The sequence below is a fragment of the Saccostrea cucullata genome, unplaced genomic scaffold, assembly GCF_032062105.1.
Source record: "Saccostrea cucullata isolate Sc308-1 unplaced genomic scaffold, CSIRO_AGI_Scuc_v1 ctg130, whole genome shotgun sequence".
Classification (NCBI taxonomy): Eukaryota; Metazoa; Mollusca; class Bivalvia; order Ostreida; family Ostreidae; genus Saccostrea; species Saccostrea cuccullata.
Genome location: NW_026939106.1, coordinates 214,198 through 286,286, shown reverse-complemented (window position 1 = coordinate 286,286; position 72,089 = coordinate 214,198). Strand labels below are relative to the sequence as shown.

At 32.0% G+C, this 72,089-nt stretch overlaps 1 protein-coding gene across 5 annotated transcripts; it reads right to left on the bottom strand.

The window, feature by feature from the left end:
- Window positions 1-16,433: 16,433 nt before the first annotated feature.
- On the bottom strand, window positions 16,434-60,884 carry LOC134252253 (immunoglobulin superfamily DCC subclass member 4-like). 5 transcript variants are annotated; one of them, XM_062734686.1, is made up of 10 exons: window positions 60,866-60,884; window positions 46,517-46,623; window positions 40,791-40,915; window positions 30,363-30,668; window positions 21,507-21,634; window positions 19,595-19,817; window positions 18,127-18,150; window positions 17,587-17,886; window positions 17,409-17,444; window positions 16,434-17,291 (listed from the first exon to the last, which is right to left on the bottom strand). In XM_062734686.1, the coding sequence occupies exons 4-10, from the start codon at window positions 30,427-30,429 to the stop codon at window positions 17,182-17,184; spliced, it is 888 nt and encodes a 295-aa protein (XP_062590670.1). In that variant the 5' UTR covers window positions 30,430-30,668; window positions 40,791-40,915; window positions 46,517-46,623; window positions 60,866-60,884; the 3' UTR covers window positions 16,434-17,181. The 5 variants fall into 5 exon arrangements, with proteins under 5 accessions (XP_062590670.1, XP_062590669.1, XP_062590673.1 ...); XM_062734685.1 differs by lacking the exon at window positions 60,866-60,884 and having other exon boundaries at window positions 46,517-46,638; XM_062734689.1 differs by lacking the exon at window positions 60,866-60,884 and having other exon boundaries at window positions 17,603-17,886; window positions 46,517-46,638.
- Window positions 60,885-72,089: the final 11,205 nt, after the last annotated feature.

Genomic DNA, 72,089 nt, shown 5'->3' with positions numbered 1-72,089 from the left:
TTGCTGTAACATCAGCACCGGTATCAATTTTGAATTCAACTGAATGTCCGTTCACTTGAATTGTCGTCAACCATGGTTTGCTGTCACCAGAATTTGCACTTCCATGTATCGCCCCCAAGAATTCTTCATCTTCATCCGATTCTATGGCAATTTCATGCAAACTTTGACATTTTCGAGCAAAGTGTCCAATTTTATGGCATTTGTTGCATTTCTGATTTCTAGCTGGACATCCATCCCTTCCGTGAGCTTGCGAATAACCACATCTGTGACATGACGATGATGCTCCTTTGTTATTGTGTCCACCAAACGATTTCACGAATTCTTTCTTGCCAGGCTTTCCAGATTGACTGTTGTGGAAATGTTTCTTTCTTACTGTAAGTTTCTTCGAATTACCTACAGCATCTACACTTGATGTTTCTCCTGAGAATGAGGTAAGTTCATTGCGCACAATAGCTTGTTGTTTCTGTACAACCTCTTTCTGACGTGCTTGATTGATGGCTTCTTCGAGTTTAAGTTGCGGATTCATCTGAAGTTTTTCTGAGAGTTTACTGTCTCTTATGCCTACAACTATTCTGTCTCGAATCATCTCATCTTTAAGTAGTCCGTACTCACAGTGTTCAATTAATGTATACAGTGCTGTTATAATACTGTCTGCGGACTCACCCTCATGTTGTTTTCTTTGATTAAATTTGGCTCTTTCAAAGATGACGTTTCTGCGCGACACAAAATGTTCCTGGAATTTATCACTAACCGTCTCGTATTTCTTTGCGTCCTCTTCCCCCAATCCGAACGAATGAAAAATGTCCTCAGCTTCATTGCCCATGGCGTAAACAAGTGTGTTAACCTGAATTGTCTCATCCTTCTTATTTAAGACTGAAACTATTCTAAACCTTTCAAATCGTTTAATCCATTTCGGCCACTCCTCAGGTTTTGTGAATGTAAAATTTTCTGGCGGTTGAATCTGGTACGACGCCATCATAAACAAAGTCTGTACCGGCGCGAAAATCATAGACAGATAATGTCCGTAAATACTGGATGTAGCAATGCACGCGAACTATGCATTATTCCGTATAACTGCTTATTCTTCTCGCCAGGAAAAACACATTAACAAGCCGCTTCTGACACCATGTTATGTTCTGGGTTCGTTTATATACGAAGAACTACCATATTTATCAGTGAATGTGTAAACTTTTTATATTTTCCATCCTTGTTAGTTATAATAGTTAGTAATGATATACGGTAGTGCGACTTTGTCAAGTCCGACCTCGTTATGATCCGACAGTGTTATAGTCCGACACTATCATAGTCCAAATTATCAATCAGCGAAAAATAGGATTGGCCCTTTCAACGAAGATCCAACGTTGAATCAATATTGGCAATTCAACTCAATTTGAATTCAATGTTGATTCAACGTTAAATTTCAACGTTGAAAAGTCAACGTTGAATCAATATTGTATCTAGATTTATCAACGTCTAAACCCAACTTCAACTAATATTCAACGTTTAAACAACGTTGTGTGCCTGCTGGGAACGTCTAAACCCAACTTCAACTAATATTCAACGTTTAAACAACGTTGTGTGCCTGCTGGGCATCAGCGAGCCATGCTGTTTATTACCGGAAGTCCACATACATGTATCAAGTCGTAGATGTAATGTTTCAACTTTCATTTAATGTACATTTCGATAACACACATTATCCTACAGTACGTGTCCGTTGGTTTTGCTTTAATGTATACTTGTTCTGCGAAAAGGTCTGTTGATTATGCATTGTATATCATTTGTTAAGTTTTTATGGTCATTGAAATTTAAATAATTGTTTGTTTTCGTATTATTGTAATTTTTGCCCTTTCCGCTGCCCATACTTTACCTTGTACCTTTGTGAGATCTATAGTTGGTGATAGTCCAGACGTGCTGATGAAGGCAAAACGGAACTGTTGTCCAAGCGGCTAACGGTGTTTTAGTTTGCATCGATGTATACGTGGGTATTTCAAAAAGATATTGCATTAATTAATACAACAAATCAATTTATTATATTTACTTATCCTTGATGGAATTCCAAACTTAAAAAAAATTATGTTCAAGGCACTTTAGAAAAATTGGGTTTGTATAAGAATGAAATGGTTAAAAAAAGCCCTGAACTATGATCGGGAGTTTTATTTGTGGGACAGGAAATTGTTTTTTTTTAAAGTCTCTATTAGAGTTATGGCCCATAGTCTACGTGCTTTTGCAACCATTACGTTTTCACCAGATTATTACACTTCCATAAAAACTTCAAACACTTTCTGCTGATTTAATGTGTGTATTTGAACGGATAGCCCATTTTTGTGTTCTTAATTAATAGTATCTGTTCAATTCTTGCTACAGGCAAGGAAATAATATATGACAAATGAAATGTGAGGTCAAGATACAGTGTAATAATTCAAGGTAATAAATTTTCATACAATTTCTCCACCCGATTGCAATTTTTCTAGTATGTATCCTAAAGGTTTTAGCATAATATAGGGTTTGGTAATTTTAACATTTTGTTGGTGACCTCTCGATCAGACAATCAAAAAAAAAAAAAAAAATTTAGACCTCCTTAGAAGAATCAAGAAGAATGATCTCGAGCATCTTTAAAATCAGAATTTCGAAAAGTTAAACTAAAAAAAAAAAGCAGAAAAGGTAAAGAACAGTAAAATTTGACATAATGGCTCCTCCTGGTGCAAATATACATTTTTATTGCACAAGGAAACCTTGCCATTGTGCATACTGGTTCAACAACCGGTTAAAGACTTTTCAATGTTGCCATAAACTAATCTAGGCCCTTTGAGAGGTACGCACGTCCATTTCTGTGACTTTTCAATCAAGAACTTGATCCACTGGATGTACATGTAGATGTTGGAAGTTTTTTTGTCCCTTTTGAAATCCTGTCAATTAATAGATTTCCTTCTCCATTAAGGAACACCAATAAAATTGATGCCTTAGAGATTTCAATTGTAAATTCGAAAACGGATTACGGATTAAGCGGTAGATTCGTTGATGATTATTAAAACTGTGTTAGACAACAACTTGTAGGATGAAGACGCACTCAAGACTAGAGGAAAATTATTATATTAGTTATGAATATACATGTAGTTTAAATATACAGAAGAAAGAAAATATATACATGTACATGTACTTTCAGTTTCATGTTGAGATCATTATTGACAACTCATTCTAAAAAAAAAAAGGTTAATGCAAATAAGAAATTTCAAAAATATATTTCCTTTGTAGAGAGCAAGATATAGAAATGGACCATCATTTAATTTACAAAAGTTTTAGGCCTTCAAATTTTGTTAATTGTTGGCAAAATATGAAGAGAAATGCCACCTCATATTTTAAGGGAGAGAATTAAAAGGAAAGAGAGAGTTTACAGAAAATTACATGAGAGAGTTTTGGAGAGATCAGAGAGTGAGTGAAGAGGGGAGATACTTTGAATATAAATTTATAAAATTGAAAATATATAATTATAACATTTTAAAAAGGATACTTGTTTGATTACTGATTTTATTTTGACTTTAAGATATTTACTGTAAATCAAAATTTATTTTGCGAGATCAATGAATTTTGATAAAATTAACTTCAATTCTCGCGTATAAAAGTATTCCTTACAAATTATATAGTGAAAAACAATAATTCGTGAAAATTATGTCTCGCTGTTAATAAGTCACTTGACATATCTGGGTACCTAAGGTGTCGCAAATATTTAATGATCTACAGTAATTTTACTCCAGCATGCTAGAGGTTCACGGCGAAGATACTTTTGATTGTGCAACAAATAATATCTAAATGGGATTTCAAGTAAAAATTATATTCTTTGCATGAAACCCCAGTGGAAAAAATTATTTTATTAAGAAATAAGGCTTTGTATATTAACAAATAACGAAATAATAAAATACTCAATATTTACGATAAAACTTACGCATTAAACACTGTTAACCTCTCGAATTAGCAATAAATCCATTATTTTTTAAATTTCGAAGCAGAAATTGAAACAAGTCGTTCTCTCTTTACAATTCAGAAATGGAATTCAGAAAATCAGAAAACGAAACGAAACCAGTGTAATGCAACGAAAATTTCGTTTTCTGACAAGCAATCCGCAAAATTAATGTGAAGTCAAAAAAAAAGTACTTCTGAGAGACAGAATTGGAATAGAGAGGAGACAATTTTCATTAAGAGAACAATAATGCACACTGAATAAAATGGAGAGAGATTATTTCTTGTGACTTTCATACCCCATGCAAACACGTAGGTACCTGAAAATTACTTGTTAACAGTTTATTTCACGCATAGAGAGATTCCGCCCAAAATCTCAGGCGGAACGCGCTCGAAAGTGGAGAGAGAATGAGAGTTCGAGAGAGGAGTCCGAGGTATATAAGGAGCGAATCAACGTTAACCAGGCTTTTTGCGATTACAGATTGTTGAAGAGTACAGTAATTTAAACTTAAGCTTTTATGAATAAAATTTCATATTATAAGGCCTGGTGATATATACCTATGTTTTCGCTTCAGCAGAATTTTTCTGCCCAAACCATGCAGATGTTTTATACTTAAAATTACACGGGTTCATTATTCTGCGGAGAAAAATAACCCCTAGGATATAATTTCTACGTAAACGCGAGTAGAATATTGACCATGAAGTCAAATTTCTACGTAGAAATATGATCCCTGGTCAATATTGTTCTGGGGGTCACTTTTCGTCGTTACATCGGTGGATATCTATCTGTATTTCTGTCATCAAATTCTCGTCAACTTAAACTTTAAATCAAAATATTTTTATTGATGCACTCACCATATTGTGTTTGAAAATATCTCAAAAATACAATCGATTAGGAATTATCACGAATCCAAATAAACACAACTCTGTTAAAGACTTTGACCAAATTATAGTTTTTTTTATTTGACTTTAAAAGTCTGTACTTTTGTAGGAGACAATTAGATTACCTTCAACTCCCACTAAATAAAGAAAACAAAAATAGTTTGAAATAAGAATCAAGTGCTAGACCATATATATATATTTACTTCATTTGTTTTATATCCTTGTAACCTGATTAAGGATGTCTGCTTCCGCCGTTTTTGAAATGTTAAACCTCCCAAAAACGATCCTTATAATAGATAAGGATTAGACATTAATTTAAAAGGCATAAAAAGCCCGCGGATTATCAGTTTTTAATTCTACTGGGTCTGGTTCTATTTGTGGACAGAATAACCATTGATCAGTTTTAGCTGTACAGCCAGTGTGTTGATGCAATGCTATATTGCTTCTCTCTAAACTTGCCTGTTATTTTTTTAAACTATAATGCTTAGTCTGAATTTTTTTCTTTGCACTGGAAATTGAAATCAGCACAAAACAATCAAGATTTAGAAGATTTTAAAAAAGGAAAATACAGTGTAATAGTAAATTATTAAGAAACATATGTAGTGGTTACATTTTTTAATTATCTCTCTTTTTTAAAATAAATTTTTGTTACATATACCATTCAAATTTAGTAACATGGACAATGTTTAACTATAAAATTTGTAAGACAAATTACCAGACAGGTGTTTATTTCGTACAGTGTTTGACGCTTTAAGAACATGGTAATGTTTTGTTCAAATCTTTGAGTGGAAATAGATAAGTACATCAGTTTATCATGAAAAGCGAAATGAATCAAATTCAGTGAAACCTGTCCAAGAAAGGAATAATTTATTTTTTATCGCTAATTTGTGAAAATATATCATATGTTTCTAGATATTCTCAAATAAGGAGGGTTTTTGTTTTCGCATATCACATACAAATAATACATTTAACATTCTTCACAGATAGTGAGTATATCGTGTATAACGTTCCCAAAATTATCAAATGAATACGTTAACGAAACAAGGATTTCATTTTTTCTGTCATGAATATTGCACAAACAATTTACCGAAATATTTTCGAAAGAATTGAGTGGTTTTATTATTTCCATTAGGACAGGGTGGGACCAACCATAGAGTTTATCTTAATTGTTTCTTTATTGCGAGAAAGTGAATTAGGCATGTGTTAAACGCTTTTGCGTGTTGTTGATAACTCACGAAAAAAATTACAATCGAAAAATAAACCTGTAAAGGGAACAAATGATTACCAATTCTGTTCTGCTTTCTTAACCACCTAACAAATGTCAAATGAGACCATATCTGATTTTATCTTCCCACAGCCATGAAAAAGAATATTGCAATTAAAAAGAAAACAGGAATTCAATGGTATTTAGCATTAATTATAATGATCACAGGGTGCTTGCAAAACCAGACAGAATTTTCGTGGAAGATGGATTTTAGCAAGCACGAAAGATGCACGTTGTAACGTGTTTTCTGTCAAATGCAACAACACACGCGTTTCACAATATCTGTCGAGTAGCAAACACCTATAAGCTTAATGCTAAGAATTTTATGTAAAAGAGTTGCAAAAACGACAGATATTACCGCATGATTGTCACTAAATTCTACCGCTTAATACATGAATCCTCAGAATCGTTACATAATTTCCTGTTTAAACATTCATTGTTTACACAAAAGAAGTATTTCGGAAGCCATGTATTGGAAACTCGACAAACAACGGAGTCATTTCTCTAGAACTCCTTATTCACAAGTTGTTAATCTCGTTTTTAAAAAAAATTCCATACACTTTTATTTGTTATCATTGACTGCAGGTTTATGCTAACATTGTATGTGTTGAGATCATTACAGATGAATGCAGTGTTCAAAGCAGCGCTTCTGCTGGGGCAAAAGTGTCTACAACTTATTCCTATTATGTAATAAATGTTCAGTATTATTTGTTCACGCTCATCACGTGCATCAACGATAAAAAGATAACTGTGGTGTATCTCGTGCGATGTAGTCTGCGTGTATTTGAAAAATTTACTATTACAGATTCTTTTTGCAAAAAAATTAATTCCATTTCGCTATCTTTCTATTCTCACTAATGGTCCAATAGATATATCGCATATATATGAAAATATAACGTATTTGCGTTTTCTGTATGTGCTTGGAAAAATTTATTGATACCTCTGTAAAATATCTTTTGACTCTTTAGCAATATTTTTACCATTCTGATGCAGTTTAGTTTTTATCATGTTGTAAAAATTCTATAAGTCACATTCCATTTCGCTAGAAACCGATGCGTTTTTTGATGAAAATGGCCTTGCCGGTCACTAATGATCCAATAGATATATTAAAATTCGCATATTTATGAAAATATAACACATCTTTCATTTGCGTTTATCTGTTGATATGTTTACTCAGTTTAGTGGTGTTAAACAGATAACGACCGATCATCGGTCCAAAAATTTAAGGAATGAAATTTATACATGATTATCTGGAACACCGTTTTGTGAAAATATCGCTGGGCCTTTGACTCTTTAGCAATATTTTTACCATTCTGATGCAGTTTAATTTTTATCATGTTGTAAATATTGAATTTAATGGGTAGAGAAAGGAACTGTATTATAACCTAGCTATAAAATGTTTGAAGTTTTGTATTTACCTTGAAGGTGATTGAAAAGCATAATTTGATGCAACCACAATAAAGAATTTTTTTACTTGTTAGGTTTTAAAATCCTTCCTGCACAATACGCCGTTCCACATGCAAGTATGCACACATTTATTTCTATTTGAAGCTGAGGCTGACAATATAGATCTTACAAAGCCTTCTCTTTCTAATCCGATCTGACATACGTGTATGACATATTTAAAAAAAATCCCCAGTAAAAGTTTACTTTAAACGGCAGAAATCAACAACTTTTGCAATTCTCAAGAATTTCCTTCCCAATCTGTAAAATTTGACAATAGTTCAACGTCTTACTTAAGCAAATTTTTAAACATCCAGAGTACCCATTTCAAAACCTTGACTTAAATATCAACACAAAATTGTAAGCTTCCAGCGACAACTTTAATGATTATAAATACTAAATGCTGTCATATCATGACAGTAATACTAGTACACATACACAGGGCGTTTGTCCATATATGTACATGTACTCTTCATATTTGGTAAACCAGGGTAAAAGTATATATATTATATACTAAATTCACTTCCTGCAAATTTGGACTAAAATCTATAAAAACCATTAAAGGCATAGTTAGTCCGGTTATTTCATTATTAGTAGTCAGAATTGATATGATAGCCTTACAACTCATCAAGAAAAAAGTTGGCAGAGTATCAAGGAAAGAAGACTTTATCCTAAATCTATCTTTTTCCAATCTTGCTCCTTTTTAAAAATTCTTTTTAAAACGGGTTTTATCTTGCAGTTCTGGTTTAATATACTTGCCTCTCGATATATATTTTTTTTTAATTCTCAATTAAGCGATATATCGTCATTTATTGTTTGATTTGTGAAATAAAATGACATGTTTGATACTTTAATATAATCGGCCTAAAGCAACTCATTTCAAACTCTTGCTTCGGGGAAGGGAAGTTCTCGTACACTAAACACTAAAACCTTGAACGGATATCTTCCGGCAGACTAGACTGTGCAAAAACGGTCACAAGGAATTTCAATCATTAACCTATATCATAACATACATGATTTAGTTTATCGGTTAAATCAATTGGTTTGTTTGGTGTTTTGTTTTTTTTTTTTGGAGAAAATCATTCTTTTTTTTCTTTTCTTTTTTTTTTTTTTGAAAGTCTGGTCATGCACGATTTCTGAGTGATAACGTTTATGGAAAAAGCATTTACTTGTAAATTATTTCTCTTCCGAATAAATGCTCTGTATTAGTTGAATTGATGCCACAAAAGGGTCAAACTCAAGCTAACCAAAATAACTGCCGTTGAATCGTTTAATAATCTTATATGTTGTTCACGATCAGAAACGATTTTCAACATTATTGCACCAATCTGACGTCTCGCAAATAGGAGAGACAGTAGAGGACTAAATTGGAGTACCAGAAACTCGAATTCTAAGTTTCATAGTCCTTTTAGCATCACAGAAAAGTCGTAAATTATTGTTTGTCCCTCTCGAGAATTTTTCACCATTATGAAAACGACACCACTTGCCTTTGCAAATTTTGTCTTACAATTGGCACTAAAAGCTACTAAGCAGTGAGGGATCTTTATCGTGCCAGTACCTACTGCGACACGGGACCTCAGTTTATACGGTCTCATCCGAAGGGCTGGTCTCCACGCCCGATTCGAGTCCGCGACGTAAGGATCAACTCCTTACACCGCGAGCGACTCCAGAGCTGACGTCACGTAGGATCGTGTGTCTAGAAGGAATAAGCATACCCTGCTGACCAGTCATACCTACCGTGAGCCCTTTTCATTGATTGTTCGGGTAAAGCATTCCGTAATCCAACTAATATAAAGAAATTAATTAAAATTAATTTTTAAAAAAAGCCTTACAATTGGTACGAAACCTAACATCCAAAATACGAACCAATATTTACAAGCAAGATCATACAATGAAGCGCATTGAAGTGGTAAAATTTTCTGTTTGGATGGAACGTTTTGAGCTATCTTTAGACACGCCCATTTCTTTAGAAAGGAAAACTCGGTCAAATGATTCAAACGAATACCTGTAGAACAGGTATTTCATAAATATAACACCCAATGAAATTGACGGTTTACATAAACACCGAGTAAGCACGTGTTCGACTGATACATGTGCTATGCTAACTCCAATAAACATGATAAAATCATAATTATTGACAAATTCGTTGCAATGCGTGTTTTACATAAGCGGGAACTCTATACATAGCTCTTTCTTATTTAAAACTCTTAATTTCAATGTAACTAATGTTGCTTGTCGCGGGAAGTGTAGTGTCCTAAAACATTACAGCGGATATTCCTTTCTCGTTTCTAAAGAAATGGGCGTGTCGTTATGTTATAATTGACGTTCAAAACATGACTCAGAACGTTTCGTCCAAATGGAAAATGTTACCACTTCAATGCGCTTCATTGTAACGACCACAGAATTTATGAAAACTGTATACCGACTTTTAGCAATGTTTTTGTAATCCCCGTAACAACAATTTATCATTGAGTAACACGCCTCGCTTAAAAAATTGATCATACGCAGTGTAATCTCTTGATTAACGATTAATTTAGGAAACATAAACACAAAGTAAGCAGGTGTAACAGGAATATTACTAAAAGTGCTAAGTCTAAGATACATTAATAATAATAAAAAAAGAAAAAGGCTGTCGGTGGAGAAGCTGATGTCATTTCGTTTGTCATACAGTTTACTTGTGGTCGTTAGATGACCCTAAAAAAGTTTAAGAAGTCTGCAGAACCAGTGGAGTGTTTTTTTTCTTTTTGGTTTTTGTCATTGAATTAATACGTATATTGCTCAAATCAGGCACTCCGAGAAAGAACACTGAGCACCATATTTTTGAAAAGTAAAATTTAATTTCGGGACTTAATTGCAATCGATGCTTCGATGTTTCGACATAGTAAAGGTAAAGTATGAAAATGAAAGGAACATGCACTATGCAATAATAATATCCTGAATATACCGGTACATGTAAGACCCCGAGAAAGTATGCCTTGATCTACATACAAATACTTTAGTCCAGATCAGTTAAAAAAGGTTCTTAAAACAGTATGTTCAGAGAAACGGAAGACCTTTGATAAATAATTCTGATAAATTTTGTCTGAGGAAATTGACAAATATCGAATAAGGCTACATTACATAGATCTGTAATTGATTCTCGTGCTGCAAAGTACAACACTTTGTTTTCTGAGGACAATTGCTACTTAATCCGTATGCATTACCAGCGACAGAAGTTCAGCAAGATTACGCGATAGCTTAATGACATTACTTGTGAAAAATATATCCATCCATTCCAGTGCATTTTACTTATGTCGTGCATGTATGTATCATATCAGAACAAAGGGATTCGTGATGAAACTGGAGTCTAGTATTTTGAAGACATAGCACACGATACGAGGGCTGTCCGTAAAGTTCGTGGACAACATTCATTTTTATAATTACTGACAAACATTGATAAAATATATTAAACTATTATTTTCATTAAATTCATGTTTCATTTTATTAACGTGCAAGTTTTCAACAAAAACAAAGCACAGATATATATATTTTTATTAGATTAAAAAAAGACATACACTCATACCCGGAGCATTAAAATGAAAATTCTTGACTTTACCCGACGTCAAAAGCATAACGAGTACATGTAACTTTTCTCAACATAGTCAGCGTTTAACTCAATACATTTCTTATGTCGCTTTAACCACTCATAAATATGTGCACAAAATGTTCAGATTTCACACGTAAAATAATATTTAACAATGCCTGTCTCATATCCTATAATCATCCTCGTATGTAGGTTCACTATGGAATTGTTTATATGGAAAAAAGTCTTTCTAATAATTCCTACACTTTTCCGCTGCTATGGTTCTTTTTCTGAAGTTATTAAACGATCGAAGGCAAATTACTTTAAAAGCTCAAATTGTCCTTCTGAAAGATGCATGAACAATTACACTGAAATGAAGATTATGTTGAAATGGTATTATGTAATTAAAATTATCTCTTCCAGTTTCTGATAATTAAATTCGTATTTCACCATGATACATAATTAATGCAACAAAAACGATCTTATCTCATTTTCACTTCCCATTTGATATCAAGGATTAGAACTGTATTTTCCCCTTATAAATTGGTTGCCAACTTGGGATAACTTCTCCATTTTGTATCATACACAATACTATCTAAGGATAAGAAATTCATTTCTCCTCTTAGAAATTGATTTAAATCTGGAATAACCTAGGAAAGCCGCTAATGCCAGAACTATTACATTACAAGTATGATTACCGGGTATTGACCTTATAAGAATCAAATGAAACTGACAGATAATTTTAAAATTTCTAAATGCATGCTGTTCTTACAAGAGAAATCGGTTCGAATACCGGTATTCGAATAACTCTTTTTTTTTCATTTACAGTGAAGGAACTTATTCCTTCTTGTGTTGTTGTAATTGTCCTCTTCGCCTTTCTTCTCTCTTGGTGTCTTGCTCCAGTTGAAAGATGTACATTTACCATTTTCTTCAATGTGTCTATTATTATATTTAACCCGGTATATAATAATTTACTGTTTTACTGATCGATTAATTACTTTGATTATTTGATTAGAAAATGTTTGGGTTTAGAAAAAAATCATTTGAAGAATAATACACCAGCCAAGTTCCGTTAAAATATGCCGAAGAATTTTCACTTAAAGTCAAAACGGAAGTATTTTTATTGGGTCATCTATAATATTATGTTTGCTTGGCCTCTCCCTATTCAGGGTATTATTATTTCGTTGGTAGGTAAGTGGGAAAATTTTCCCCCAGAAAAGTTCAACATATTTGTTGATGGGATAAGAGGACTAAAAATAAAAAAGAATATTGTGTGTCCTGGAATGTAAAAAGAAAGTTTTGAGTCAGCCCATTTTTAGTCGGGTGGGAGAGGGCATTGAACCAAACAATCTTTTTTTTTTTATTGTATCATATATTAGTCATATAGCTTCTTTTCCACATCAGACATTATTCATAAAACATTTTTCCTTAAAACTGATGAGCAATATTGAATATGCAAAAATATAATTATTTTAACCTTGCTGTTTCAAACAAGGTTAACATATTCCTATCCTTTATCTTCTATCAAACTTTGCGAAGACTCATAACCTAGTTCTATGAATCTTAATTAGACAAAGGATTGAAGTCTTTAAAACAACTTTATGTTTGTTGCTACTGATGTTTCTAAATATGCTATCTCTATTTACATGTAAATTGAAATGTTGTCACAGAATTCCCATCATTGGTCTGATTTGCATAAATTCAAATAGCTGTATGCACGATAAATCAAAGATAGTTAAGCCTCGGCTTACATTCAATTTGTTTAATAAATAAAATATGCTCGCATATTACTAGAATGAAGAAGAGTGTTTTAGATAAAGCACATATTGAAGAATTATATACTTGTTTTAAATTTTATATAATATCCTTTTTCAGCCAATACTACAATCTGACTACGTCATCAATGGGTCAACACGACCGGTGAGTGTGCAAGAATCAGATCATCAAATAAACAAAGAGATAAAGAAGTTGATCATCAAAATAATGTTCCAAGAAATTATTGTTTGTTTGCTTTTTTTTTTTTTTTTGGTTGTCGTCCCTCTCGAGAATTTTTCACTCAGATTGAGACGCTACTAATTGCCCCAGAAATTATTGAAAAAGTTTTACGATACATTTATCTAAAATGTTGGATTAATAACATACTGTTTAATTTAATGTTGCAATTTTGTTTAATGACAATCTTATAACATTCTTATAACACATGCAGTTTTCAAGTTTAACCTCCTATTTTTATTTATTATACCTACTGTCTACTGCTGATGTTCAATCAAAATAGAAAGCCTAGTTGTGTATAAGTAAGGCATAGTTAAATCTGGTGGTATTTCTGTAACCCCGAGTATTTCACCATAAGTATGTATTGTGTGTTACAGAATATAATGAGAGAAAAGGACTTTGGTTAAGGAGAAGAGTTTTCAGGCCCAGTAAACTTAGTTTGAATGTCAAAGAAGGCTTAAATAGAACAACACTAAGAGTAGAGAAAATGGCCTTATATTCCTAGATCTAACAGCTCTTTTCCTGTGCCAAATTCCTTTCAATTTTTCAATATTTTGTCACAACTAAATTACAATATGACGGTGGAATGCTCAGAGTTTTAAAAGTATTGCTAGATTTGCAATTATCTACAGAAAGCTTTTTTTTTTTTTCAAAACCACTCATTTTGCACTCTCGACAAGAAGCATACAAGGAAAACGGTAAGTTCAGGAAATTTGCACATAAAATAAGTAGCTATTTTGTCATTTGATAAAAAGCTTATTTCAATTTTTTATGTATCCTATTGTAAAAATATTTTTTTAAAAATCCCGAGAATTCTCATTATTAATTTCTAGGAAAACAATGTATGTAAATCACCAGAAGATCGCCAAATTGTACAAAGTCCGATATATGTATAGCTAAGATTGTGAAATTTAACGGATGTGATATACCAGCAAAAGATAATTGAAGCATAATATATTGGTACATGTAAACCAGCGGCAGATCATCAGAATGTACAGAGAAGCGTTCATCAGAAGATCTTCAAAATGTACAGGTACGTACAATATCAAAATTTACAGGAATCTTCAACGGCGGTAGCTCATTAAAACGCATAGAGTTACGAACAGCACCTCTAAAACGTCGACATTTTTAGAGATATAAAGGTGGTGACACTTTTGGGCAACTGTGTCAACCTATGTTATATCTTAATAATTTGTTTTTCTACCAAGCATTTCAACTAAAATATGACATTAAATTGGTCAAAATTTAAATGTAACGCCGAGCGGATTGATATGTTTTTGACGTAGGTAATACAGATAATACAATGTAAAATTTTCAGTCAGTCTTAATAAATACAGTCAGTCTTAATTAATGATAAAAAGTGCATTTCAACCACAAGTAAATTTTTTATTAATTAGTGATATCGATAAAATTTGTCATAACGAATTTTTTTCTTTTCAACGAATGTAAGAATCAATTTGCTTTTACAGTGAAATTTGTTTAAACGGATCTATGGATCAGTCGACTAATCCAATAAAGAATTATCGATTATTAACTTTATTCATTAAAACAAATTTTCGCATAATTCATTATTTAAAAAAAATATTTTCGCTAATTTTTGAAATCACAAAAATATTAATCCAAGGTTTATGGTAGTTGAAATGTCAGAGAAAATAATGCTACATGTATGTTCCATTTATCAATACTGAATTCATTGTACTTAATGGTTTAAAATTGCATCATTTAACTAAATTTATGAAAATAACCTCATAGACCAATCATTTAAAACAAATTGACTTCTTCGTAATAGTTAGGATGATCTAATATCAATTAATAACACAATTTCAATAAAACATCCTTTGACATACCATATATATTTTTTGATTGATTGCACGTGCACAATATGATAAAAATAAACCTTATTAACACAAATCCTTAAACGAAAAAGAATAAATTTTGGAATACGTTTGAAGTTAAGGTGAAGCACCAGATCTCATAAAATATGATAAACTGCCTCTTTTCCTGTATCGTTAATTATTACATTATTTGCATATAACATGGATAGCGGTTACCCATCGTTAACCTGTAATAAGAATTTAAAAGACACATGGTTCTTTTTAAAGAATATGAAAATTTATGTACATATTTGATAAAAAAATATCTGCGTTAATGAGTACAGGTGTTAAGTTTTCTTTTAAATTCAGGCCAGGGGCTAGGAGTGTAAGCTGATAGTAATTTCATTTAAGATTCGTATTTGAACTACATAGAAGAAGAAAACATTCCTTTATCCCCCTCTCCAAATATTCTTTTATTGCCTATCATACGTTTTGAAAAAATATTGCATTTTTAATCTATATCAGTACTTAAAGGGACATGAACACAATTATAGCTAAAAATTTTCAAATTTATTTTTTCTTTTCTTGTATTTACAAATACTTCACCAAGGTATTTTTAATGATTATCGAAAATTTGAATTTCAGTTGTCGAGATACAAGAAAGATTTAGAGCTCCAAACCTTTGTTATGTAGAGAAGGTCTGTTACATGTCTTTTTAACATAGGCTAATATACTAATATATGTTCTTTCAAAGCATATTTTTTTCAATAAAGAAGAAAATTCTAAATACGATTAGAAAGTTTGTGTAGTGATTTTTTTGAATGTTTTGTTACAAATATGATATTTTGTTTATGTTAACAAAAACAAAACAAGCGCTTTTTTTTTTTTTACAGTTTGTGTAGTGATTTGTTGAATATTGTTATGTTATAAATACGATATTTTCTTTATGTATCTACCTTGTAAATCAACACATGATGTTCAAATTTTTGCTGATCATTTTATTTGCTTTAAATTGTAAACATTAAAATTGGCATTTAAAAATCAGTCCGTTTAAGTAAAAAAAAACGTGTAATGCATTTATATTTTGTTTGACAAACCTATTGTTTATAGAAAAAACTACAGGCATATCTAGTAATTGGCATTCAAGATTTGAATGTGTTGTATATAAATGCATATGCATATGCAAAGTAATGTTGTTTCATTGCTTTTTGGCGTCACATCGACGGCTGAGAAAACACGGGGCATCTTGGCACAATACATATTCTCAATTTGATTGACCCATTGCTTTTGGCACAACATCTAATGTGGCATTTCTGGCTCACTCGTCAGCAAAGAAAAACTCGGAAGGAGACTTGTTTTATCTCTGTATGATAAAAGTTATCAGTAAAACAGCGTCCTATATTGGAAAATAAAGTAACAATCTCTGCTTGATAGATATCCCTTTCTCAGTTAATACTGCATCCACAATAGGAAAATAAAATAAAGTAAAAGAAAAGAAAAAAGGAAACGTATATTCAATTTAAATAAATAACATTTTATTGAACAATTGAAACAAAAACATGAAAGATAATGAAATAATTTATGTTATAATGATAACGATTGAAATGAAAACAGTATATCATTTGATGTGATGACCATATATAGGTAAGAAATGACGATTATGAATCACATGCTTTCTCTGTTGCATCACGAAAATGTGATTATATTTCATTATTGTCAATAAATGTGGAATGTTGAAACATGAAATATATATATAACTTAAAACAGGCTTTACAAAACCCTCCTTAAAGTATTACTGGCCGTTACACATATATTGTTTAAATTTATGCCGTTTTCAGCACTTTCAAAGTGTAGAATGTACCTGTAACGGCCAAATGTAAATGAGCTGCAAAACAATATTGTACAATGTATAAAAAAAAATCCATGCAAATGTTTACCAGTTCAAATATTTGTCAACTTAAAGCTTTCTCAAAAGCAAAAGCCACATGAAGATGTCGCTAAAAGACTATTGACTTCCCAACTTTGTCTGGCGTTAGTTGCATCTGGAATTTTACCCACCAGTAACAAATCAAGAGTTCCATCCTCTGCTCACTAGGTGTCCAGTTACCAAGTGTCTCAAATCGATCTAGCCATTGAACAAAACGTGCAATATATCTTCTGAAATCGACTGCTCACCGCAGAAATTAACGCAAATATCATCATTGGGTGATGTAAGGCACATGTCCCGATATGTAAATATCAATAGGTTACCTATCGAAAGATCATCTTCATCACCTATTGACAAGCAGAACTGACGTCACCAATAACAGGACATTCAGCAGACGACACTGAGAACTACAGTTGTTTTCTAATGTTTGATGATCGTGTTTTGAGGATATACCTAGAAGTGGATAAAAGTATCAGTTCATGAGAAAAATACAAGTGGTAGAACATCATTAACATTGGGGAGAAAAATAAAGTAAATTTGTCAAAATATAAACTCCAGAGATATATTTACCATTGCCAACTTCTCTTTCAGAGATATCTTTGCCGGCTGTCACATCAAAAAAGAAAAGAGAAAGAAAATATTTATCAAACATATAAAAGTCAAAAAGATAAAAAAAAATATTAGGAAAACTAAACACAAGCAAAAATATAACTGTTACTTAGCAAGCCCTGACGTTTTCCAAACTTACCATTGAGGACGTGTACCGTGATGCTCTTGGTGTCTTTGTCCGAACTCCTACAGATGTAGGTCCCAGCATCCTCATCTCTCGCGCGTTCTACCGATAGGTTACTGACCAGAGACCGTCCTGGAACCTCCTGGTATTTATAAATGAGGGTTCGGTGGCGCCAGTGGGGATCATTTTGACGTATTTTCTGTCCATTATGGAACCAGTCTATGTCTTCTGGTGCCCTGACTGCACCCGTTGCGTTGCAGGTGAGGCTTATTTTGGAAAACCTACTTACATACACGGAGCCATTTATCGTTAGAGCTTAAATAAGAAAAAAGACATTTATTAAAAACGGAAAGAAAAGGTTTGACAAAGTAATTAATTAACATAGTCATTTAATGCAAAAGCTTCAATTTAAAAGGTCATTTATTATAAAATCTTTTTTAATAATCTATTAAAATTCCTTATGTCCTCTTTTGAAGAAAATCATTTGATAACCATTATTTAAAAATGAAAGTAAAATGTTGACATTTTTTATTCGTGTAAGTTATTAGTTCTTACCAGGTTCATATGCTGGTTGAGTATCTACAAAATAAAACATTGACAGGTTGATATAAAGACCAACGCCCAATGTATTGGCGTAAAAACCACGGAGGTCATTAATTAATGAATTACATTAATTCATAATGAGAAATAATTAAGTCTCCCATGTTCTTGAAAAATGATTTTATCTCGATGTAAGGACTAAAAGAAGATTGATTTCATATTAATTCTTTATCTTGACAGTTGATTGTAACCAGCGAAAAATTAACAAACCAAAAACAAAACCTAAGAATTTAAATCAAAGGAAAGTGTAATAGATTTCCTGCATAGGGACTCACATTGTATACATTTTGTTCTGATCAATATTCCAGATGAAGAGAATATTTTAAATATTTCATCTACACAGAAATCAAAGGACGTGAACGAATGTTGATCTGTACCGAATATATTTTTAGAAATCTAATAAAATATGATAACCTGCATACAATTAAAAGTGCAGCTCACTTGGCGAACTTAAACTTTAGTCAGATCCATATTCTTAAAATACCAGTACGAAGTTTGGAATGTGACATGTTCTCAATTTCAGAAACTTGGGAATAAAAATAGCAAACAAAATCAATTACATAATATGTTCATATAAATATTTCGTTTTAATTTATTATAACTTTTTTGCAGTACAACTATGTACAAGAATGTCCGTAACAAAAAAAAAAAAAAAATTACATATGTAATAGTTAACTATTGCTTACTTCTAAAGTTAACTTAAGTTTATATATAGTAGTATAAAAAAAACTTTGCTAGAGTGAATCTACAGGTCGGCTATCAAAAATAGTAAAAGTATTTTTTGGATTTCATATTGGAGCATTTTATTTTCTCCAGTTCAAACATGATTTTTTTTTTACATTAAATGGGACTGTAATACTTGTATAATAATATTCACATATTTCCAAATTTAACATCACTGCATGTTATTGAATCAAATAGATTTAGCTTGAATTCTCAAAAGGGTTTTATAGTAAAGTTTCTCAGTAAAAAGAATACGTATTGTAAACTATTGTTAACTATAGTAAATTTTTGTAAGGGGGAAGCACATTTCAGAAAATTGTAATTCAACATGTCTGTTGTTTCACTAGACAAATTTTCTGGGTCATGAATAACATTGTTCTAAATGAAGTTCCCCAAAGATTGGTTTGTACTTTGAGGTTAAAGCTGATATGCTATAATAGTTTTGTCAATAAGGTTGAAAATGTTCTATGTATATACAATTAAACCTGTCTGGTCCGATGTTATCAAGGCTTAATCTGCGCCTCCCGATACTTCCATTACTTTGATTGTTAAAATATCAGAGGTCGGCAGTATAGTGAGTACAAACAAACGTTGATTATTTGATAACTACATAATTTTAGTACTTTTCTACCGTCTATATTGGTGAATTTTGCATTCTGTAGGTATCATTTATCCATTAATAATGAAGGAGTTAACTTACCCAGCACATTTAGCTGCACGATAAAATTATAGCCCTTTTTGGAGCTTATTTGACATTCATATAAACCACTGTGACTCGGCTGGGCGTGTTTGATAATCAAATCAGTCTGGATTCGGTCGTACTTAGGAGATCTGGAAACATCCACACTCATTTCTTCAATATCTGCATACATTCTATCCCCTATAGAAAGGACATAACTGTCCGATTTTTTTCTCCAAACAACCTAGAAAATATGTATTTGAAAAATTTAATATTCGATATAAATAGAAATGATTCGAAACATCAAAGGGCAGTTTTATGTGATAACATGGCATTTAATCATAAGAAACGTGTTTCTAAATATCACAATGTTTTATAATGAGAATACAACAAAGAGATATGGATTAACCGCAGGCTGTCGATCTAATCTAAATAGACATGTTTTATTCGGCTCATACTAGAATTTCTTTTCGAATATCATCTCAATAAAGTCTACATCGTGCTTTTTCTTTCTTTCTTTGTATCAGTTTAACTTTTACAAGCAGTTTACCAACATGCTACTGAATATTAAGCATAAGTCCATCATAGCATTAGTTTTACACTCTATTAAATGAAAAACCTTTTTTTAACATGGACGAAAAATTATTAAATCAACTGGTTTCAGTATCTCAGTCAATTCTACAAGTATATCTAGGACGATAAGAGCGATTGTTGATCAAATTTAATAAAAATTAATTCAAATATTGTTTTTTTTATGGTCTCTTTTGAAATTAAAATTCAACTTTCATATATTCTTTTTGGGTTCTACCTAAATCTACTTCATATCAGTTTTTTAAAGTGATAGATATGTCAGATTCATAATTATATATATCATCCAACTTCGTGAGATTGATCATCCATTAAATACCAGTGTTAATGATATTATATTGATAATTATTTATGTCTAATCAGGTCGATTGATTTCAATTGAACATTGACAAGCTGTCACTTTAAGGTTTTTAATCACTATGTCAAGGCATACTGAAATAACTTGACATCAAATGGAATATTTAAACATTTTCAATCGTCTGAAATTGGCGATGAACGTCTCATACAACTAAATTTTCCTTATTTATATCAACCGCGATCAACGAGAAGCTCAAGACTGGTTCAATATTACGACGAATCTCTCTTAACTTTACAAGGAACATATAGTTGTAGACTGCTCTGGATAAGATAAAGCTATTTTGATTGCAATGCTTGAAAATTCTCTAGATTTGTGTTTACAATTCTGCTAATTTAATAGTTTTTTTTTTTTTTTTGCATTTCTACATGGCAAATTTAAATACTGTCATAAGACTGGCTGTTAAATACCCACACGTAAGTGTTTGTTTCTAAATGTACGTTTGTCCCCTTGTACGTAGGTAACAAATACCCAAAACATATTAGTCTTATTCTTAAAATTACATAAAATACGTAAACATGTATAACTGAATCAAATTGACCTTTTAATGTACACGTTAGCTGAAGACCATGAGGTTCCTATGTTTGTATTTCAATAATAGATTTATAACCAGTCAAAAATAAAAGATTATAATGAAATAAAAAGCATCATGTTTTTACCCTTATTGCCCCAAATGGTATAAATTAAAATTCCAAAACCTCATTTCACATCACAAAGTCTCCCTTATCATCTTGCAAAAGATGAGGAAGCTACTGAGTTTAATATTGAGGATTTCATGAAACTCAGGTTTTTATAAAAGTACAAGTAGTTTTTCGACCCCCATTTTGGTCCCAAGGTAAATATAAAAATCCTGAAACCTTATTGCAAATTTACAGGACACTACCAGTTATCAGTGCTATTTAATATTCCCTGAACATACATAGCCTTTGTTCTAGACCTCAGATGAGCTTGAACTTGCATGTATATGTAATACATGAATTTCACACCAACCGTTTTCGGTCCTAAATTTTCCACAGTACACTCTAGGACTGCTGTCTGGCCCCTGTGCACTGTAATATTGTTGGCTTTCTGGACAAAGTTTGGTTCTATGTACTTTTTATATCGATTCCTTCCTGAAACTAAGAAAGCACACATTTTACTATCAGATCGTAATGGCAATAGCAATTCATTGTCAAGTACAACCAATACGTATTACTGTTTTTTTGGTTTTTATCTCCAAGTAAATGGAAATAAGAAATAATCGAATAAGCAAATACTTAAAACAATCTACCACATAATGGTCATGTATAAATCATAACATAGAGTCTTGTTAATGAACTTAATTCCCATTACAGAACCATTCCAATCAATTTTCTTTCTCGCGTATTGCAAGGTTTAGTTTAGAATTTATCAGTCAGATTTATTTCTCCATTCTTAATTTATCCCTTATTTTGTTTAATGTTGATCAAGAAGTGATAATGTGGTACAGTTAAATAAAAGTATTTGATGCTGCAACACAACATGATCTCAAAAACCATGTGATTGCATGATTTTGGTGTAAATGTTCGAACAAATATAAAACTATTCTCAAAGAAAATAATGTTAAATCAAAGACTAACATAAAGCAATTCATATTACAGAATGTTAAACTTTTTTATGTAGATTTGTGAATTTAATGGGTTAAAATTCTCTGAAAATTATAAAACTAACCAAGTTATTTTTTAGTTGGTTTGACTTACCAAGTAATTTATATATGAGTTTAGCTTATGATATTAGCTTAGAAAGATTTTGTTATCCGTAACTTTTACGGGCTGTTTGAATAGCCCAGTAACATTACGTTGATTTGCTGACCTAGTTAACTTTTTATATGGTTAAACTAATCCAATAGTAATTTTATAGAAGACCCTTTCCAGCCACGTTGTGGATGGTTTTTACTAACACAGTTAAAATGCCCTTTTTGTGTTCTTTGAATAGCCAAGAAACCTTCTAAGCAGATTTGTCTAACCCCGTAACCTTTTCTTTTTGGTTGTACATTCCTAGAAATTCTCGCATAGTTTGACTGACATAGTTTTTTTTTGACTGATTGTTTAGCCAACTAACCTTTTAGGTGTGCTTAGATACCAAGTGTAATCGGTAAGAAAAACAACGAATATGTGACTTTCAATATGAATTTGATATAGTTAGAAATTATATATGTATATTTCCTTATTTAAATTACAGATAAAATTATTGTATGTCATGGAAATAAACAAGGAAAACAAAAATGCAAGTACTGAAAAAAAACCCAAACACCAAGACAAATCCAGTGACAAATTTGAAGGTAAATATTTATCTTGCCGCACTTCAGATTGGTGTAGTAACACTTCGTGTAGTGAAAACAAAATTTGACCAATTTTCAAAAGATCTTTTGGGATTAAAAGATTTCTAAATTGAAATGTTTTTTGCAATACATTTTAAGTGTCGCTATTTCAATATTTATTGCAAGCAATGCTTTTAACAAATTACGACTAAAACGACATCACAAAAAACAAGAGCAAATGAAAATTGCTCAACAGATGAAGAGTTCATAAATGTGTCGAGAAGAATGACTCATTCCTTTAATAATAACTTTTACAATTAATTTCCTGAAATTCAGCAATGGACCATGAAATCAACCTGTACGGATTCTTAATTTTCTTTGTTTTCTTCCTTGATGCAACTTATTGACAGCAATGCGTATCTACAGCTTTCTTTCACGTAAATATAAAGCAACTTAAAACGAGTAGCATTTACATGTTCATTTAGTCCTGGACATACGTATGCTTTATGAAACGTTGATTGCAGCAGTGCTCTAATAAATGGAAGAAAGTTCACATGAATTATGTGAATTGTAACAGGATATCGGTTAACTCAAAAAAGATATGGCACGGTAGCTTGTGGACCACACATACTCATTAATATAATATTGTCTCCCTAATGAGTTGATATACCGTCCATTAGTATAGTACTAACAGACAAACAAGAAACATGACCGACACTTAACCCTGTTCTAAGCTATTGGGTACTGACTGCCAAATAGTTTATCTCGCTGTTTGCTTCAACGATAATTAGTTCATTACACTTTTTTGACCATACCCATGCAATATATGTCAAGATTGATCCGGAATGACAGTGAGTTGATGTTTTTGCTTGAATTTTCATGATCACCAAGATCCATTGAAAGCAAAACAGCCTATTAAAAATTCTTTTTAATGGTTCATCATCAAACAGCACTGAATCTGTCATGGTTCCCAATGGACGTTTTTCTTGTGATCAATTCAAGCCACTCTAATTGGGAGCAAACAATAAGATAAAGGATATTTAAAGCTGTCAGATAGATAAGTTTTTAAAATAAAATTTTACTGCTTTGCCATAAACTTGGCTTGAACACTTCTTAATGCAAAGGCTTGGCTGTTCTGTTTTTCGTTAATACAACAGTCTTGTAGAAGATGTTTACATTGTTAACCCCAGACTGCATATAAATATCGTGTCATAATTAATAGCATCACAATGACCGAACAATGCTTGCAATATACACACTTGGATCAAAGACGTGCCAAAATGTTTTTATTGATAGCAATTTCGACCATTCTGTATACTAATATATACTGCGATTCGGAGAAAAAGAGGATTGGACAACGCTGCTTCTGACTCTGACTTTTGGGTGGTTGTTATGAATTACTAGTTGGACACGTGTATATCTAGTAGAAGCAAGACAAAATAATGAGGCAACGATAAACTTATTCATAAATTGAACATATACCGAAGAATAGTCGCGCAGTGGTTAGAGCGTCAGCTCCAGAGTCGCAAAGTAAGGAGTTGATTCTTACTTCGCAAGATTGAATCCCACCGGAGGACGTGGAGACAGGTCCTTCGCATGAGAACATTTAATCGAGGTCGCAGTAGGTGCTGACTCGAAAAAGATCCTTCACTGCTCAATGGCCGCAGGTACCGAGTATAGGACAAAATTTTGCAGTGGTAGAGTCTCCATATGAGTGAAAAATTCCTGAGAGGAACCAACATACAAACAAACAAATAAACATGGGCAGTGAAAAGTATTTTAATCCTGTGTGTTTCTTGCTTGTGTTTTTACCTAATGGTTCCAAAAACAAGAATCTCAAAATTTTGATATAAACACGATAAATGCTTCTTTTTGCATCGTACAATTTCATAAATTTTAATAAGTCTGACAAATTGCATGTGCATACAAGTTGCATAATATGAGTGGTCACATACTTAGCACCTGACTAATATACGTATTAGGAATTTAGGAATTTCTGGAGTATATGGTTGTTTTTTTTTTACATCTGTAGTGTAACATTGCTTAATATTTGTCTGTTTTTGAAATTTCTTTTTCATGTTGACATTTTTACATATTAAGATATGATGCCTTTTATTAAAGTATTGGTAAACTGAAATATCACAAATGTTTATTTTTAAAAAATACATGCATCCCCTCCTTACAAATAAAACCAATTGAACACCAAACTTTTTTGCGTGTTTAAAATTTTTTCTGTTATATTCTTTTGTTACCAAAATTACTTGCTGTAATCTACGCTCTGCGCATGCTCAGGTATTTTTTTTCCCAAAAAATTCTATTTACAACTATAACTAAATGTTGACAAAGTTGGTTCTGTCCCTGCTACTCTTTGTTTGACGAAAAAATTGGAACAAGACTACAGACACCGTAAGCATTTTTGTAAGCCTAATTTTCCTTTTTCGTGAGATCAGAAAAATTCAATTTTGTTATGATAAGAGTCATCTAATTAAAGAATGAAAAAAAAAGAATAATTATATTTTCGAGATTTTTTTCGAAATCAATATACAATAGATCTATATATACAAGAGAAACAAACATCCGTCGAATACATTTTATAACATTTTTTAGTCAATAAAATGTCAAAGCGAACAGGTTTTAATTATTTGGTGTCAGATAAATGTTTCTCACATTACAATGAAATTCCATTTATTCATTTACAAATTAAGGTAGACTACACGGTTGCATAAAGTCAGGAGCTAAATGATATCAATATTTCATACAAGGGGTCCTATTTGCTAGAATTTCGTGATTAGAAATTTGACCATAGCAGAACAAAAATTTATGGGGTGAATAATGGCAATTAAAATAAGAACAAAAGCCCAGTACCCAAAGGGAACGGTGGAAAAGACAGATCTATAGAAGTTAATCCAACACCCATGCTACCAGTAACAATGGCATGATCCATCATATATTCCCTAGTCAGATTACGGATATAATACAGCTTTCATTCACGGACAGAAATCCCAATAAGGTTTCCCAATGATTCATTTTTCATGTATCTTAAAGCAAATAATTAATTGATGACTGCAAAGCACTTTGCAGGATTTGTCATAACCGAATATCCTACCAGACAGAGCAGTCAAGTGTTAGGGTCCTAATGCAGAAAAGTTCCGGCACTTTACTTTATTGTTACGTTCTTAATCGAGAAATGCTTTTAAAAAGCACCGATTTTGACGTTATTATTATTTCAAATCATTTCATAAATAAAATTGTTATGTTTGGCGACCATATACGCTTCACAGGATAATATGACTGGAAATTATTTTTAACGATATTGAAAATGACCCCTATATAAATGTGTCTGCTATTTAGCCCAATTTTTATACACGACTTTAAATTGCTCGAATTGTCTAAGAGAAGACCAGGAGACGAGCAGCAAAGTCTTTAAAGAATAAATGTTTGGTTACTTTGAATATGGTCATTCTGCCTATTTGATGTTACACGCTTAAATGGTTAAAGCAATAGCCAAGTCATCTTCTGAAGTATACTTGGTGGTGCCTTGAATATTTTGAAAATTCTATTTCTTTCCTTGAAGCCAAATCGGACAAAGAACCGTGCTTTCACAAAAACCCAGGTTTCCAAAAATCCTCTCTCATTTTCTGCAGTAGCCAACTCATATATAGGATTGTGATTGGCCTAAGTTTTCTTTTAATTCACAAGTTTTTGGAATTTCGAGTTTCAACCTGTGGCGATTTGGGTTAAATACGACATGCAAAAACTGCTCCCTAAATCTTACAATTTTTGCAGTAACCAACTCCTCTCATAGGCGTAGTCACAGGGATTATACTCGACTTTAAATTGCTCGGGCACTAGTCCCCCACTTTCAGAAGTGGGGGGCAAGAGTAGTCTTTGCCCCCCCACTTTTTAAGAAGAACAAAATCACAGTTTTTCCCCAACATTACCTTTACAATAGGATATATACATTGAATGGATTTCAAAGTAACTTGCCTTTGAAAAAGTTAAAGCAATAGCCAAGTCATCCCCCCCCCCCCCCCCCCCCCCCCCCCAAAATAGGATTTTCGAGTTTGGTGAACTTTCCGTTTATTTTTTTTTTTTCCATTTTCTTCCTTGCTTGTCAAAGAATTTCTGAACCGTTAAGCCCCCCCACTTTTAAGTTTGGGTTTTTTTTTTTTTTTTTCTGCTTGTCAAAGAATATATAGGATTGTGATTGGCCTTTTAAGTTTTTTTTTTGTTTTTTTTTCAAGAATTTTGGAATTTCGAGCCCCCCCCCCACTTTTAAGTTGTTTTGTTTTTTTTTTCAAAGAATTTCTGGAGTTGAGCCCCCCCACTTTTAAGTTTGTGACTACGCCTCTGCCTCTTTTAAAATATGAATGGTGGTGTCTTTGAAATGTGCAATAAAGTTTTGGTTTTACCCATGAAGGAGATTTTGGAGCAAAAAATCTTTCTACAAAAAAAGATTGATTTCTTTTTACTCCTTTTACATTTTTTGCAGTTTGGGAATATGTTTTGGAGTGTTCTTTTGATTTGCCATAAGGTTTCATTTTTCAGATTTTACCCGAGAACGATTGGCTTTTTCTTCAAAAACCTGACCCCAAGACCATAAACTGTGAACAGACTTATATAAACTATATATAACTTTTGATATATTTTTGATAATGAAACACAATTTTCATGAAATGTTTAAATTTCAGTGCTATATAAAACTGTAAACTTTCAATCAAATACTTAAAATAAAACTCAAGATATGAAAAATAAAAAAAATTGTGACGAGCCTTTTCCTGAAGTATTGAAGAAGCCAACTTATCTTTTGAAGTATGATTGGTGATTTCGTGTGCAACAAGGTTTTGGGATTTCTTTTTCATCTGCGGGCCGTGGGAATAATGGTAAAAAAGCATCGTATTTTGGAATATTATGAGAAGTAATATATGTACAGTACTAGTTTTTTTAAGTTTTAAAATCCTCAAAAATGTTTTTGCAGTAACCATCTCAAAGCATGATATATGATAATTAGAGTACCGAAGATATGCAACAAGTTGTCCGAATTTTGATTTATACTGGGGACATAACAGGGTTCAAAAATTATTTTTTTTTTTAATTTAAAAAACTAGTTTCTGAACGTTTAACTTTTTCTCTGAACCAAATCATATTTAGGAAGAAGTTTTGGAGTGACCTATAAATGCTTATTTAGGTTTTGGAATTTGGACTTTCGATCTGTCTGGTGATAGGGGATCGAAAACCGACTTTTATTACAAGTTATACAATAATTATGGCTTCTTCCCTTATTACCAAATTATAGAGGTACATGTACAGTATATATAAATATTTACATGTACGTGCTTGAACATTCCAAAATATTATACAGTAAAAATCGGTTACAACGAAGTCACTTGGACCTGTTAAATTACTTCGCTTTAACCGTAATTCGTTATATCCGTATAAGAAATTGATTAAAATTATTTAGTTGGGGATCAAAAATGACTTCGCTATATCCGTGAATTCGCAATATCCGTGTTCGTACTAAACGAGTTTTACTGTATATGCTATCTTATAATGAAGTTGGTATTATTCAGAAACATAGAACGGAAAATAATGTCTAGAGATTAATAAAAAAGAAATTATCAAAAAGAAAATGCGAAAGAAGCTTCAAATAGTAGACGTTCTCTCTTTATTTTCTTGATAATTATAGTGTTTTGTTGCTTGTTGTATTTAAAACACTTCCACATGAAAAATACACCCATCACCTGATCCCATGCACCTATGATGTTTTGGAGGTTCGTGTTTGCTCTCCTCCTATTTTGTATTACTTTTAAAATATCTAATGGATTTTTGAGCTTGAATACTGTTCGTTATCTCCATATATTCCCTTAGTAGTGCTCAACAAACGTATATAAAAATGTAAATGTCTAAAATTAAATCATACTCCTTCATTTAGAAGACTTTCTGGCAATATAGGTTTTATTTAAATTCCCATCATCTTAAACATAAAATTAATGCATCTGATCGAATAAATTTTGACGGAAAAATAAACAATTAAATATGCCAATTTTGCATTCATGTCGTCACAAACAGCAATTACACCAGCATTATACATTGTGCGTCAATACATCTTTTAAAGTTTATAAAGACGTATGACAATGATTTAATCTCTTAAATGTACAAACATACATTGTAAAAATTAACAAAGAGGTGAATATAATTTATGTATTAGAAAACATTCCCTTTACTTTTATCAATTGAATTTGTTATCAAGTAGCTTATATACATTTTATTTGAAATGTCACATATTTGGTCGAAGTTTATTAATAACCCTACATGGAGATCATTTCTTCCCTAAAAATTCATTATTTTATTGTCTAAATTAAAACAGTTGGTGTTTCAATTCATTGTTTTCTTCACCCTTTTTATTCTTCAGAAGAAAAAAAAACAGAATGCTTTTATCAAATGACACTTTATATGCATAAAACTCTATCATTTCTAAACTTTAATCCATTTTCAAAACATGTTAAAGCAACGTATTGTTGGGAGTGATTTTGCAACTTTTCACAAGTATGCATTATATATACATGGAGTCAAGTTGTAAAAAGGATTGTGGATTAACAAGTGAATGGACTCAGCAAATTTAAAACTCACTTTAAGAGTCCTTTACGTACCACATAATGCTAAGGAATGCAAAACATTCCACTAAATTGTAATAAAAATGAAAATTTTATTTGAAATCAACCACCCTTACATGTCCAAATGCAATAATCATTGGAGGATATTATTTCTGAAAGAGCTGAAGGACAAAACAGTATTACTTTGGTTGAGAACAACTACAATTTTGTACAAGACCTTTTATGTCTTAGGCCAAAATAAATAATACAGAACAGAAATTTGTATAAAATTATTCGAGTATAACCAAATAGACAAATTTCTAAATGCATATTGTATCAGATAGCATGTTTTTAATGACATACTACCTCGTGTATACGGACCCACATAGGGCCATTTTTCTTATATTTTATAAGCCTTTTCATCAATATTTAGCTCAATTCAAAATATTTACGTCTATCTTAAACCTTTAAAACATCTAGACATGAAAACAAGAATTATGTTTTGAAGAGTTACTGTGTAATTTTAATCTATTGGTATTATAAATATTTTTCTTTTAAGATCGTCGAATTGTGATTGAAGCAAGAAGGTTACATACATAGGTTGAATACTGTTCGTTATCTCCATATTCTTCAATTACATATACATTATGCATGAATATACGCAATGTGGCAAGAATTGGACACAATTTACAGAATTTCAATTAAAAAAATTTGAAACTTTACAAAAATTTTCTTTTATCATGTATATTTTATTACCAGAATAATTTACCAGAATTTATGTTTGATAAATGAGAAAGCAAAGAGGCATGACCAAATACATCCATAAAGGCATGTAAAAAGTGTCTACTTTCAAAAATTTCTTTTCATATACACAAAAGGAATTTTCGGTTCCTATTACAACAGACTGAACATGGCTTCAATTATGTCAAATCTTGTTTCAAAACAAAATTTTGCTAAAATATAGTTTTTACTTACCCTCTAAACAGAGAACAAGAATTATTATCCACTTAAACTCCTCGAAAAGTATTTTTATTCTAGCCATCTCTATTTACAACTTCTTTTTCATCATCGGAGAGGAACGCCATTAAAACAATAGTACATCCGTCACATTTCACAATAAAAACTTTCTGCAACCACTTCTTAAATAAAGTCCAATTTTTTGTAATTATGTAAATCGCATTTCCATTAGAAGAGAAAAAATGGATCCAAAGTAGGCAATGAAAATTATTAAATTCCAAAGTCTAACAACACGATCAGCTCAACACGGTTAATTTCTTCACTCTGAAAGGCAAGAGAGAGAATATCATGTAATGTCAAAACTTAACGATTAATTATTCCAACTCAGGCAACAATTATATGTGTTATAAGCAGGGCAAACCGAACAACTTATAAACACCTTGCATTGACTATCGCACATCGTACATATCAAAAGAACTTTAAATATATTTTTATAGGTTTCTACATGGAATACAATTGGAATTCACTTTTTTCTGTGTCATTTGCCCTAAGACGTTACCTATCCAGTCAAAACCACCAAAACATGCTGCAATTACTGCATTAACATATATCCTTCTTGAAACATGCTCAACAGCCTCTTCTCTTTAAATTTTTTTTTCGTATTGTAGAGAATTTACATAATTAAAGTACATCCATTCGTATATTTCCTAATTGTCTTGAAGTCTTATTTCAATAACGAAGTCGTCTTGATTAATTGAGTCCTCAGAAATATTAAAGAAACATAAATTGATTACATACTTTACCTGTGAAGCTAATAATTTGGAGCCATATATTTATCAACATGTCTTCAAAATACCGTACAAGTCACAATGGATGTATATCATAATGAATACCAAATGCATTTTACTAAGGTTTTCAAAAATACCATCAGAGTCATTAGATTTGACAGAGAGTATGATATACTGGGAACAAATTTCTTTCCCGGTCAGTTTAAAAATAAGTTTGTTCATTAAACTGTGAAATTAATGACAATTTTCATCTTAAAACAGACGTACTTTTCTGGTTCTATTCTATATGGAAATGAGAATGGCAGAAAGAAAGAGTGAATGATGTCTGGAAATAAGGCAGGTGCGCGATCGTAACTTTTCTATAATATTCATTATGGTTCATATTTTCCATTCGTTTGAATTGTCATTCCAAGATACGGTAGCATTTTTTTCATGAAATTTGGTAAATGTCAATGTTTGTCCGTTTCAAGTCCTGCAAGAAACGATAACTAGTTTACTTATGTTGGTAGACCAGCTTATAAAAGCCTGCAAATTTAGGCCGAGTTTATTGCAACTGCCATTGCGGGATTGTTTTTCTTTAATAACACATTGCCTACATTTTAACGGTCTCATCCGAAGAATCAGTCTCCACATCTTGCAGTGAGATTCATACCCACAGAATAAGAATCGAGTTTTTACTCAAAAAAGAAGTGAAATCTTTAATCTCCAAATTTGTTAACAATGCATGTGACTTAAAAAGCATTAAAAAAACTAAATATGAATACAACAAACAACAATGTCCATCTAAACGATTAAAGTCGGGAGCAGAGCAAACACGAATGTCTAAAGACATCAGAGGTGGGATGGGATCAGGCGCCAGGCAGGAGAAAGCATCCCCTGTATACCAGCCACATCCGCCATGCACTCCCAGCCATGGTGGCGAAAAACGGGAAAAAGATATCCACGGAAAATTAGGTGTGTAAATAATAGCCAAATAATTACTTTCAAAACGTCATCCTGCATTCAACTTCATGACAGATGGTTTTTGCTGGCAAGAGCTTAGAATGATTTTACGGCTTCATACTATTGATAATTGCGCTAGCAATGACCAAACCAAAGGTTAGACCTGAAGTAATATACTTTGATTCTTATTTTGTAATTCAGTTTTGCATCCGTTGTACTTGTGTGTAACTTTCAAAAGACACTATCAGCAACTTATACAAAAAATATTTAGAGTGTTCATTTCTACAACGATCATGTTACATATACGCTAACTGATTCAACTTTTTCTGGTCCAAAAAATAAACTAATTTCAACCTTCAGGTCTTCAGTCTTTGTGTTGATATAAAAGAACCCCATTAGTATGATGTGATTTGTATATGGGTATTTTAATCTGATAAATCTTTATTAAAATTGTTTTTTAATACAGCCACATTTATCAAAGTTTGTCAAAACACCATTGAAAAGAGAAACAATATGAATCGACGAATTCTGCGATTTGTAGAGACTTGGTCTCGAATCACAATGTTGTAAATTTGTTATAACCACGAGTAAGAAGAGAAATACCCTTCCAAATACAGGGAAGGGTTAGAGTTGTATGCGGGTTTTAAACATTGCCATCAGGATTGATAAAAACGTCCGCGTACTGCACTGGTTAGAAGCTTTGCCCTACAGTTGCAGAAGTTAGAGATGATCGCGGTTTTGAATCCGAACTGCTGGACTTGGAGACCGGTCCCTCGAATGAGAACGTAAAAAAGCAGGTCCCGTTTCGCAGTTAGTACTTGAACAAAAAAAAGATCCCTCGCTGCTCAAAGGTTTTAAGCGCCGAGTGAAGGACTAAAGCTGTAGACCTCCATTAGAAATTTGCGGCGTCTCAATATGAGTAAAAAAATCTTGAAGGGACATTAAACAAACAAACAAACAGACAAACAAACAAACGTTCTCTGCCAATACGTACGAGGGTTGTTCGAAAAGTTCGTGGACAACTGTCCTATCTTTTTTATTTGACGTCATATGTTAACCAAATTTGGTAGAAATATTTTAACAAAAAATCCAAATGATTTGTATGAATATTTTCAAAATATTACGATTTATTCAAAACTTATTCAGATTTTAGAAATGCGGAGCAGGTCAAAATTTAGTAAGTTATAGACAATTCACTAAATAATGTCTTTAGTCATATTCTCTGTAAAATAGATCAAAAAACGAAGAACAACCTAGAAATTCAAATTAATAATAAATACATCGATTCGTATATCAAATAATGGCTTAATAAATTGCCTTGTTCAAAAGAAATCAACTTGAGAAGATAGGTATTCCTTATTGAAAACGACAAAAACGATGACGTTTTAGAACGTCACGGAGCAGCAGATAACGATGCAATTTTTTGTTTTACTCAAGAAGATTCCTGAATAAACTCTAAAAATGTTGGAGGAATCAAGAAAATATGTCACAAGCGAGTTGTGCATGTGTGTACACATAGTACATGCAGTATTTGACTGACAGAGACTCTGTATCGGATGATAATAATCTGTGAAGATACGGTTTAACTGTAAAATTCTGAACAAAAACTTTAAAAAGTTGGAACGTTAAGGAAAGACAAAGGCGCTTCAGAGTTGCTTATTCTGTGAAAGCAGAGTTAAGGAGCAAAAGAAATTTAAACCTTAACGAAGGAAATTATACAACGAGAGAAATTCTTAAAAAATAAATGTCAAGTATTAGAAAAAGAATTTAAGGAAGGAACATTTGATTATACTGTATGAAATGTATAGGAATAGTATTTTTTGAAACTCTTGACGCTATGTTTTGACGTTACATTGCCGTTGAGAGTGTTCCATGGGTACCAAACGTGTTGATTTAAAATTGACGTAAATTGATTTCTGTTAAATCGAATGGAATAAAACTTCACACATCAACAAAACAAATATTTTTACATATTATAATGTGCTTATTTTAAATTTCTAGTGAGTAGTATAACGAAGATTGACATCGTCCACGAACTTTTCGAACAACCCTCGTATATACGTCCTTGGAGAATATGTGCAATTTGTTCCCTGAAAATTAGCTGTGATCCTAGGGTAACTCCAAACGGAATCTTTTGACAGACTTATTCATGAACCTTATCTACGTTCACTCAACTTGAGACTCATGGGAAACAGAAACCATGAATACATACAAAGTGTTCCATAAATGAAATGTATTTTTTTCAAATTCATGCAGCTACTCTTTAGTGTACGGTCAACGAAAGTAGGCGATATTCAAATGAATAAATGAAGGATTCTGGTAAAGATGAAGATTCTGCTTTTCTGATAAGCGAATGAATTCGTCCTTTAGCCTTGACTTAGCTTCTTACTGTCCAAATCGATCACCGCACGGTATAACCGTGAATAAGACAATTTGAAGCATTTCCAATTATTCTTTTTGCGGATATGGTGCTTGATATCTAACAAGCATTTTATGATTATAGCCCGGGATTTTAGGTTATAATAGCAAGTGATGTCGGCAAACATAACACTATATTTATTGTTACCATTAAGTTTGACAACAAAGTAGGAAATTGCTTCACACTTAGTATAGCAGGGTTTGCACAAATTTACAAGTTATTGAGGATAAGCCAGGGCTCTCTCAACCTTTTGGGACTTTGGCCAGGTCCATAAAAAATTGCAAAAGTAGCGACTTTTGGTATAAAACGGGAAATATTTATGGTTTCTGAAGACTTTTATTAATGGCACGTTGAAATGAATTTTTGTATATAAAGAATATATAGGTAGAAGAGCAGCAATTTTAACTTACACTATGTTTTATTATTAAATCTTTACTTTTATCATGTGAGAGAAATGATTATATGGAAAAAATTAACTTTCAGTTGAGGAAACAGGCACCTTTTTTGGAAAGTCGGAAATTTAAGAAAATCCAGAGCTCCTTATGGGTCATAATATTGTCACGAATAAGTGGCAAGGGGAGGGATGAAAGGACGTTTAAGAGCAACATAATTAAACATTTTCCAAAAACTTTCTATAAGTCAAGTTTGGAAACCTTTATGTTTCTTTAAATGCTTACTCCTTCATGGCATCTGATTGAAACTCTGATGTTTTAAAGTTCCGTGTTTGCTCTGTTCTCTTTTTTTAAGTTTCAAAGGCTTTTAGAGCTTGGATAATGTGCATTATGTCCAAATGTCATTAAGTGTTATGTGTATTTCTGTATGATCAGTTTGAATCCTCTCCCAAATCAATTTCGACATTTAAACTTAAATACAGCAATAAAGCCTTTTAATTATCAAAAAGGAGGATTGGCAAGTCAAATTGGGAGTATTTTTATCTAATAACTTTCAAAACTTCAAAAAGATATTTTTATATTTATTTAATATCTGTTAAAAGGTGTTTAAATCTTTATTTTTCAATTTTTACTTCCTTTTTGCACACGTGTTTTAAAAAGATTAATTCCAAATAAAACACTTAATCGTCTTCCGTAGGTGAAACTCTTAAAAGTAATAAAGTGTGGGCGGGCTATTGTACTGTTGTCACCTAAAAATTTCATTCATAAAAATGCAAATATTTCATTCATAGTTACAAGGTCTATAAAACAGGTTAAGTGTTGCAAGAAAATGTCAGGGGAAGAGATCTGGTGCTCATCGCCAGATAAAAGGTGGGAGCGATCACAATGTACTATCCCCTTCAGGGGGCCAAAGAAAATATGTCGGTATGTGAATATCTAGTGGGTGCAATTTGTCTTTTATTTTCTCAGTTGATTCCGGAATGCCGAGAATTGAGAGAATGCGACACTTCACATCTCAGTATGATATGTAGGGTATAGTACTATATTATTATTATTTACTAAACATTGGTAATTGCCAAGTGTAACAATATTTTTCAAAATTATTGTTTTGATATCATTTCTTAACTAAACATCATCTTTTCCGTTCAACTTTTCCATAGCATTTAAATTTTCTTCTATTCAGAAGTTGATTGATCGATCATATTATCAAAATGAATAGAATTTGTTCGAGGAAAAAAGTTATTTTTCATTTGACTTCATTTAAATCAATATGCTCTGCAATTTCCTGTCGATGTTTTAGTAAATATTGTGGTTTTTTTTATCTCATTGACAAAAAATAAAGGTTTATTCACTTAGAATGTGTTATACAAACTTGTATGCACAACTCTCTTTAGAAGACGAAACAATGCTTTGGTCATCAATTCGATATTCAGATATATCGCCGATGTTTTATCAATTAATGCTAGTAATAGTTATTTTCAGTCGTATGTCGACTTGATACTTTCTAGTGAATTTGAAATATAAGACACCATAGTGTCTGTTACATCTATTAAACATATGTGGATGTTTTACTGACTTAAAAAGATGAAGGCCAAATACCAACCAAATTCTATGACAAATGTAATGACTCCAGCTTTTCCATCGTTAACTTTCCTTAATTATGTAACAATAATCCAGTATAACCTGCTTTTGACTTCTTATCCCTTACTCAAGAGAATGCTCTAAGTACGATAAAATTTTTAAACATGGCGGGCTACTCACTGACAAGTTGATGTAACAGGAATTTCAACAGCCTCGTTTAAAGTCAGTATTTTGTTGATTTTATTTTCGGTATTATAACCTTGATCACAAATATAACCTTTCATTGAGCCGTATATTGTCTGACTTTAGTTATTTCATACCAATTGTTAGGCATATGTAAAAGTTAGGCCCTTGCTTTTACATGTATACTGAATTGACTAGTGATTAATTAAGGGTGGTAAGTAGTAAATACTATTAACTGATCATCCTAGGAATTTTGAAGGATATTGACCAATTGCCAATTTGGCAATAGTTCGATTGAAATACAATAAAAATTATAGCGAAGTCCTGGGGACCTGCAAATTTGCTTCGCTACGTCGGTAAATCGTGCAATTTGTATAAAAATACGTTTAAGTATATCTATCGAATTTCTAGTATATTATATCCTTCAAGTGTAACTGCTAGATAAAATTTGGAAAGGATTAAATACAAAACCTACTTTGGCGTTCAAAAATTATAGGATGCACTGAATTTTAAATATTAATATTTACATAAAAAGTCCGTTATAATATAACAAAATCATTACAAAAATTGGTTACAAAAGATAAAAACTTCAGTATTTTTAACTTCAAAGGGACAAAATCAGTTCTATCACTCTTTTCGAGTTTGTTATATCCGTAAAAATTTGTAAGATGAACAGGTGAGACTTTAAAAATCATCGCTTTTTCCGTCTGAAAAATTGGGATGGACAACCAGAGGACAGATCCTTCCATTTTTTTTAGGTGTGCATTAATTACACAGGAAAAAATTGTCATCCTTGTATTTTTTAGAAGATGCCATCTCAAAATTATATTACTCTTTTGTTCCTAACATTCGTATAATACTTTTAAAAAGTTTCCCAAAACTGATTTATAAACTCTATATGGCATTACATTAGAATGAACATTAGAAAACGAGAAATCTTTTATACTGCCATATTTGTGGTGCAAGAATCCATCATCGTTTTGTTATTTAATATGTAATAATAATAAATAAGAAACCATGAGTAACCAATGATGGCATCGAATATTAAATCGTTTGTCGTTTGGAAACACCAATTTTTCTGGTAATGAATCATTTGAAATTCATCGCAAAGTAAATATAATTCACAAGAACTTTGGCTAAGGGCGGATTGAGATATATCCAAATCTGCTACTTAAATGAAGGATATGAAGATAACGAACAGTATTCAATATCCAATATCCAAAGTCCATAAAACAATACAAAATAGGAGCTGAGTAAACACGGACCTCTAAAACATCACAGGTGGGATCAGGTACCAGGAGGTGTGAGCATTCCTTGCTGACCGGTCACCCCCGCCGTGTGCTCCTTGTCATGATCGGGAAATAACAGAAAAATCCGTCGTCAATTCAGTGTATAAATAATGGACTAACAATTACCGGTACAGTGTAGTATGCAAGACGTCAGCAATCAATTTCTTACTGTCTTTTCACGTTTCGTAATAATACTGATTTGCTTTTGTGTTGATTTTTTTGTTTGAGTGTTATTTTTTTTTTTTAATTAATTTACTAAATATTTACATCCACTGAATATTTTCTCCTTTATTTCTTAAGAAAACCCATCGCGTTAATCACTGCATGAACTACATTAGGCATGTCGCCTGTACAGATTTCTTGATCATGGCTGTTCCATCAATGAAACGTATAAAGACGTTCGCATCATTTATACAATAATTAAACTTTTTAAATCCTTTTTTAAATGATTATTTAAACAGATATAAATATAAACAATAAAATGCCTTTCTTTTTTTGTTATTACTGGAAGTAACGGTCGCAGCTATTGCAGAAAAAATTTACATAACCCGCGTAAGCGGGTTATGTATTTTTTCTGCAACAGCTGCTTCCGTTAATTCCACCAATAACAAACAAAGAAAGCATTTTCTTGTTTAAATGTAGGAAAATAAATCGTTTCTCTAGTAATATATAGTATCTCGTGAATTTTCGTCCATTCCGATTAAACAAATTTTGTAAAAAGGAAAATAACAATATCATCACATGTTAAACCTCGCTCATTGGACAATTGTTGACGAAACAAGCTGATGAAACAAGAATATCGGCAGTCTCGTTTAAAGTCATCATTTCGTAAGTTCATTATGGCTGATACAATCACCGTGGCAGCAAATATATCATTAAGATATTAACATGTAAATGCTGGCAGACGTTTTTTTTATACGAGTGGTTATGCAATTATTTACACACTGAATTGTAGATGAATTTTTCCATTCATTACAAGGATCACACGACGTGTGTGACAGGTTGGCAGGGGATGCTCAGTCCTCAATGACACCCGATACCAACTGTGGTATTATAAAAGTGTTTTCTCTGCTCTTGGTTTGTATTGTTTAATGGACTTTTTAGATTGAATACTGTTCGTTAGCTTCATACATTCATATCCCACTTTGGGGTCACAAAAAATTTTGTGTTAAAGAGATGAAGAAAAATTAATGTAAATTGTTGATTCATATATAAGAGAGTGTAAAACATTGAAAGTGATGCAAATACATGTACATTGTGATTAAAAGATCTCACATGATTTGTGGTTGGGTATGATTTTCTACTCGTTGTGTGTTTTAACCGCCTCGTCAAAGTTCGGGGATAAAAATAAAACAACAGAACTCGTAAATTAAAAATCGTGTCTTCGACCACAAATCATCTAAAATCTTATTTGAAACATACAAAAATTATGAACTTTTTTCATTTTTCTTTTTTCTAAATGTGAATATCTGAATCAACTCAGATGTGAATTACATATTCTGAACATATAGCAAGGTCTATTCGACTGTGATTAACTTCTGGAAAGTTTTCATACCAATTGTAACTGGAAGCAATTAACCTCTAGAACAGCAAAAGCCGAGTTCGTTCTGCAGCCTGTGATACTTGTTTGGGACCCGTAAGGTTTATATCGATGTTTTTAAAACAGACTATTGATCTTGCAGAGAGAACCCGGTGTTGTCGTTACTCGGAGGTGTAGATCAGAGAATGAAGACCTCACCGGGGACCGAAACAGACCCGATAATTATAAACTCTAGACACTGACCGGAGAGAAATGGGAATTCCGATCCGACATTGTGTCACAATTCAGGGACTTCTTCAATACTGAATTCTTAATAAGGGTCACGCTGTAGATTAGATTGTTATCTATTTATTCAGAATTCTCTCCGTTGTGTGTAATTCGTTTTAAATAGTCGAGGAAGATTTTACGCCATTTTTATTATGAACGGGTGGTGTTTAATTTTCTTTTACAGTCGCCTTTAAATAAGTTTTTATACGGGAAAAATGGCTGACATTAAAGTAATAGTAAAATAACTGATTAACCTTAAGAACTGAATGTAGTAAGAGTGCTCCAACAATTTAATACATTATAAGCTTACATTTCTGTAAACAAGGTTAAAATGTTCGAAATATATTTCGTAGGTTGGGTACGAAAATTGACGGAGGTCAACGAGGGATATACAAGAATGATAGCTGGGGGACGAATTTACGGAGATGTGAAGAAATAAATATGAAAGACAACTTGATTATCATCATGAAATAGAAATCATCTGACTTGCCAATGTCTTGCATGTCTTGCAAAGGTGTCATTAAAGGAACGTCATGGAATTCCCAAATCATGAATTGTATGGCAGCTCTAACTATCAGATGCCACGTAATTCATTTAACAGTTACAATAATTTGATTAATGTTTGCAGTTAAAATTGATCATTACTGAAATATCTGCTCTCTGTTCTCATATTGCATACAGTTATTCCCTTAACTGAATATTGTATCAGGCAAGACTAATGACATCTACGATAAAAACTAACAATTCCTATAAATAATAGAACAAAATATTGTCAGAAAGCATTTTATCATTAACTTAGTTTTATAATTTAAATATATCTCCTAGTTTTAGTTCCAGTTGCATAACTTCCCGATGTTTGAATTAAATAGAACTAAACTTAAATGAAGTTTCAGGGCATTGAGAAATCTACACCAAAAGGAAATACAAGATATATTGACATCCATACCAACAGTAAAAATTGACATGCATTTTAAATGGTTTGACATGCATTAAACATTTTTTCATGAATGAGTAAAGAAGATTAGTGATAAAAGATTTAACTTACTATGGAATTCGGTCTAGAGTACTCGATGTGTGATGGGGAGTTTTCCTTTACCGCTTTAACCAACTCTGTCGCCCGGAAGACGTGGTCTTTTTCATTAAGAGTAGTCCCACAGCAAATCTGAGTCACTAGGAAGAAAATGGAATCTGGCGTTATCAGCTGAAAATCTAACAAACAAATCACTGCATCCATCAAAAAATTGATCCGTTAGAAAATAAAGTGATGCAACTCCATGATAGGGTCTGTATGTCTCGTATCTCTACCAGAAATGAAAACGATCGAGTATAATTTTTGTCCTCTTTCAATTAAAGAAGAACTGAGACGCGATGTATATCGGAAAACCAGTTTTTAAAATATATATAATGTTATTGATAAGCAAGTCTTTTTAACAAAGAAAGCAATGGTGAGTTAATCTCTTATCATTTGGACTTGAGAGGTCGGGTTTTAACTCTGGACACACTGTCGTCGCGGGGTTTATAGTAATGAGGGGTGTAGGATGGGAATTGTTGGTGGGCGGCCAAACGGAATCTTTACTGACGGGAAGACGGGGTGTTTGTTTATCACTAAAAGAGCTTCATCGATCATTTTTGTGGATTTAATAAAATCTTAAGACTGTTTTTCATACTAAACAAATATTTTCTTTTAAGAACAGTGTTATATGGGTTTTACAAGTGTATGATGTACCGGCATTTCAAACATTTTATGTCAGAGGGTAAAGAATAGCTACAGAAAAAAGGGAGTCTAGTCTAAATAAATAAAATGTATGATGTGCAAGAAAAACCTCGCTAATTGTATGAAGACTGGAATTTTATTTAATTTAATTTTATGATCAGATGATCATATTATTCGTAGGCAGATAACCACCCCATTCTTCATGTACATTTTGGACTCTATGGTTAGTTGCATTTTTGTGCATTTTTAAGGCATATTCAGCATGCTTTCCATGTGAAGTTTGGGTTTGAAGTTTAAGGACACGCAGCGTACGTGTATCTGTCTTTACTCTACAATGTACCTTTCCCTCTGAGAAAAAGTTCAGGATTTTATTAATCAAATTTTAAGTGCCATCAGATTTCTGTGACCAAAAATAAATAAATAAAAAATGAAAAAATAAAGAATAAACAAACAAACAAAAAAATCAGCATACATAACAGATAGCAAATATAATAAAAAAGCTATCTTTTCAGAGAAAATAACAACAAACAGTTTTAGCTGAGGTTTTTATTGCTTGAACTCTTAAATCATACAGGGAAAAAGAAATTTAAGTTTTAAACTACGTTGCAATTGTTCTTAAACTGTCATTCTATAGTAATTTATTTACACTGTCTGTATGTTTTTATGCACTTTTACAGAAACAAAGTGTTAGGAAAGTTTTGCATGCAATATTTTGTAAGTATAAATTTGCTAGAAATTTTTATTTTATCATTTTTTTTTGCTTCCTCGGTGCTTTTGTGCATCGAAGAACAGAAATAGGATGGTTTCATGTCAATAAGTGTCAATTGAGCATGTCTAGCTAAAATTCCAGTGAGGAAATTAAAATGAGGTGTGTTGCTTGCAATATAGCCTCGTTGCTATTTGTATGTACTTTAAATGCATTGTTTTTAAAGTTTAAATTGCATTCATATGCCATGGCTAATGTAATGTAAAATCAAAGGTTTTTTGCAAATAACGATATTTTCTCCCAGACACTCCCTTTAGGGAAAGCCACAAAGAAACACACATCCGTTTTTCTGTGGAAATTTGGAAAACAAAAAGGTTAAAAATGTATCCTTTCCCCCCCAATATTAAATGCTTTTTAAAACAGATGACGACCACAAATGTGTTTTATAACGATATTCTCAAGAGAAAAAAAAGTTTGAAAAATGTAATTACAATTTGTTTAAAACTACAATAATGAAATCTTTTTTTCAAGTAAATTCTCTTTTGGGCGATTGTTTCGTTGCAAAATGCTAGAAAAAGTAAAATTCAAACATCGCAACACGAACATTTTAATGACATAATCTAGAAGGAATTTTCTGCAAATCACGGAATCGTGGGATTAAACTGTCCTTCCCTAACACGTTTAGATTAAGATGAATGATAAAGCAAAATCCTGATGATCAAAAGGGTGGCGAATTAATGTTAGAATAGGAATCCATATTATCTTACTATGTATGGTTCTGCTTATGGGAATCTCTCATCACAGTCAAACACAAAACATCAAAAGATAACAGTCTAAATTAAACAATGACTAATGCCCTTTTTCAACGTAACAGTTACAATAGTTTATAATGATTCTCAAATAACACGGCATAAGTCCTAACACTGATATATGATTTTTCTTTTGTTTTACATGACCATTCCTTGAAACATTTCATTACTATTCTTATTTTCACAATTGAAAATTAAAAAGCATTTTACGGATGTACCTTAAAAATACCATCATCATGGGATATCCAGTTACACATTAACATTCAATTAACAATGCTGTAGCTTTTGACATGATAAATGTAATATGACAACTGTGTATTGTAAAACGCGATTAGGCTTCACAATGACGCCGCGCGCACAATGACGTGAACTTATCGTGAATCTAAAGCAGACGACATGAAATTCAATTTCAATACACTCAAAATATCAACATTTTCATAATAAAACTATAGACACATTCTAAACAATGAAATATTCATTAACATTTCCTCAGGTTGTACTAGAAAGACAGATTATATCGCTCGGCGTTATTTTAGTTGTTGTTGTTACTTCTTTTTTTTAGGTAAACATATATGAACACTTTGGAATGTTAATTAGTTTCATTTTTTTCCCTCGCTCCATTACATTGTTTGTTAGATAACTAAAGTGTTTCAGAAAAAAAACTGTCTCCTTTCATGTAAATTGTGTATTGAATTTTATTCAAGCATCTTTCTTATCTTGTAGCAAACTTATGTCTTTCACTAATTGGCAATTTTCAATTGTCATTGATAAACATGAGTGCATGACTAATTATGATTAGCCATGTACTCACTGACGATTGAAAATTGTTTATTAGTGAAAGACAATAGCATCTTAATCTTAGATACACATGTAGCTTCAAGAAACAATTTAACGACCAAGAATGCCTTCTGTTATTTTTCTTTCCGCTTTCTGTAGATCTTCTTTTAATGCTCAGTAATATGCCACCCTGCTTTGAACAGTGGCGATTCCGGAATATAAATTTCAATATCAATAGCTTATATCAACATTAAAGTACGTTGTCAGACATTGATATGCTTCCGAGGGCTACAATATGCGCTGTAGAGAGATGGATTCAGGCAGATATTTATCGTTGTCTGGTCTCTGCTCTCTACCCACACACCGCGCCAATTTGCTCGGCTCCATATTTACATGCAAACTGTGTCCAACGAGGTGTTGAGGAAATTTCCCCTTCAGCTTTGCATGTCAAATGTTATCAAGAAACTTGGTTGTATCACTGCAGTTTTCAACAGATTTGAAAAACAACGTGTGAAAATATACGAGATAAAACACTTTGCATTACTGATAGGTACTGAGTCAATGGTGCACTATCTATGTCATTGAGAAGCCTCCTTCAAATACATCCATCCCCAAAACCTTTGTAAAAAATACAGTTAGGTTTTCACGAGCATGCATCATACGATGCATTTGTTTATCTATGTGACGATCGACGGTCATTTGAAAGATAAGGATAAATTGCCTGGGAAGATCCGGTTAAACCATACGACGTTTTATTTTAAGCGGTTAAAAAGTGTAACAATTTTGAAGAGTGCGGCTTTTCTTTTGCCATCAAATAAACCTGAACATGTATACTGAATACTGTTCCAACAAACACGATTTATTTCATTTTTTTTATTGCAGTCATATATTTTTTTTTCAATGCAAAATATTTGAAGCTGAATGCTTTAAAACATGGTATTTACTAGATAAGGATTTATAATTCCAATACAGACATCTGTACTGGTCCTTTTTGTTAAGTTATAGGAATGTATATAATTTTGATGCATATTTCTCTTAAAATGATTTTCTATTTTTTGTAACATCCCCACCCCTCCGGCCAAAAAAATCTTAATTGTACTTTTTTGATATCGATGGGATTTTTTTTATATTTTGTTACAAATTAGATTGCTAGATCGAAACAATCCTTTCTGACTCGAACTACAAGAAATTACATTACTTCTATGTACAAAATGTTCCGTAAAGATATGCCTCATTTAAATAATGGCGCACGACAACAATGAATAATACACACTCACTCACACCCATACACACACACATTCAATTTAAAACCGGTTATTAAGAAAAAACTGAACGTGAGAAAATAAGAAAAATGGTGAGCAATGCGACAATTTCAATCGTGCCCTTGCTTACATTAATCAGATTATCCGACTAAGACCGAATGACGGACATTTGCTGTTTATAAAAATAACCTACAGCAAGAGACTTATTCTACAATAATATCCAAAATTATGAAGATTATCAGAAAATAAAATAACAAGTAGATTTTAATCAATGATATTTGATTACAAGTCAGAAAATACTTGTATAATAGAATAAAAGAATCTCTGCGTAACACAAAAATAAAGCCTGTTATAAGCGTATGGTTTTTCGATCTGGAGCAATGGATCGCGGATCAAGTAAGAAGTGAGTATTACGAAGTCACATGTCTTAAACATAAAAATCGGAGTTTGTGTTATTGACATGATTCAGTTAGGGTACAAGGTTTTTCCTTTTTTCTGTTTTATCTTAATTTTCACTATGTCTTCTTTTATGCTTCAAGGACTGTGGGATAACACAGTTTTGATAACCTGGTAAGAACTGCATCAATGTATTAAATTCAATAAAATAAATTGTACTCACCTACATGTATTTTGGTTTTAAATTATCATATGTGTAAGAAAGTATTACAATCATTCTCTAATTTTTTGGATTCGATAGCAAATGAATCACTCAACAATCGATTTTTTTGTGAAGACTTCTAACTAACTGTGGATTAACTCGGGTATCTTAATTGGACGGTATCTGAAAATCAAATGTACCCTTACAGCAATAGTTGTCAAAATGGTCAGTAAAGCGTAAAAAAGATACTGAAATCGACCTGTTTCTTGACTGTTTCAAATATCATAAATATCCGTTTTATTCATACTTTCACACACTTCCATAATTGTTCCGTTAATCATAACTTGTTAGTCAATATTATTATTTCCCTCTAGACATTATCTATAACAACTATAATTCTTTTGTCGATGAAATTTATGAAGTTTTATTTTTCTATTCAATGTGAAACATTCTTCATTATCAATTCAAATAATACAGAGGAAAAATAATTTATCTAATAAAAAGTGAAAACACAGGAACCTTGTTTTATTTTTTGTTAAAACACGTTCTGAAATGCATTTTGCGTAGTTTTACAACAATAATTCAATCAATGTGCAATCGACATTATAAACCGGCAAGCTTTTCAATGTGATGCTTAGCTTTAGAGATCGTTTGGTTCAAATTCAAACAACATATCTGAATGTTCAAAACTTGTCAAAACTAATATAAAAGTTACTGTATCATTTAAAGTAAACACTACAAATAATAAAGCTACAGTGAAATTTATTAAACTTTTATTGAAATTAAAGCAGTTCAATTTAAAAAAAATTATCACAGAGAGGATGCGTATATGAATCCACTCCCACGCGAGGCTTAAAGAAGTTTAAAAATTAAGGGTGAAACACACTCAGGTGAAAGTAACCTACCTGTACTAGGTGAGGTCCCGCTAGTGATGCGCTATCTTCCATCTGCTAACTTCACAGTGCTTGCAAATCGTACTGGGATGAAAGGGAACGGAGTTTGGCGTGCGCTACTGTAAGAAAAAAATGCAATGAATCAAATCTGGTAACTTATTGGTCGGTTCAGTGTGATCAATAGTGGGTCGTTCATTGAGGCATCCTTGGCGGCGTATACTCACTGATTCCGATTATCTCAGAATCCAAATTTAATTGAGAAAACTGTAGATTATTAATGTGTATATGTTAATTGATATAGATTTGTCATTAATTAAGTCATTGGACAAATATGAGGAGAAAATTAACTGTTGACAAGCAATAGCAGGCTGCACTGGCGAGAGTACGTATATTTATGACAAATATTTAAAACCTCGTTCAATTAAAACAGACAAAAAATGCACATACACCCAGAAAAAAATGAATGAAATGTTTTCAAACGTCATTCACTGCTTCTTTTCCAAGTTTCTACAGATAAATGTCAATGCATTAAATGTTGTCGGAACTTAACGATCACAGAAGAATTTACGCCAAATAAGACGCATGTATAATTCAACAGGATAGTATAGTTGAATGGGTTTCGCGTTTCTACGATGCAACACGAACAGACACTCTTTAAACAATATAGCGACGATTTGGAGCACTTCAATGAATTTCTAATGTTTTTCTTTTGTTTCTGACCCGCTGGCATGATCAAAGTGCAGGTTTCCCTTCATATCTTTATTCTTTGATTATCCTCTGGCATAGTGTTAATTTATCCTATACATATGTTTTTAATGTGATCCAAACACAACAATCAACAGATTGATGAGGAAATCTATTATTGACGATGTCCGTTGATGTTTGCAGTGGCTAACCTTTTTTTTTCATCTTTTCCATATGCGAGCCCGAAATTAAAGAGGAATAATATCTACTTTGAAGCTCAGTATGTTTCTGTGCAATGTCATTTGATACATTATAATTGTTGAAAGAGGTTTAATCTTTTCCTTCTGTCAAAAATTGTAATACAAATAGTAATTTGATTCAGAAACACAAATCAAACATTTTCTATGTATACATGTCATGCTCAGGATTTGTCGACGTTCTTCATGTTGTCGCAAATTATGAATGCATTTTCCCGCAAAGTGGTTGTAAAAATTACAGACTTAAGACTGGTATTTGTAACTTATTCACTGTTCGTGTTTGTATGAAACTAGTGCTGTATTTGGAAATCAATTCTTTGGATGAAATAAGTTAACGAACATTATTCAAGATCAAAAGTCCATTATCAATATAAATTTTGAAGCAGAGCAATCATGGACCTCTAAAACACAAGAGATGGGATCAGGTGTAATTTCCCTGCCCACCGGTCACACCCGCCATTTGCTCCTTGTCATGATCGGGAAATAACGACAAAATTCGACGGCAATCCAGTGTGTAAATAACGGTCTAACAATAAGTATGATAAAAGTCAGTCAGCATTTAACTTAACGAAAGATTGCATTCTGACAATGTTTTAATATATTCATCTTTCTGTTGCCGATAACTAACATTCCTCCACTAACCAAAGATTGTTTTATGATAAAGATAGGCTTTGAAGCAGCATATACTCCCCTGTTTAAGGACTTAATTAAATATTACCCCTCAATGGCAGCTGATACCACTTCTGAAATTTGAGAGGTCCCTGTTTGCTCTGCTCCTGATTTGTATTGTTTAAACGGATTTTTTATACACGAAATACCAAATTAAGATATCTGATTTTACATAATTATTGTTGTTCAATACATGCATGTGTATTTTATTTTAAATCATATAAATTTGTAAACCAACTTTTGCGAACGAGAAATATCAGCGAGTTTCGCGACATTCTTTTACTCAGGAATATATCTCGTCGCGAACATATAATTCACCTACCTTTATGTACATGTATTACAAACAGAAGGATCGCGAACATAAGATGTCGCCAATAACATTAGGTATAACTTTTGCAATGGTTAACCGGGAACAGAAAAAATTACACGTACATTTAGAGATATATAATTCCATGTAGTTTTACATTAACTACCTTATATTCTTCTATTGTGTGAAAAATTACATTGTGTTATAAATTACAGGGCTAATTCATATATATTTTGAAAAAATTGTATGTAAGACTGCCTCAGTAGTATAACGTCATGGCATAAAGATAAATATTTCTGGAGACAAACAAAACATTTTGATATTCCTTCCAAAAAATTAGTTAACTGGAGTAATTGTGCATGTCTTGATGGCATTTGTTTGACATTTTGTCGTTTGTGCTCCAAGAGGAACGAAACAAAATTATTCTGAATGAAAACTAAAGATCTATTCTTATTTAAGATGTGATAAATGTCAAATAGGTATATTTTGACATAAGGCAATATTTGTATAGCATTAATGATGGTTGAAAATAAATTACACTGATTTGCATTTCTTCATTTATTGACAAAATGTGTAAAAATAATATAATAGGGGTGGGGCGGATGCACTTGCATTTCAGCATTGATTTTGATCATGAATAAACAATTACGGGGGTAGGAGCAAAGCAAACAAGGACGTCACAGGAGGCATCAGGTGCTCCTGTCGACCAGTAACACACGTCGTGTGCTCCTTGTCCTGATCGGGTAATAACAGAAACTCAGTAGGTAAATAATGGACTAACACTAAATATGAGAAACGTCAGTCAGCATTTAACTTTATGATAAATTGTTTTTGCTAAAAAGGTAATTGAATGGACCATAGAACTTACGGAAACAAGACAGGTGAGATTCTTGTTTCATCACTTTGCTTGTCAATAACTTATTACCTGTACTCGATTTAGCATTGTACATACATAGAGCATGCTTAAATGAATGTCGAATTAATTGAGAAATAAGAATCCGTGTGGAAGTGACAAGGGTATATTGCTGCTTATGTAACTAAAGTTGACGATTGAAAAGTTAGTGCCATCACGTTTATGATAAAGCTTTCTCAGATTACCATAAACGTCTTTTTCTAGTAAAATATCCAAATATAAAACAGATATGTCAAACTGACTTCAAGCTCACTGGGATATACTGTACATGTATCGTGTCGTCATAAAAAAATAAGCATTGTTAATTGACAATACGTCGTCGATAAATCTAAATGTCGAGTTGAAGGCCACAGCAAAAGGCTTTCTTTTTCTCGCATAAAAAATTGAACAAATTATGCTTCATATAAATGCAAAGATAGGTCTACTAATAACGGGGTGCAAATGGAACAAGTGGGAATTTCAAAAGATTGTTGGAAGATCTGGTCTCCACAACTCCCGTAGATATTGTCAATCAGAAACTCAATTATTTAGATATTTAGATATATTCGAATTTAGATATATCGACGACGTATTGGCAATTAACAAATGTTATTTCCATTCTGATGTAGATACGATATACCCGGTATCCCGGTGAGCTTGAGATAAAAAAAAATACCACAGAGTCTGGCATATCTGTTTCATATTTGGATATTTTACTTGAAAAAGACGATAATTTTAATCCAACAAACAAGCTCTACATGTATGATAAACGTGATGAGTTTAACATTTCAATCATTAATTTCCCTTACTCATGCAGGAATATACCTTTATCAGCTGCATTAGGGGTTTATATCTCTCAGTTGATTCGATTTGCAAGAGCCTGCTCTACGTATGTACAATTCTAAATCGAGGTAAATTATTGACAAACAAGTTGACGAAACAAGAATGTCAGCTGTCTTGCTTAAAGTCATCATTTCGTAAGTTTTAAGGTTGATACAATGACTTTGTCAGCAAATACAATTTATCATTGAGTCAAATGCTGATTGACGTTTTTCATACTAATTGTTAGTCCATTATTTATACACAAAATTTACGACGGATTTATCCGTTATTTCCCGAGTCAAATGCTGAGTGAAGTTTAGGCCATTAGTTACACATTGAATGAAAGACGGATTTTTCCGTCATTTCCCGAATTTGACTAGAAGCACACAACGGAAGTGACCTGTCAGCAGGGGATGGTCAATCCTCCATGGCACTGATCCCACCTCTGATGTTTTGGAGGTCCGTGTTTGCTCTGCTCCTATTTTGTATTGTTTTATGGACTTTTGAGCTCGAATACTGTTCGTTATCCACAAATTTTACAATAACATTTTTGCATTAACTTCAGAGAACTTATTTGTACAATCAAATAATTTTTGTAACAAAGTAAGTTTGCAATAGACCAATGAAAAGGTATGTAAATCTACGAGTTCTATTATTACTGAAAAGGCAGCTGTCCATGCTGTCAGAAAGGACGTTAATTTATCGTTGGATATATTATATATGAAGGTGAATAGTCATAAGTTTTTATATTGTTGATTTCAAATGTTCCAAAAGTTCCTTGGAATTTTATACTATCAACATCTGATTTTCACCACTTTTAAGTATTCTTGAAGTTTCTCCAGACTACTGTTAATACTAGTATTTGAGTGAGGAGTAAAGAAAAAGGTTTGGTAGAACATTTACTGAAGTCCACTATGAATGTTTGTGAGGATTGTTAGGAAGTTTCGGAATCCAATATATACTCGTAGATATAGTAATTCAAATTCATTTTGAAACAATATGCAAAATAAATTGAGATGAAGCAACTGATTGAAAATTCCCCCGTTTCTGAAAATGTTAATGAAATTCAAATTTCGAAACACCATTATTTCCCGAAACTCCAACTTTGTTTCCTGGCAAGGCTTAATGAACCAAGCAACAGGCTGCTTAATGCACTTTATAGGTTGAATAATTCTGAACAAATGGTCCGATAATGCTATTATTTACAAACACTTGACGGACCTGATAGAAAATCTTTTCCAATACTAGTATCTTCCTGGATTATGGACAAAATAATCGCAGAACCATCATGAACTTCTGTTGAAGACTGAATATTTGTATCAATAATGTTTTCTAAATGCATATTATCAAGGACAACCATTTCGCCATTATAGTGTTGCTCATCAGACAAGACATTTGCATGCATGTCTCATATATCATTTTATATCAAATATTGGGAAATCAAATAGCACAGTTGAACAAACAGAACAAATATGTATATGCACCCTAAAATTCTATTTTAGAATTATTATTACGGATTTAATTCCAATGCTTACATTGCATGTTTAGTGAAGTATCGGAGGTTTAATTAAAATGGTTACCGATTCTATAATTTACAGAATGGGACAATATGCATTTTAGGGCTGTTCCCTACAAAAAATACTTAAGATCTGTCCAAAAATACTTAGATATATTTTTAATTAACTAAGTAAACTTTTGATAAGTTAACTTCGAAAGTATCATACTAGATGCCCTTGAGTTCATGCATCCATTAAATATTTTGTGATACCATTAGATGTAATTTCCTATACAAATTTTTTGCTGACGGTACTTTCCCGTTTGCGATGCAGATGACAGAATGCTGATATTAATTTCTTTACCCGTAATGCGAATTTAAATCGGTCAATTCTGAAACTGTCGAATACCAATTAAGCAAATTAAATAAAGCTTTATGATACCCGCCTTAGCTGAGGGTTAACATCTTAACGCGAATTGCATTTGAATTTGAAACAAAAACGTAATTTCTATTCAGCATTTCATCTACCTATCCACTTCATATCTTCATATTTTATTCATTTTTCGGAAGTTCGCGAGATCCTCTTTTTTCTTATAACCGAAAGTGTATGTGTCTATTAACATCAAATCATCCAAAACGCAGCAAATTTATCGATTTTAAGAGATATGTTTTAGACATACTTCATTTTAAAAGATATGTATAAGAAACATTTCATCGAATGGATTTTCAGCTACTGTTTCACGAGTTCTAAAGTTTGAAGATTATTATTTCTGTTTTCCCTAGAGTCACCAGGTCAGTAACTTGGGTACACTGCAAAAGCCCTTTGAATAAAGCAATATATTGGTAAAATATCAAATTCCTATCCTCAATTGTCGCTCTGTGTGTTCATTCAAGTTAACTGACAACTTGTAGTGATCATTTTTAAAATCTTTGTGGGAGAGTTACACTCACCCAATATATTTGAATCACACTGCTATTTTGAGAAATTAGACAAGAAAAAGTTAGACTAACTCATACTTGTTCATGTCGTTGCAATCTAACACGGAATTACAACGACTAGTACATTAGCTGCAACGAAGAAAATCTGATCAAGTAAAACTCGATGAAAATCGAACACTCATTAGTTCGTCTAGGTCCTCAACCAAGTATATTTATTCCCAAGTGATGTTTCTTACAAGAAGACAATTGAATATAAGACGGAGTTTCGGTAAAGAAAATGGGATTCTGTCCGAAGTGGAAGAAGGACAAATAAAAGAAAATAAGATATTTTTGTCCGGGAACTTATCACCTGGTTTGATGACAAGCAGGCGTTCGACTTGTCAGCCGTATGAAATAAGACTCTGCAACCATTGTTTGATCAGCTGTCATGTCTGTCTTTGAAATATTGCCCAGGCATCGATCAACGATACACCTTGTAATAATATTACCCTCTCAACATTTTAGTTTTGGGATGCGAGTGATGTAACATAATTGTTATCTAGATTGATCATAAAATGATAAGTTGCCATTCTATAAATATTATTATTTGTGTAGTTTACCATGCTGACTCTTTTACATGTATATTGTAGTTCTTCCCGTAAAAAACATGCTTCTAAGATATCCTTGCCAGATATTTCCAGATACCACAGAAACTAACTAACGATGTTTGTTATTGATGAGAAAATATATTGAATATGAACAGAATAAAGAAACTGCCAATCAATGCTCGACCAAGCAAATTATGCCCAGTCTATTAGGCGATTTTATTATATGGTTTTAATCAAAATGTAATGATTTTTCCATTTGAATAGATTGGAAACGAGATTTAACTTTTTTCGGTTCGTCAGCTATGTGCTCGCATGACGTGATCAGTAAATGATCTTTAAATTGATTAATATTATTTATAAATATATCTATGAAATGTCAAAAATATAACAGAGCCTCTTTGTCCCTTGTGAAAATACCCTTCCAGGAGTCAAAACCGCCATTGATTTACATAATTAAAAGTGACTTTTTCGTACAATCAGAAGTTGTATTCTCCTGTTGGGAATTTTTGACTTCCGGATGAGAAACGTATAGTGTGTTAAAACGTTTCAAAAATTAATGATATATTCATTTTTTAAAAAGTTTTCCCCCTCCTCATGTAACCAGAGAAGTTAATGTGGTTTTATTGAAAAAAAAAACTGCACTTTATTACCCACTTTAATTTCATATACTGAAATATGCATACATGAAAATATGTGTCAGGTGAATCAATTATTTAAAGGACTTTTATCTTTTTTTCATGTTGGGTGATTAAGCACAATTTCTAATAATTTGTTTTTCTATTGAGAGTAAAGTTAAAAGAAATCCTAATGCATGTAGGGCATGGGCTTTTATTACATTTACTAACCCATTTATTGTCTTCAACTATGCCAACCGCTTCTTTGATTATATTAATATAAGTCAACATACATGTAAAAATGTTGATGGAACCGAATTATTACAATTAATTTTTTGTGGTGACAGTGGAATATCTTTTCAATATTATTCTTTTTTGAGATTTATTATAAAATTCGACAACATGTCTTGACCAATGTGTCGATGAAACATTCCTTAACTGTCTGGAGATTAATCTTTATGTTGCCAATGTTACAAATATATCTTTCCACATTTAATGCTACTAAAAAGAGACGAGCAAGAATAACACACGAAACACGCCAAAAAGGGGCAATAAACCAGGTCTGTAAATAGATATACTTCCTGTGTTGTCAGGGACACGTCAGAGTCGATCCCCATTTTCTTGTGCTTTATACCTTTTAGCCAAACTAAGATGTGCCGCGCCCTAGTTTCTACATCTATTAAAGGCATTTTCACGATCTATGAATTCACTATGGTTTTAGAGAATAAATGTTAAAAAGTTGACAAAAACTTTGGAAACTATTTTAAGCAGATACATATAAGATAAATTCATACTACGAGTGTGGGATAAAGGAAAGGACAGTCTAGGACGAGGCTTTGCCGAGTCCTAGGCTTTTGTTGTGGAATTCCTATTCCCACACGAGTATGTAATGAATGATTATTTTTCTCGCATTATTTTATCCAAAATAAGGGCCTGTCAATGACGTCGCCATGATGGGGCTAAAAAAATATTTTTAATTTTCCATCTAATTAAAAATCTGACTACACCATCGGAGAGAACGTACCTGAAAATGGTTTACACGTAGTGTAAACTGATACAATAATTTTCAGTCCGTGTAAATTAATCAGAAAGATAAAAACTGGGAATAAAAAACTTATCTATCCGACAGCGTAAAAGAAGAATCATTCCGCGATCTAAAAATAGTGCCATTAAAAAAGTGAAAATACGACAATATTTTGAATAAAAATAAGTTTATATTAATAAGTTAAATGACAATAGTTAATTATGTGTTATATTTTTTACATTGTTACAATTTCTTTATATAATGAGGGAATGTTTACGTTCTCGTTCGTGGCGTAGTAATACACAGTGTAAGACAGAAAAATCTCACACTGCTGTCTCACACCGGACAAGTCAATCTTACACTGGTGATTATGCGAGAAAAATATAACTGGCATAAAGGAAAGGAAAAGAAACACTGTGGTTGTTTCCTTTTCCAACAAAATGAGTCTTTTCCATTATTAAAACAGTAGTAAAATTTTGACCCCAAGGTGCTTTATTGTAATCACATTAAACCAATATTCTATCGAAAGAATCTACAGTACTTAACTGAAAAATTTAAAGGCACTGCGTATGCTATGCATCTAATAATATTGTCTGCAAGAATTTATTTATTTTAGATTCATTAGAATGAACCAATTTTTTTTTGGCCTTTATATTTTGATATTTTTGATGTGCTTTAATTGTGTTCCCTCATAAAGCGACTTATTTCTATATACCTTCTATGAAAAAAGTGTTTCAAAAACTTTACATGAAAATAACAAAACATTTTCCGTGGCCTTCAACTCGACATTCAGATAAATCGACGTTTTGCCAAATAACAAAAGTCACTTCCATGCATATTACGACTCAAAATATCCCAGTGAACATGAAAAAAAGACACCACAGAATCTGCCACATCTGTTTCATATTTGGAAGTTTTACTGACGATTGACGAAAAAGTTCAACTAATAACTATATTGTTTGACAAAGAGATGACTGCAGCTTTTTCATCGTTGACTAGCCATGATCCTATTAACGTTTATAAATTATATATTTACTAACATTCCGATTTTACCTGGATGTAGTGTTTATGTCTCAAGAGTTATTCAATCCCGAGCATGTTTAGAGTACGGTCAATTTTTAAATCGTTTTGACTTAATTTTTTTTTTTTTTTTTTTTTTGGTCAAGAGCTTTTTTGTTCTATTTTAAATTTTACAACGAAATGTTAAGTCTGTTTCATCCATGCAAAGGGCTGATTAGGGCGGGAGTAATCGGTAACCAGGGGATGCTTCATCATCATAGGCACCTGATCCTACTTTTGAAACTTCATAGGGTCCATGATTTTGTCCTGTTTATAGATTTTTGTATTGTTTGTTATTTTAATGAAATTAATCGCTCTTAATTTTCATTTAAAACCTTACAAAAATTTATCTTTCTGTTGCATATCATAATTGACTTCCAATATTAGGTAAAAAAAAAAAAAACTTTGTTTCTATGTCGACCAATTTTTGGATTTTTTTTTTCTTGATGGGGATATCTTTGTGTATTTGGTGATGATTGTTCACGAAGATTTTTTTTACGTTTCTTTACATTTATATTATACTAATAATTTATATAATAAAAGACAAATAAAAAGCATGCATTCACATTTTGTGAGCTATTTCTTTTAAGATGAGTCAAAATTTCCGTGCATGTCATGTAACAAATATTTGAAATTTCCTTTGGTTCATTTAAAGTAAATCTGTTACTTGAAATACTTATTCTAACACATTTATTTACACGCCCATCAATATAATCAAAATTCTTACCTATTTGTCGAACGCTATAAACGACCAAAAATGCATCTTGTTTACAGTTAGATTCAAACCTAGATTCCTTGAAGTCGACAAACCGTGAAATGTAGGTATGAAGAACAATTCACGAAAAGAAATTCGTCATTATCGTTTTCTGGAGAAACTCCAAAATTTCTGAGGTTATTTTGAAAATCAAAAAATATATAATCATGCTATATAATTATATATTTGTAAGTGAAATATCCAAGAATCTTATACACATTGAATTATGAATAGATTGTACGGAAATCTCATTTTATCTACCCAGGTGCAGTAAGACATATAACATTTATGAGGCAATGGATGATCAAAATTGAATTTTTTATTTGGTTCCATAAAGAATATATATCAGTTTTCCAAAGATAATAACATTGTTTTAATATCCGCCCATTTGGCCAGTTTCATCATGCATGTGTTTTATTTCAAACTCATGTTTAATTTCGCAGAGAATTAGCAAATACCTATGTATTTATTTATCCCCAATTCTTTGTCGGTTTCAGTTAATATTTAAGGAATGACATGAATATTTTAAAAGTTAGGCTGTTATCATAGCGTATCAAATAAATATATGATTCATCGTCCTTTCAGAGGATACTCTTGACTGAAATGAATTAAAGCTGGTTTCTTATCACACTAACTCTTACTTATAATAAGAAAAATTTGTCAAATTCTTATCAGAACTTGACACCGTTAGAAATAATTACACCATGTATTTAGCTTTGTATTTGAGTTTTCTTGCGTTAATTGTGATGATAAACGTATTCCACTAATCTAGTAACTCCAGTAATTAATCGGAAGCTCAACTTTAATATCCATGTTTGTTTGGAAATTCATCATAATTTGCTGGCACCCAAGGCCATACCTGAGGAATCTTAATGCACCTCACCCTATCGGTTTTTACATCTAACCATAAAATCAATGAGATTTTGACGGTTCGCCCTAAGAGAGGGAGGAAGTGTAATATTCACTAATCACGCTGCTAGATAAACACTCCTAAATCGCCAATTTGAAAGAGGAATTTTGTCCACACTCCTTATTAACGAGTGTTTTATCTTCTGCTAACTGAAGCTTTTATCTACACTATGGTCTATCAATGTCTTCGAATTGAGCTTGGTTCCTTGCTCACTCTTATATCAATTTTTACTGATCTTGCTTATTTTTTTCCATTTATTCAATATTTGCACTTTCATATTTGTCTGATGAACTTCAACATACATGTATGATCCAGATACCTATTTCAGGACAATAATTATTATAATCCTGTATCTTAATTTTTGAAAAAAAAAAATGTTTGTTTGTTCGGGGCCTCTTCCATTCCATTCAAACAAAACAAGTGAATTATCGAACAGTGAGATTGATTTATATAAAAAAGACTACAAACAATAGACATCTGTGAATGTGACGTTAAAGAAGGATCCCCTCAAGGTGAGATCAGGTGTCTAGTAGTAGTGAGATACCCTGTCAAGCTTCGTAAGCCCTTCATATTGATCAGGAAGACAAAATAACCCGTTGTAAAGTCGAGGTGTACCATTATAGAGGCCACTTGCACTTCCATAGACTTGCTCTAGTTTCTATGTTTTAGTGCTCTCTTTCTAACTATGGTAGAAGCAGAGGACAGCAAAACTAAATGAACAAAAACTTCTGAAAAATTAAAGTAAATAAAGATAGAGACAAACAAGTCTATCACTTCCAGGGTAAAGAAGCAACGTTGAAAAAGCAAAAGTGCAAAGAGGCGACACCAAAAATGTTTAGGCAAAAACAAATAAACGATATTTATTTCGTTCATTTGCATCCCTATATCTTTCCCTTCGCATTTCTGCTTTTCGTCTTCGCACTTGGGCTTCTTCGCAAAAATTCGCATCTTGCCCATTGATGCGAAATTGAGTGGGTGGAAGAGTCTCCAATGGGAAAAAATAAATGCGTGAACAGTCATTTTATAATAATAAATGACCTTTATTATCTTTAACTCCGTGTTGTGTATTTGTTCATTTTAGTTGTATAAATATCAATCAAAACATCTAGTATGGGTCATAAGTCCCTTTTAGTATTTCTATTCAGCACTACAGGCATTAAACAACATTTGTGTCAATGAGGTTTTATATGCATTATTGATTTGAATTTAATATTTAAAATTGCTTGAATTCGCAATACTTAGAATTTTTAATACTTAGAACTGAAAAGATACTAATCCATCTAATTTACAAAAAACGTATCTACCAGTTTCATATTTTCATTATTGTGTATGAATGATTATTTTCTTTTTAATATTTATTATTGTCAGCTTGTGATCATAATCTTATTAGATAACCTATTAATATGAATAGTATTTTAATGCATATATTAACCCAAGAGTAGAATGTTTTCTCATCATTGAAAAAAAACCCTATAAATTAAATTAAATTAACATTGTAACTCTTCATTAACATTGTGGCTTGTAGGTGATTTAGGCAATCGTTCATATTTGATATTTTGGCAAAATTTCAGATCAAAGAAGCATTATGTCAACTGACAAAAGTCATTCTTTGTATTTTAAATCTTTAACCTTTTCAATTTGTCAAGATTGATGGTCAGCTCCAAATTTCATTTAAATGATTTTTTTAAAATTACGACATCCTTTCAAAATGAAAGGAGTACCTTCTTTCTCTGAAATTATTAACATTCTAAAACTTGAATGTATTTTTTTGCAATAAAACATAATTTTTAAAAGGCTGACACAATTTGTTTGTTGTTTATTGTTCGGTGTGGAATAGAAAAAGTGAAACACTTTCAAGATAAACGACAGTTTGATATTCCAAAGATTTAGAATTGATGTATCTTATGACTTTGATTTTTTGAAAAATGACCTACCTCTAAGAGAAATACATCCGTTTTAATCTAATCAGCGTAATGGAGTTCAGTCGTTTATTATACACCCTTCACTAAGCTTTTTTGCTATCTTATCTTCACAAAGTGCATAAGTCAGTCTCCTTTTAAAACAGCTAAGTTATTTAGAGACAGGTCGACAAACAGTAGTGTGGTTAATTTGTCAAACTAAACCCCGGGTGCCGATGGTCGTCCTTCGAGAGGGAATTAGGAATTGCAGGATAAATAAAATCTCCAACACAGGTGCCATGATACCCTTGCCCTATTTTTTTTCTTAATCGAATATCATTTCTAAACCAAGTAGATTGTGGGCTTATTAAAGAATGATAAAAGTTAACATTTATTTAAACCCTTAAGTAATTTATACACCGGACAAAAAGCATGTTTATGCAGAACTGTATATATATATGTAAGATTCATTTGAACAAGTTTTAAAACCTTTTAAAAATTTTTAATCTACTAAATGTACAATTAACAAATATTTTAAGACACCGACGAATTAAATTTTACTTTATTCTCTTCTTATCCATTTGACTTAAAATTTAATAAAACCAGTCGAGTGCTCCTTCATTTAAACTTTTTAAAAAACCAAGTGACATTTTCCAACCTGAGAGACATAACAAAATCGTGTACATTCTCACAGATTTTACAATTATCTGAGAATAATTTTAATATTACGGAATGTCGTGGGCCCACCACCTCCCCTCCACACCCATTGCGTATTATATTTCCCTGTTTGTCATGAAAGATCATTCATTCTGAGGATTATCATGAAATTTTCTATTCAATCAATAAATAAGCTAGCATTAAATAAGTATATATACAAATATTTAAATGACTAAAATCAACTCAGTATCTTACCTTAAGATACACATGGGCGGGCATCTGTTCTTATCAGTGAGCAACACTCAAGAATTGACTGAAAATTGGTATGTTTGATTTTTTTTTTCGTATACACTTATGTCAAAATTCTCGAGGAATTTTCTTAAGCTGGAGTGGAATTTCTTTTTCGTGCTAAGTATAATATATATACTGTAAATCCTTCACACATATTCAAAATGCCCATTTTCAGCATTTTATATGTAAATGAAGGAAAAAAAGATATTTGAATGTCATACCCCCTGGTGATTGCAAATTTTGTATGGACTGAATGGGACTTAAACGTTTTAAATAAAATTCAATTATTTTCTCATTTAAAAAAAGAAATGCGTATTTATATTTAATTACGAATAAATAACTGAAAGGTGTTCCAGTTTCTCCTCTACGTGCATTGATATGGATAGGTAGTCACCTGACCTCGCTTGCTGTTCTCAGATCAATAATACATCACAATTCATTAAGTTCCACACGCTAATTGGCAACAATTTACAACAATTACTTATTCATAAGTTCTACATACCTTTACAAATGAAGCGGAGTCAAAGGAAAATTAGAATTTATATCCGACTGCTGCATTTCATCTGTAACAGAGGCGTGATCACAGAATGGACTCTTATCTACTCTTGAAGGGTCTACCCGACGAAAATGAACTTTTAATTTTTGAAAAATGCCCATGCACGTTTTTCCGACAAAAGAAGAGCGATTTTCGATATACAGAACCTGTGAATGAAATACTGAAAGGGGGAAAAATATTTAAAGTGTTCTTAAACTTGTGTGAAATGTCAAATGTATATGTTTAATCTAAATATTTGATAGTTTTTAAGCGCTTTATTGATTTTTTTGTGCTTGGAGTTGGGAGAGATAAGGGGATTGTTAGGTAATATGAACAGTAGTAAAAAAGAGAAAGTAAACATTTGAGGGTAAAACACCACAGTATCTTTAGGTGAAAATCGTTCGAATAATGAACTTAAAGATGTCAATCAAAATTCAACCTTACATAGTGATGCTTGTTTAAAGAAGATATATTACAACAAAAAGCCTTAAATTTTGTCAAAGTTGAAATCTGATTACTACCGAGAAAGTTTTTGACAACATCCACATTTCATAAATTACTAGAGGCAATGTTTCTCTGGTCATTGAGCAAAGAACTCGTCTTAATGGAAAGATAAGAGGAATTAAAACAATTTTTAATAAATAAATTATTATTACATGAAACACGTGGAAATAACGAACAGTATTCAAGAACAATAGTCCATAAAACAATACAAAATAGGAGCAGAGCAAACACGGACCTCCAAAACATCAGAGGTGGGGTCAGGTGCCATGAAGGAGTAAGCATCTCCTGCCGACCGGTCACACCCGCCGTGTGCTCCTTTTTCATGATCGGGAAATAGAGGAAAAATCCGTCGCCAATTCAGTGTATAGATAATGGACTAACAATTAGTATGTAAAACGACAGTAAGCATTTGGCTCACTGATAAATTGTATTTGCCGACAAGGTCTTTCTATCGAACATAGAACTTACGAAATGGTGACTTTAAACGAGACTGATGATATTCTTGTTTCATCAACTTGTTTTTCAATAATTTACCTTGTTTAAGAAATTGTTCATACGTAGAGCATGCTCTTGCGTATCGAATCAACTGAGATACATAAACTCCGTATGTAGGTGATGAAGGTATATTGCTGATTAATTAAGGGATGTTGACGACAGAAAAGTTAAAGTCATCACGTTTTTCATAGAGCTTGGTTTTTAGATTAATATTAACGTCTTTTTCAAGTAAAATATCCAAATATAAAACAGATGTGTCAAACTCTGTGGTATCTTTTATCTCAAGATATATCGACATAAGAATGGAAATTACCATTGTTAATTGACAATACGTCGTCGATATATCTAAATGTCTAGTTGAAGGCATAGTATATGTAAAGTTTTAAACTGACAGTTATGACTTTTTGATGATAACTCTCAAGTTAATGTAGGTTAAGAGTAAATAATTTATAATAAAGGACTTTTTTTCGGTGGTTAAATGGTTTGATATTTTTAAAAAGTGGTTAAACATGAAAATTTAATTTTTTAATTTTCGTTTTTTTTTTATTTGTAATGCTTCTTGTAAATGCTACGACTTAATGGAAATTATTTTCACCTATAAAAAAGAAAAATACCTTTATCAATAATCTTCGACATAATTTTTTTCAAGTAGGGAAATGTTATGAATGTTATGACATCTAACGATAACGGTAAATACATGCAGGTGTATTCATTGATAAAGTGAGCATTATTGAACACCTTTCATTTTTATTGCATCTTTTATTTGTTCAAGATTTTTGAAATCGAATTTTCTCTAGATATTACAGAGTACATAAATTTTCATACCTGATAAAAATGTCTAAGTTTCCATAAAGTACTTCCCTGACATTTCCTTCTTTTGTGTATATTTCTGCACTTCTCTTTCATTAAGATTCAACCTTGAGAGACAGTATTCAATACCTACTATCTAGGTTGTAAATTGGTTCTGGAAACCGGATGAAAATAATGTCAGGTAGAGCAATAAAAAATATGAAGTCGAGGTTAAATAAAAAAAAACATAAGATAAAATTAAGAAATCGACCTTAAGGTATTTAAAGAGTGTACATACATACTAAAATGTCAGAAATTGATAATTAATTGAAGGTTAAACATAATAATTAAGGAACGTCTGTCCCTGAAAGTCCCTGAAAAATGAAGGCCAAAAAATGATTGTCTAGTGGAATCGAGCCTCAATCTGAAAGTCAAAGTCATAATGGTAATATCCTGTTATAATAAGTATTTTGTGGAGTAACTTTCTTAGTTTTCATATTTAAATTCATTTGTTTTCAGTTAGTACTTCGTCGGTTTTTTTCTGCAGTTGGCTTCAGTTTGTTAAAACAATAATTTATACATGGCATTAATTGATACCAAATCAGTCTGTAACTTTAAAAATGCAATAAGATATTTTGACTATTGACTACATGTAGCTATGTGTTCTAATAAAATATACCACTCCTTTTTCCAAGAGCTTGCTGAAAACCGTGTTCTGTGAACGGCTTTGGCCGAATGATGTTAGACGGTTTATCCCACACGTCAGATGACTACGTTGTTTTGCACTGATTCGTAGCTTCAAACACATTTTCAAGATATGTGCATGTAATATTGAATGTATCAAAAGCTTTCCTTCTTTGCATTTGCTTTGTGATGCAAAAATTAATGTTGTTGCACAGTGCATGAATGGAGTACATTACTTTACTTTGTGCGCATGAATTTTGTAAACATCTGAAACGGAAGTGCACTTCTTTCTGATAATTCATTCATTAGTACCTTGCTTCGGGTACGTAAAATTTAGCGTTTAGGGATAACGTTAATTCATTGATGACAACAAGTATCGTTTTGCACATCCTTGCAATTCTTAGCGATGAGAACGGTTTTACGCCTACGCGTCTAATTAACATCCTTTGAAAGGAACAGGTTTAAGATTTTAACTATTTACACAATTTCAAAGAACATCCTTCTAGTTTGTCATATTGAAATTGAAGACAATTAACAGATAAATCATAAAGTGTTTTTAACTCGTAACATTAATTTTTTTGTGTACTAAATTGAAAATTAAACTTAGGGTCGCACTTTGGCTGCTTTTGATTGTACTTTTTGAGGGAATTCACACCACTCACTATACACAGGAATATTAGCTTATTCGAAGCACGGTTACTCGCTATTGACCTTTAAAACTTTATCATAGAAAAAATAATTTTGAATGTTCAAAACACACTGCAATAACTCTAAGGTAATATTTACCTTTATATTTCATAGCGTAAAATTTATTTGTCTCTCTTTTATGTTTCTTTGATTTGTTTTTGTTGTTCTTTGTACCAAGTTTGCAGAAAATAACTCTTAAATAACACACGAGAATAAGTTTTCAAGGGATGTTGGAGTTCTTCACCATTGATAACATTTATTTAATCTTCGGAGATCAGCTGGTATATTAATATTTTGGTTGACGTTTTTTATTTGTTCGTCAGGCCTTTGTTTTTAATACTGATTTTGTTTCGTGTACCTGGTCAATACATAAGGCTTAAGGGATGCAACATTAAAAATATAAAACGAAATAAACCAGTGACAGACATCAAAGTATCTGAAACAGATGTTTCATACTGCAGTATTTGTAAATTTTATGAGAAAAAAATTCCTAATGGTAACCTTAAAACAGAACTGTATAATAAATGATGATTTAAACTATTCGAAAGCCAACTTCCCTTATTTATGTTGTAATATAGCTCTTATCACCTACATATGGAGAGTATGTCTCCCAGTAGATAATATGCTATATGTACGATCAATTTTTAAAACGAGGTAAGCTATTGACCAACAAGTTGATGAATCAAGGATATCTAAAGTCTCATTTGAAGTACTATTTTTTTCAAGGTCTGTGATCCATATAATGACCTTATCAGCAAGTACAATCTATTATTAGGAAATGCCGATGTTTTCCCCATATGTACTGTTTTGCCCTTATTTAAACGGTGAAATTTCTTCTGATTTCTTGTTTACCGTTCATGACAAGGAACACACAACGAGTGCCACTGGTCAACAGAGGCTGGTTACTTCTCAATAGGACCTGATCCCACATTTATGTTTTTAGAGGCCCCCTTGTCTGCGTTGGTTAAATGAACCTAGACCATGAAAACTAGTCATTTATCTTCATATTTCATGTAGATGGCAGGCAGACTATAAATATTTTGATTCTTCATCGATACAACTGTTCAACTACAGTAATAACTATACTGCATATGAAAAACTGTTGTTAATATTTTTAAAAAAAAATATTTGCATAAGATTTCAGAGCAAGACAAGAAATTTTGATGTCATTGCAGCTTGTTCGATAACAACCATCTCTCCTTTTTTTCTAATTCAAATTCGATTTACTTAAGAATACTTTCTGATCTATATGAAGTGAAAAATTTGAAAAATTTATGTAAAAGAAACTATTCAAAATTTTCTTTATTTTTACTTCGGTTTTTCAGGCCATTAGTCGTATTTTTTCTTGCTTCTATGAAATTTGAATTCTCTTACGATTTGTAGTTTTTGAGGTGAGTGACTCTCTCTCCCTTGGCGTTTTTCACCTTCACCTTTCTGTTTTACCCAAACAAACAAAATTATGGATCTATAAACCTTTGAAATTCATTGCAGCATGTTTTTCATGATTATAAAAGAAAAATAAACTTAAGGGTATTATTTGTAATAAAACATACTGCACATGTCCCTGTCTGTAAACATTGTTAAAAATCTATTTGAAGGAAGTTTATGTATTACAGATAAAAGGCTATTAACATTTACCCCCTACCGCGCAGTGTTTAATACTTATTCTATGGAGAAAACGGAGGTTAGTTCTTTGAATTAAATGAAGATATCCAGTTTTGGTACCTGCAGGCAGAAAAAAAATCAGTGGTATTTTGGGAGTTTGGTTGGGGTCATTACAATACAAGGCATATTATAGAGTTTTTTTTTAATTCTACAATTCGGCGAAGTCTTTGTCAGGTCCATGGTAATGTAACTTTCTGTGTGTTAACCCCTAAAAGATGAATATAGTCTTCTATAATGGATAACTTCAGAACACTTTGGTTCATGATGATATTTCATTAATTCCAACAACTTACGAGGTGCTTGCCAGAAAGCTTGGAATAAAGTTTGTTTGGAAGAAAATAAAATAAAGTTCCGATTAGAAAGCTGCACAAGAGAAATGCCCTTGAGGTAACTAGCACTTGATATTTTATGGACGATAGAACACAATAGAAATGTTTCTCAGATGGAAAAAAAATTCCCGGGGAGAAAAAATGAATGGCGGGTATGACCAGTCGCCAGGGGATGCTCACTCCTCCATTGCTCCTGATCCAAACTCTGATGTTTTGGAGGTTCGTGTTTGCTCAGCTCCGCTCCTGTTCTGTAACGTTGAATGGACTTTTGAGCTGGAATACTGTTCGTTCTCTTTACATATTTCATTTCACCCCCCCCCCCACCTCTGTATTGGTTTTGCAATGAATTCTTTTTTGGGATGAGTAGAATGATAAACTTTTTCTAGTACCATTTGCTGTTTTGATAATTGATTTCATCCCTCGGACAACTTGAATTCTTATCCTTTTTAGTTCTCTTGAGAGTTGCCCAAGCTTTTTTGTTCATTTGTCTGCAGTATACTATTGTTCAGTTGCCTTTATGTGTGTGTTAGCAGTGAATTATTGTACATCTCCCAATGGAATTGTTAGGCTCTATTAGATTTTACGTCATCGTGACAGGAATAAGAAATTGAAGTGCTTTAATTGGGAAATGTTCCTTTATCGGTAAAAGCATTGCGGTTCTTTTTTTCCTTAATATTGAACTATTCTGATGAATAAATCTTTCATCTCTATTGCAAAGCTACTATTTTTAAAGATAGCAATTGAAAAAAACTAATGAATGAAAATTTTCTTCACCTAGGACAGGTTTGTAAGTTAGTATTTATTAACGGGACCAACCGTTTTTCATAGTAAGTCTGTTCTACGGTAAATTGACTTTCGATGCTGATGCTGGTTGCCCCCTTCACCTTTTGATTTTTTAAAGGTCGAGCACTGGCAAATTCCAGGGTTTTAACAAAGAACCAAGAGGTACCAAAGGGTAAAAGAAAGTTAATTTCCCATAATTATGATTTTCATCTTTACACATTTTTCCATGTCACAGTTTTGTGGAGCTTTGTCCCCTTTTTAAAAACGTTTGCTACAGGCCTGTCAGACTCATATTAGAGAATATCGTAAACCGAGCAGACTTCTGTAATAAGTTATCTAGACTAAAAAGGCGATGAAATATGACGTCAAATGGTATAACAAATGAGATTTTCATTGGTTAAAGATGTAGAAAGACTTGACCCAATAATGTGAACTGTTAACACTCATATCAAGCAGGATTATGACCGCAATATAGAAAATGTACTCTAACAAGTATTTAAAATGACTTGGTCTTTTTGTCTAGGGAAGGTTCGTAGCTTTTGAGGAACAATATCTGAATATTAATCATAGATTCGATGGCAACCATATGGCAAACTTTAAAAATGTCAATATGGCTGCAGTAATTTTAATCTCGGTTCTCTCGTCAGCAATAACGACATCCATCTGGCATTTCATGATTTCATTGTAGCTGCATCATGACATTTAAAAAAAGCGAAATGATATCGGTGTATTATAGAATCTGAAGAAACTAAAATAAAATATGTCGCATATCGAATATCAATGGAATGACGCAAAGTATACAATATTTTTTGGGAAAAGGAGTAATATATACTCATGGTGGAACCCACAACTTTTTATCAGTTGATTATCATATTGACTGCATCCCCCCTGAATATGAGTAATTTGAGTAAGAACGACCTATTTACATATTATTAATATTTAACTTTTATGGTTTACTAATTAGAGGAGTCAGATTGATTTCGGCTTAATTGAAGAGTTGGCATCAGAATATTTTTTTCTTGTGTAATTAAACATTTTTTTCCAGGAATTTTTTTTAGAAAAAAGGAGTTTTAAAAATTATAGTTTCTTCACGTTATTTCCAATTTAATGGGAAAACGTTTTATCTGAAGTACAATCCAGTAAATGCTAACAGTAGTAATCCGACAGTTTATTAATTATAAGTAAATAATTAATCAATGATATATATTGTTACCATTGTATAGCCCTCAGTCGGCATATAATGGATAACCTCCAAGGAATTCGCTTGGAATATTGTAATTATTTCTCACACGCGCCTCGGTAGATAGTTTGCTTCCACTTACTATCTGAACGATACCGTAGAGGCTAGTTCGGTGTATGGTTTCATCTGCATTACAAGTATACTTCTCATTGCATTTCCTGTATCAGTTTATTACTTAACACAGAAATTAAAACCAATCGAACAATTTGATGTAGTGAGAGAGATATACCATATATCCCAACTCATAAAGACCTATTTAAACGGTATGATTTGTAGGATGTTACTTGCTGCAACTTACAAATCAGACTGTTGAAATAGGAAAATTATATTAAGTCAGATGGAGTCGGATTGAAAAGATTCATGCTCTTTTCTGTCTGGCAAGTCAGATGGTTTCAACCAATCATAAGCAAGGTCAGAAGGGTCAAAACTGAGTTAGGTACAATAAAAGTGGATTTTTTTCTAGATTAATCTTTAGTTTGATATAATATACTACACGGTTTAATCTTTGGAGGATTTTAATTCCCTATGATTCCAGATAAACTGAATTAATAAAACTTATCTGAGAAAAATGAAACCATGAGGGTCTTCCATTGCTTATTCTTTACTTATAGCATAAACTGCACCATGTCCTAACCAATGTATTGCCGATGTTCTTCATTTTCAAATAGTATGTATATCTGCTATCATGAGGAAACGGAGCGATAGTAAGTAATTGGAGTTTTTCATTAATTGAAAACAATAAGAAATTTTGGAGTGAATACTTATGAACAATATATATCTGGAAAAAAACATACAATGCAAATGAAACACCGGAGTCAGATGTACATCAGGTTTCAAAACATTCTTGAGGCGATGCAAAAGCCCATGAACGTTGAAGAAATGTCTTGAAGCTGTAAACACAGTTTCCTTACCTTGTCACAATTACATTGGAAAATGCATGTTAGCCAAATAATGTAAAAAGTTGAATGTTATCTTCAAAGCATAATCTTAACGAAGCAATTAAGAAAAAACGAAAATGATTTTTAACTTTGATAAAGTTATTGTTGCATCGTTAAGCTTCAAACGAAAATCAGGATAATTTTGATAGTTTTCAACTACAAACAAGTTAGAAACTCTTATCAATATAGCCCATCGTAGAGATGATATTTTTGTGTGAAATTAGCATTTACTCACAAATACTTTGTTTGATGTGCCACATGCAAAAAGATCATTATTCTATCTTTTCGAAAGTATTTTAAAAAAAAATTATATATATCTCCTGTCCCTGTTTGCAAAATGTTATACCAGTCAGAAAAAAATTGAAGCATATACCTTGACATGCTTATCTGTAAACGATCTCTTGTAATAAAAAGCAGCATCGCTAAGTATGTGCTGTTATAGACTGTGAATAGCTTTTATAAGTGGACACATATTTATAAGGCCATAAATTAATACACAATAGCATTTTTTCTGGCATTAAGCATTAACACAGATCAATTCTATTATCCCAATAGAAATCTAAAAAAAAATGTGACATTTGGTCCTTATTGAAACAGCGGTTAATATTTTGAATTCTTATTATCCAAAAGCCTTTTCTGATTGCTACAACGAAGAATCTAGACAAAACCTAAACCTTCTGTAGAAACCAAATTATATATGATTGTGAAAGAGGATTTTATATTCATATTTACCACATAGTCTATGTATATGCACAGGGGGTCTAAAACTTCTTCTTTGATAATAATTTAGATAAGTTTCTCAAAATATTGATCTCAAGTGTCATTCACATAACATATCAATTTTCTAACTTGTGTTTTCTTTACATTAGTGGATTATTATCTTTTAATTATCAAGAAAACATTGAGAAACAACCGAAAATACAATTTTACATATACTATATAGTTTTTCTTAGCTTTTATTTTCAATAATGATTTTTTTTTTTTTTTATACTTCTGTGTACCAAATTGTTAACCTAATTTGTCTTAAATACGTACAGAAAGTTCAATGATGTTCATTTTTTTATTATAGAAATGTTAAGTACAAAAAGACCAAGATATCAATAAGCAATTTTTCATACCAATCTTATTCTTTGAGTAACGGAAAAGCATAAACACACTTTGGGGAAAAATTCGTACTACCCCACATTCGGCATAAGGTTCACTATTTCTCGTTTTAGTACTTGTTTATGCCTGAAAATATGTCTGGAAGAAATGTGTTTCCTCTGTTGAAATTTTCAAAGCTCGACAATTAATCAAATGTTTCTATCATAGTTGAGAGAGAAAATGTATGTTAACATCATTAAGTACAAATCGAAAAGAAGCAATTGTGAATCGATAATTATTTTATGATTATATCATTCAGCTTCATTGAAAAATAGACAAACTGAGAATGTTTTCACAAAAATACAAAATGATACAAAACTTAATCAACTGCACTATTATTAATTATTGATTTACAATTTAGCTTTATTGCGAAAACTTATGTCAAATATTTTAAAAAACCCTCTGTTTTGAAACTTGTACCTTGACATTTATACCTAAAAATGATTAGTTTCATCGAAGAATGGTGATGTAATAGACTTAAAATTAGCTTTTATAAGTGACCATATCTTTATAACGTGAAAATACAAATTTCAAACTCACAAACATTTTCCTGCAATTAAGCTGTGACGCAGACCAGTTTATCTTTATACTGACCGAATTTTATCAATTGTTACAGAGTTGCAATGGTCCTATAGGGAACAAAGTAGGTCTGGAGATATCTTTTATCCATGACAAATCAAAATTAAGACTTTACCACAACCTAGATGGACATGTATTCAATGCTTAAAAATAAAGAAATGATTTTTTTTACAAACCTAAAATCTCTGTAATGGTCTTATTCTTGACAGTATCGATATAGGGCATCGATTTGAGATGAAACGAATTTTAAAAGGAAGAAGCTTTATGAGATGTGCAGCAAACAATAAAGACACTATTATACATTTCCAGAAGTGGTGTAAAAGTTAATGACAAATGTAATAGACACAATTTTCTTGCCTTGTTTGCTTAAATCTAGTATGTAAATCTACCCTACGACAAAGAATGTACTCTTTAAAATGGCCTTTTCTGTTTTGTCATTTTTTTTATGTCGTTAAAAAATATTAAAAGGGTCAAATGCCTAAAAAAAATTACCTTTTTGAAAACCGTGTCTTGACATTTATACTTACTAGTGATTAGATGTAACTAAGAATAGAAATGTTATAGATTAATATTTACATTCAGTGTAATTTTCTTTATGAAATCCATTAGAAATCCATGACGTTCAAATCTCTATAACACGCAAAACCTTGTCACCGCGCGTTAGAATACATAGTAGGAACTATATGCATTTTCAATACTTTATGAGGACCAAAATGTACATTGTTTGACATAATTTACTTTAAAAAAAATTACCCTGTTGAATTAACGTAAAAATACAACAAATGTGCATTTAAAATTAATTTGTCACTTTTTTCCTCGCAATGTTCGTTTGCGGTATTTAACTTTACGACGTCACAAACGGCTCTTACGTCTATAAAGCACACCCGTTTCGAAGGGCGCTAAATTCACATCAAAGATTACCGAAATAAACAACTATGAAGAGGAAAAATTAAAGAATGTAAATATAAGTATTGAATTCATATTTTAAGATGTCTTCGGTCCTATAACACACCTGGCCGTGCCGACAAATTATCATTGGGAGGACATCCCAAAACATGAATTCAATGCTTGAATAATAAGCCTAATTAAGATTAGCTTTAATTTTTAATTTATAACGTAATATAGCACATTTCAAACTCACAAGTTGTATTGCAATTATTCATTGACGTATGTACGTTTTAGTTTCTCGATCGAATTTATATAATTATTGCTACAAAACAATAATGACTCTATTAGAAAGGGGCCACATCGCTCACCTGAGTACTGTGGCTAAGAGAAAAACAAAACTCAGTTTAGTATTAAAAAGCTTAAATGCATGAGTAGTCACGACCTTTCCCTAAAAAGGCAGAAAGGGT

Bases quoted from the DNA above. Each gene is read 5' to 3' on its own strand.
- LOC134252253 (XM_062734686.1), bottom strand. From the start codon at position 30,429: ATGGCTAGAATAAAAATACTTTTCGAGGAGTTTAAGTGGATAATAATT. The intron at 18,151-19,594 runs GTAAGTTAACTC...TTTATTTTGTAG, and splicing joins CGTGCAGCTAAATGTGCTGG to ATACTCAACCAGCATATGAA. The intron at 17,445-17,586 runs GTAAGTTTGGAA...TTGATGTGACAG, and splicing joins CACGGTACACGTCCTCAATG to CCGGCAAAGATATCTCTGAA.